We start from the raw sequence: 72,089 nt of genomic DNA on the forward strand, positions 1-72,089 counted from the left end.
CCTGGCGACCGTGTCAGCGTGCCACAGGAGTTGCTAGTTCGCGATGGGACAAGAAAATCCCTGCTGGCCAAACCCTTCCCTAACCCTGATGACTCTGGGCCAATTGTGTGCTGCCCCATTGGTCTCCCATCGCGGCCGGCTGCGACAGAGCCTGGATTTGCGACAGGTTATCTAGTGACACAGCTAGCACTGCAATGCATTGTAGACCACTGCGCCATTCGGGAGGCCCCCTCTCCTATAATTGCTATGCTGATGACACTCAACTACTTTTCTCCTTCCCTCTTCTGGCAACCAGGTGGCAGCACACATCTCTGCATGCCTGGCAGACATCTCAGATTTTGTGGTCAATTAAAACCTGGTTGCCTCTACCTGGAGGCTGAAACTTGGCCGTAAGTGGATATTCCAGCAAGACAATATCCCCAAGCACACATCGAAATCCAGAAAGAAATGATTAATTTACCACAAAATCATCTCATCTCAGTCTCCCATTGAAAACCTGTGGTTATAAATTGAAGAGGGTAGTTGAATGATATCAAGGATCTGAAAAGATTCCGTACACTCTTAGAAAAAGGGGTTCCAAAAGGGATCTTCGTCTATCCCCATAGGAGAACCATTTTTGGTTCCAGGTAGAACCCTTTAGGGTTCACCAGAGACCCCTCTGTGGAATCCAAAATAGTTCTACCTGTAACCAAAAGGGTTTTACCTGCAACCAAAAAGGGTTCTTCAAAAGGTTCTTCTATGGAGACAGCCGAAGAACCCTTTCAGATTCTAGACAGCATCTTTTTTTCTAAGACTGTATGGAGGAATGGTCTAAGATCCCTCCCAATGTGATCTCTAATCTCATAAAACATTTTAGAAAAAAGTTCAGTGCCGTTATCCTCGCAATGTATTGAAAACAGGGGCGCCAAGACCCCTTTCTTTTTTAGATAAAAATAATAATAATTGTTAAACCAATTTTTTTTCAATTTTATGAGTAAAATTATATTTTTATCATACAATATAGTTGAGTATTTGTATTATTTATTTTATACAGTCTTTTTGGCTAATGTTCATCATTGCTGACTCATTTGATTATTTTCATTATAGAATAACTGGTGCCTTTTCAGATTATATGACACAATCGTGAACAAATTCTCAGTACTTCATTTGTTGGAATCACTCGGATCAAAGACCGGATCACAAATCTGTTTTCTTTTTTTGCTAATTGTGACATACAACATCAGGGCCTGAATTGAATTAATCCAAACATGAAGCAACCTCAAAATCCAGAGGAATCATGCTCCTGTGCTTTTTGAACTGCTGTTTTAATGGCTGTTTTATTCAAATATGTTGACAATAAAGTTCAATTGGATTCATTACTGAATATGAAAGCAACGTTAGCTGTGGCTCACTTGTTGCACTCTGTTTTCTGTTCTGACTAAATGTCCATCTGGATGGGGAAGAGATAGTTAGAAAAGAGTGAGGCGGAGGTATAGCCCTTGTCACCATGGTAACAGAGGAACCTGTTCTCTTTAGCTGTTCCAAGCAGCAAGCTTCTCAAAACAAGAGAAAAGCATTAACAGGAAACCTCCACTTATGTCCTCCATTTTCACTCATGTCCTCCATTTTCACTCATGTCCTCTTTGAACATAGGATCTCTTGTTCTTCCTTCTAATGTCAATGTTTCACACTAAATATCCCATTAGTTAATGTGACAATGATTTAACACATTGTGCTTTTGAGAGAGAGCTGTGGTTTGATTAATGGAATACAGGGGAGGGGGGGGGATGTTCAGGGGGGGGAGTTTAAGGGTGGAATTCCAAAATGTGTCTTTCCAAGCAAGCTTTGAAAATCACAGATGCATAGGGTCAAATCTGGGAGTATGCGCAGGCTCCTAGCAACCACCAGTAACCATGTGCTGCCTTAGTAACCAATGTTGTCTACATTTTTGTAGAATAAGATATAAGCATTAAACCTAATTAGTACAGATACATACACGCACATGCCCAGACACACACTTATGCAAACACATGCATGCACGCATGCACACTCACAAACAAACATGCACAGCACACGCATGCACACACAAACATGACCTGCACACAGGAGCACACACACACACGCACACACACACGCACATACACACGCACACACACACGCACAAATCTTATAGAGACTAATATACAGAGTAGATCTGGCTCTGGTGATAGCATAGTAGACTGAGAGGAATTCCTGGAGCAGCTTTGGGATAGGCTACCAACAGTCCTCATCTTGAGCAACAGCTTGTGATTATGTTGTCGGTGCGTCAGTAAATTGCCTACTGACGGCTATCCCGGGCTATAATTATGCACATCAATTTGCATGTTATTTCAGATTGCACATCGTCATTGATTTAGCCGTATTTTTATCAATTCAAATAGATTTAAAGGGATAGTTCACTCAAATTACAACATGTCATTGGTTTCCTTACCCTGTAAACAGTATACACTCTTAGGTGCTATCTAGAACCTAAAACTGTTTTCCGACTGTCCCCAAAGGAGAATCCTTTGAATAACCCTTTTTGGTCCCATAGAGGGTTCTATATGGAACCTAAAAGGATTCTCCTATAGGGACAGCCTAAGAATGCTTTTGGAACCCTTTTTTTCAAGGTATGACAGAAATCCATGCTTTGGTTTTGTTTAGCTGACCACGTGTTTTTTTAATGGTAACCTTTTTAGCATTTGTGACACAAATCCAATGAATGTCAGTGATACCTATTGTATTTTAGTGCTTTATGTCCAAATCACCCTAAAGCATCTAAAAATGTATTATGTAGGCTAACTTAATTAAGTTACTATAGATGATTTGGACATGAAGTGTAAAACATTCTAATATAGGTAACTTACCTTTGACTTTCATTGGTTCGTGCCACAAATGAAAAAAAGTTAGCATTTAAAACAGTGGCCAGGTAAACAGACTGCTTACAGGGCAAGGAAAGCCAAATGTCATTTGTCATTTGGATGAACTATCCCTTTAACTTAGGAGGTAAATTAATCTTACACTCTCAACACAACTTTTCTCTTCCAACACCTTCTCCAGGGCCGATTGATTACCTTGATCACCACATTCTTTTGGAGAGATTGGAAACCCAAATTGGTCTACACGGACAAGTTCTGGCCTGGTTTGATCTTATCTGTCGGAAAGATATCAGTTTGTCGCTGTGAATGGTTTGTCCTGTGACAAATCAACTGTAGATTTCGGTGTTCCTCAAGGTTCCGTTTTGGGACCACTATTTTTTTCACTATATATTTTACCTCTTGGGGATGTTATTAGAAAACATAATGTTAACTTTCACTGCTATGCGGATGACACACAGCTGTACATTTCAATGAAACATGGTGAAGCCCCAAAATTGCCCTTGCTAGAAGCATGTGTTTCAGACATAAGGAAGTGGATGGCTGCAAACTTTCTACTTTTAAACTCGGACAAAACAGAGATGCTTGTTCTAGGTGCCAAGAAACAAAGAGATCTTCTGTTGAATCTGACAATTAATCTTAATGGTTGTACAGTTGTCTCAAATAAAACTGTGAAGGAACTCGGCGTTACTCTGGACCCTGTTCTCTCTTTTGAAGAACATATCAAGACCATTTCAAGGACAGCTTTTTTCCATCTACGTAACATTGCAAAAATCAGAAACTTTCTGTCCAAAAATGATGCAGAAAAATTAATCCATGCTTTTGCCACTTCTAGGTTAGACTACTGCAATGCTCTACTTTCCGGCTACCCGGATAAAGCACTAAATAAACTTCAGTTTGTGCTAAATACGGCTGCTAGAATCCTGACTAGAACCAAAAAATGTGATCATATTACTCCAGTGCTAGCCTCTCTACACTGGCTTCCTGTCAAAGCAAGGGCTGATTTCAAGGTTTTACTGCTAACCTACAAAGCATTACATGGGCTTGCTCCTACCTATCTCTCTGATTTGGTCCTGCCGTACATACCTACACGTACTCTACGGTCACAAGACGCAGGCCACCTAATTGTCCCTTGAATTTCTAAGCAAACAGCTGGAGGCAGGGCTTTCTCCTATAGAGCTCCATTTTTATGGAACGGCCTGCCTACCCATGTCAGAGACGCAAACTCGGTCTCAACCTTTAAGTCTTTACTGAAGACTCATCTCTTCAGTGGGTCATATGATTGAGTGTAGTCTGGCCCAGGAGTGGGAAGGTGAACGGAAATGCTCTGGAGCAACGAACCGCCCTTGCTGTCTCTGCCTGGCCGGTTTCCCTCTTTCCACTGGGATTCTCTGCCTCTAACCCTATTACAGGGGCTGAGTCACTGGCTTACTGGGGCTCTCTCATGCCGTCACCTGAGTGGGTTGATTCACTGATGTGGTCATCCTGTCTGGGTTGGCGCCCCCCCTTGGGTTGTGCCATGGCGGAGATCTTTGTGGGCTATACTCAGACTTGTCTCAGGATGGTAAGTTGGTGGTTGAAGATATCCCTCTAGTGGTGTGGGGGCTGTGCTTTGGCAAAGTGGGTGGGGTTATATCCTTCCTGTTTGGCCCTGTCCGGGGGTGTCTTCGGATGGGGCCACAGTGTCTCCTGACCCCTCCTGTCTCAGCCTCCAGTATTTATGCTGCAGTAGTTTATGTGTCGGGGGGCTAGGGTCAGTTTGTTATATCTGGAGTACTTCTCCTGTCCTATTCGGTGTCCTGTGTGAATCTAAGTGTGTGTTCTCTGATTCTCTCCTTCTCTCTTTCTTTCTCTCTCTCGGAGGACCTGAGCCCTAGGACCATGCCCCAGGACTACCTGACATGATGACTCCTTGCTGTCCCCAGTCCACCTGACCGTGCTGCTGCTCCAGTTTCAACTGTTCTGCCTTATTATTATTCGACCATGCTGGTCATTTATGAACATTTGAACATCTTGGCCATGTTCTGTTATAATCTCCACCCGGCACAGCCATAAGAGGACTGGCCACCCCACATAGCCTGGTTCCTCTCTAGGTTTCTTCCTAGGTTTTGGCCTTCCTAGGGAGTTTTTCCTAGCCACCGTGCTTCTACACCTGCATTGCTTGCTGTTTGGGGTTTTATGCTGGGTTTCTGTACAGCACTTTGAGATATCAGCTGATGTACGAAGGGCTATATAAATAAATTAGATTTGATTTGATCAACACCTTCACCATTACCCTCGCACCATAGTCTGGCAAAAGCCAGATGGGCTGGTCCATTTTTAGCACAGTGCGCTTGTCTAAATTGTTGTTAATTTTTTGTGCAAAATTGTAATTATATGGCTAATATTGGTGGCCTTGATATTAAAAAAATCGACCGGTGTGGAGTCCTCGAGGGGAAAAATGCGCCGGTGTGATAGAAAAGCCTGAGGCCGATTTCTGGTCCAAGTCCGTCCCTGGTGGTGACCGCGGTTCCAACCGCGCTGCTGCTCCTCAGTTCTTCACTGGTGCGCTTTGGACTACACACTTGACGCGCGCCTTTTCAGAAATGGATTGCCTATGTCGAGTTTGCCTTTATTGACATGTTGTGTTTGTACCAGTTAGCGACGATGTGCCGTAGCCACTGATAAACGACAGCTACTTGACAGTTCCTTTTAGGTCCCGCCGCACTATGATAGAGAAACTGTTCGCAAAATCACCAGTGTCGCAACGTGACAAGTGAAGTGCAAGCAGCAGTCAACGGAGGTCCCTCTTGGCAGGAGTCGTAGAAGGATGAAGTCGAGGAGAGACAAGCTGAAAATACCCTCCCTTACTTTGGAGTAAGTTTGCATGCTTTTATATAGTGTATAACTTATGCACATTGATCTACATGACCATTCATTCATGTTGTCGGGGAACCATGGGAAATCACTTATATTTTATTAAGGTAAGTAAATGTAGCCTAAGTGCCCCTTTGGGTATAATGTTCTATTATTCATGTATGTAAGGGCCTATTGTAGCCTATGTTTGACTATATATTATCAATTAATGTCTTAGATATTATAATAGTCTACAATCCCTATAGACTACTGTACTCTGATGCACTCAAATCATGCTTATTTTTCTGTGAGTATTTGAAGTGATAGATATGGTACACTCTTGGAATAAAAGGTGCTATCTAGAACCTTTAAAGGGTCCTTCAGCTGTCACCATAGGAGAACCCTTTGAAGAACCCTTGTTGGTTCCAGGTCGAACCGTTTTGGGTTCCAGGTAGAACCTTTCCACAGAGGGTTCTACATGAAACCCAAAATGGTTCTACCTGGATCCAAAAAGGTTTTTTATCTGGAACCAAAAATGGTTCTCCTATGCAAACAGCCGAAGAATCCTTTTTTTTCTGAGAGTTTACAGCGATTGAAGCCCTAATAGTAGCTAGTCTACCGTATGTGCTTGATAAGAAAAGAATACAGGCTACAGTGGTGTGCCAATGTATTTCTCAACTCTACCAGTTGCAACCAGTTTCTTGCACGCAGTATTTAACACGCAGTATGGAACCTACAGACACCTAGTGTGTTTCCCAATGAGACCCACTCAGCTTGTAGGCTGCAGGAGTTTTGAACACGCATTGAGTGAGTGATTATCGTGGTGTAGAACTCAGAACTTTAATTTATTTTTCTGTCTCCTTGTCTATTGAGATTTGACCAATGACTTAAGCTAGTTCTGCAAGATGAGCTACTATAGCCAGCCTACTTGGCATATTTATGTTGGTGAATTTATGGATGCTGGTATATACTGTACTTTGTTGATTGAACCAATTATCTGATCATAAACTGAATGTGAATTTGAGGGGTGCTTCTCACTTTGATGGTGGGTGGGGGGGATAGGAATTTGTCTACATTCAATCCAGAAATACATTAGACTAGATGTTTTTCAAAGTGACCTCCGCACACAGATTATTTGCCCTTTTCAGAATTATTGTCAAGATGTCACATAGCTTTGATTCAGGCCAGTGTCAAACACTTGTTTCACATATCATTCACTCCCTACACAAATGTCTGTCATTTTGGAAATATGCACCCATTTCCCAAACGCTTTACTGTGATTCTTGCCTCCTTCAAAGGATTAGCATTGCTGCAGTTCTCGTCTTTCCACCCACTCTCCATTCTGAGCCAATGTAGCCAGGGGCTGCCTGTTTGCCTGCCTGCTGCCCACTAGACGCTGATCCATAAAGCGTAGGAGCTTTTTCTCCAAAATCTGACTCTCCCATGGATCACAGGCTCGGCGTAGGGTATTGACCCCTCAGTTTTGTGGGTGTAGCACGATGAGCAACATGAGCGCACTGCAGAGACCCTTTTCTGAGCAACCACTGTGTTCACAGAACGCTTCATACAAAGTTTTTTTTTTTATCACAAAACGAAAGCAAAACATGGGAGCTGTCGGGTTTGACCCTGTGTTGCAGCAAATGCAGCTCCCCCAGTCGTCTACCACTACTGGATATAAACATAACACCTCACTCACTAATTAAGTAGGTGGAGAGCTGCAATCTAACGATTAACAATGAGGTGACGCACAATGTGGAACAATCTAATTCAGAGCGTCGTAGATGGGTTGGAGGGGTGAAAAAAAAATATTTTGAAATGATGAGGCGTGACTATGAGTGATAGGTAATTATGAGTTAGCACAGTGCAGTGTCTTCGTGCAGAGGCTTGTTTTCCAACCATCTCTTTATTACTATGACAACAGGCTCATCTCGCTGCCGCAGAAGCCGGTGCTATGTTCTGCACTGGATCTGAAGAGCCCTCTGCCGCAGCAACACTAAAACCATATCAACATTGTGCATTTGTGATAGCAAAGCACAGATCTGTACATGAAAATCAATAAAGCCAGCCTTCCAGCAGATGACTTCTGACGGCCAGCCTGCTACGGTATTATAGCTAAACTGTCATATTTTGACACGTGAGCACGATGGCAGATGTTTTGGGGTGTTTCTATAGCAAGTCTTCCTATGGAATAAGGGCTGTGACGGTCATGGAATTTCGAGGACGGTTATTGTTTATTTTTTAATGTGTATTTTTTAAATGTTCTCCTCCCGCTCCTGACTGCATGTGCTTCCATGTAAATAGATGATATGTATATGTGTGCTGCTACTGCAAGGGGGGGGGGGGGGGGTCAGCGTAGGTAGCCAAATACTTGTTTGCTAGAACACCTTGCTTGTTTCAGCAGGGAGCAAGAAAGGTTCATCCCGTTGTTAAGAGTCCATGTTGTTGCAGAAACAGACTCAAACGAGCAGATTCCCGGCCTCGCCTACTTCAGTCAGCTGTTCGTTCCACAAAACAAACAAAAACAGTTATGACCGTTTATTTTCTTTTTTTTTATGACAGTGTCCACCCATAACTGTCGGTTACACAGGTTATAAGGTAATTGTGCCAGCCCTACTATAGAATACAGAGGACGGCATGAGCTTATTGTATGTTCCAAAACACAAGAACAGAACTTCCCAGGCTCCATCACAGTGTGCTTCATTGTATATCTAAAGGACTCCTGATATCTCCAGGAGTGAGAAGTGTAATTTCTGTCTTAATCAGTTGTTATCTTTTTGCTAGCTAGGGCCATCTACTTTAAGTGCTGACTGTGCTCCCTATGTATGAACTGCTGACTGCTATCGACTTGCAGATGATTGTTGACATATCAACCAGGATTAAGGTTTATGGAAATGTGTGACTGTTGCTGTCTTCATAATCAGTGGCTCTATTGGAGGGGGAGTGGTTTCTCCTCTCCTAGACAATCACTACCTGGAGGTGAGGACGGGGCAAGGGGATACCTACCGTAGTCAGTTGCACAACAGAATGCATTCAACTGAAATGTGTCTTCCGCTAGACTATGTGCTCTTCACCTCTGCAAGGGTACCTGGAAGGATATTGACCTCATCCCGTCAGTTGAAGATGTCTGGTCATTCTTTAAAAGTAACTTCCTCACCATCTTAGACAAGCATGCTCCGTTTAAAAAATGCAGAACTAAGAACAGATATAGCCCTTGGTTTACTCCAGACCTGACTGCCCTCGACCAGCACAAAAACATCCTGTGGTGGACTGCAATAGCATCGAATAGTCCCCGCGATATGCAACTGTTCAGGGAAGTCAGGAACCAATACACGCAGTCAGTCAGGAAAGCAAAGGCCAGCTTTTTCAAACAGAAATTTGCATCCTGTAGCTCTAACTCCAAAAGTTCTGGGACACTGTAAAGTCCATGGAGAACAAGAGCACCTCCTCCCAGCTGCCCACTGCACTGAGACTAGGTAACACGGTCACTGCCGATAAATCCGTGATAATCGAAAACTTCAACAAGCATTTCTCAACGGCTGGCCATGCCTTCCTCCTGGCTACTCCAACCTCGGCCAACAGCTTCTCCCCCCCCCCCCCCACAGCTACTCGCCCACGCCTCCCCAGCTTCTCCTTTACCCAAATCCAGATAGCAGATGTTCTGAAAGAGCTGCAAAACCTGGACCCGTACAAATCAGCTGGGCGTGACAATCTGGACCCTCTATTTCTGAAACTGTCCGCCGCCATTGTCACAACCCCCTATTACCAGCCTGTTCAACCTCTCTTTCGTATCATCTGAGATCCCCAAGGATTGGAAAGCTGCCGCGGTCATCCCCCTCTTCAAAGGGGGGAGACACCCTGGACCCAAACTGTTACAGACCTATATCCATCCTGCCCTGCCTATCTAAGGTCTTCGAAAGCCAAGTCAACAAACAGATCACTGACCATCTCGAATCCCACCGTACCTTCTCTGCTGTGCAATCCGGTCACGGGTCCACCTCAGCCACGCTCAAGGTACTAAACGATATCATAACCGCCATCGATAAAAGACAGTACTGTGCAGCCGTCTTCATCGACCTGGCCAAGGCTTTCGACTCTGTCAATCACCATATTCTTATCGGCAGACTCAGTAGCCTCTGTTTTTCTATTGACTGCCTTGCCTGGTTCACCAACTACTTTTCAGACAGAGTTCAGTGTGTCAAATCGGAGGGCATGTTGTCCGGTCCTCTGACAGTCTCTATGGGAGTACCACAGGGTTCAATTAAATTATTTTCTCTGTATATATCAATGATGTTGCTCTTGTTGCGGGTGATTCCCTGATCCACCTCTACGCAGACAACACCATTCTATATACTTCTGGCCCTTCCTTGGACACTGTGCTATCTAACCTCCAAAGAAGCTTCAATGCCATACAACACTCCTTCCGTGGCCTCCAACTGCTCTTAAACGCTAGTAAAACCAAATGCATGCTTTTCAACCGTTGCTGCCTGCACCCACCCGCTCGACTAGCATCACCACCCTGGATGGTTCGACCTAGAATATGTGGACATCTATAAAGTACCTAGGTTTCTGGCTAGACTGTAAACTCTCCTTCCAGACTCATATCAAACATCTCCAATATAAAATCAAATCTAGAGTCGGCTTTCTATTTCGCAACAAAGCCTCCTTCACTCACACCGCCAAGCTTACCCTAGTAAATCTGACTATCCTACCGATCCTCGACTTTGGCGATGTCATCTACAAAATAGCTTCCAATACTCTACTCTAAACTGGATGCAGTTTATCACAGTGCCATCCGTTTGGTTACTAAATCACCTTATACCACCCACCACTGCGACCTGTATGCTCTAGTCGGCTGGCCCTCGCTACCAGTTTGCCGCCAGACCCACTGGCTCCAGGTCATCTACAAGTCTATGCTAGATAAAGCTCCGCCTTATCTCAGTTCACTGGTCGCGATGGCAACACCCACCCGTAGCATGCGCTCCAGCAGGTGTATCTCACTGATCATCCCTAAAGCCAACATCTCATTTGGCTGCCTTTCCTTCCAGTTCTCTGCTGCCTGCGACTGGAACGAATTGCAAAAATCTCTGAAGTTGGAGACTTTTATCTCCCTCACCAGCTATCTGAGCAGCTAACCGATCGCTGCAGCTGTACATAGTCCATCGGTATATAGCCCACCCAATTTACCTACCTCATCCCCATACTGTTTTTATTTATTTACTTCTCTGCTCTTTTGCACACCAGTATCTCTACCTGCACATGTTCATCTGATCATTTATCACTCCAGTGTTAATCTGCTAAATTGTAATTATTCACTCCTATGGCCCATTTATTACCTACCTCCTCATGCCTTTTGCACACAATGTATATAGATTATTTTTTTCTACTGTTATTGACTTGTTTATTGTTTATGGTTTACTCCATGTGTAACTCTGTGTTCTGTTCACACTGCTATGCTTTATCTTGGCCAGGTCGCAGTTGCAAATGAGAACTTGTTCTCAACTAGCCTACCTGGTTAAATAAAGGTGAAATAAAAAATAATAATAAAAAGGGAATTAGTGTTAGTAATTCAGTCTCCCCTGTTTTCTCAGTGGCAGCTGTCAGTGGCAAAACTAAGACCATCGACAAAACAAAGACATTCTGCTGAGTTATTCGAGGTAGGAAATAAAAGAGGAAGGTTCCACACCACTCTCTCACTTGAGTATCTTACCTAGTTATTTTCAGATGATCTCTTTTGGTTATTTTGTAGCTTTAGCAACTATGTGTGTGTTTTCATTTGGCTATTTTGTAGCTTTAGCAACTATGTGTGTGTTTTCTATACCTGTTTGCTCCTTTCCTCGTAGGCATACAGACACTCCCCACCCTTGGTTGCAACCCTTCTAATTTAGTGTAACCTGCTCACACAACCCATGTGGAATTCCTGGTCTCTTACAGCGTTTGAAACTGACAATCTGTGGTCAAGAACGTCGAGTTCGTCTCAGCCTATGCTTTAAAAAAAATAGGATACCCATTAGCCAACGCCTTGTCTTACTGGGATCCGACACATGCTGCCCTTCAGTCCTTTGACTTTTTGGCCCTGATGTAGACATGGGTCACCCCAGAGAACACTGTTACTCCCGCTGCTCTCACTTCATCTGATTACGTTTTTCTGTCATAGTCCGAGGGCATCTGGTTGTCGTGGTGGTGACACAGGGCTACTCATTTCTCCAAAGTGGACATTTTCTCTTGTCTCCCTCTCTCACCTGTCTCCTCATTTGAATTCTATGCCGTCACTGTCACTTATCCACTCAGGCTTACCATTGTTGCCATCTATTTCCCACTTGGTGCCCTTAGAGAGATCCTCAATGAGCTTGAAACCTTGATAAGCTCATTTCCTGATGATGTCTCACCCCTCTTCGTACTTGGCGACTTCAACTTCCTGATGCCTGCTTTTGATTAATTTCTTTCCAACTCTTTCTTTCCCCTCCTTGCCCCTTTTGACCTTCCGGAGTCCCCTCCCACTCACAAGGCAGGCAATATGCTTGACCTCATCTTGACCTTATCTGTTCGCCTACTAATCTCACTTTAACCGCCCTCCAGGTCTCTGATCACTACTTTGTTTCCTTTTCTGTCTCTCTCTCTTCCAACCATAGCCACTCAGCCTCTATCAAGATGATCATGAGCCATCACAATCTTCTCTCTCCCACTACTCTCTCCTCTTCTATCATATCATCTCTCCCTTCTGCTAAATCCTTCTCCCTCCTGTCTCCTGATTCTATCTCTTCGACTCTACTCTTCTCCCTTTCTGCATCCTATGATTTGTACTCTCTCCGGCTCGGCCCTCCCCTGCTGCTCCATGGCTGAGTCACTCATTGCTAGCTTACAGAACAGGGCTGCAGGCAGCTGAGCAAAAATTTAGAAAAATGAAACTTCTGGAGGACCTATCGTCCTTTCATTCCCTCATCTCTTCCTTCTCTTCCTCTATATCTGCTGCAAAAGTTACTTTATATCACTCTAAATTTCAAGCTTCTTCCTTTAACCCTAGGAAACTCTTTTCCACCTTCTCTTCCCTCCTTGGAACTGCCAATCTGCGGTCAAGCACACCGAGTTCATCTCAGCCTATGCTTTTTTATTTATTAGGCTCCCGGCGGCAGCTTGTCTCCTTAGTCCTCCACCCCTTTCCCCTCCCTCCCCCCTCTATGTGGACAACTTTGACCTTCTCCCATTCCTCACTTCCTTCATCAACTCATCCCTGATCATTGGCTGTGTCCCCTCTGACATAGAAAACTACAGACCGGTATCCATTCTTGCTTTTATTTGCAAAACACTTGAGCCTGCTGCGTCTGACTAATTCTCTCACTATCTCTCTCAGAAAGATCTTCTTGACCCTAACATGTCCCGCTTCAAGACAGGTCACTCAACCAAGACTGCTCTTCTCTGTGTCATGGAGGCTCTCTCTGCCAAAGCTGACACTCTCCTCTGTTCTCATCCTCTTAGATCTATCCACTGCATTTCTTCACAGTGAACCATCAGATCCTCCTCTCCACCCTCTCAGGGCTGGGGTCTCAGGCTTGGCACACTCTTGGATTGCATCATACCTGGCAGGCCGCTCCTACCAGGTCACATGGAGAGGATCTGTGTCTGCACCATGTACTTTCACTACTGGTGTCCCCCAGGGCTCAGTTCTAGGCCCTCTCCTCTTCTCTCTATACACCAGTCACTCGGCTCTGTCATATCCTCACATGGTCTCCTAAAAAAATGTATATATATTTTACCTTTATTTAACTAGGCAAGTCAGTTAAGAACAAATTATTTTTTCAATGCCGGCCTAGGAACAGTGGGTTAACTGCCTTGTTCAGTGGCAGAACGACAGGTTTGTACCTTGTCAGCTCAGGGATTCGATCTTGCAATCTTTTGGTTACTAGTCCAACATTCTAACCACTAGGCTACCTGCTGCCCTTCTATCATTGCTATGCAGATGACACTCAACTACTTTTCTCCTTCCCCCCTTCTGGCACCCAGGTGATGACACGCATCTCTACGTGCCTGGCAGATATCTCAGCTTGGATGTTGGCCCACCACCTCAAGCTCAACGTCTACAAGATGAAGCTGCTCTTCCTCCCGGGAAAGGCCTACCTGCTCCAAGACCTCTCCATTACGGTTGACAACTCCACAGTGTCTCCCTCCCAGAATGCAAAGAACCTAGTGTGACCCTGGACACCCTATTATTCTCTGCAAACATCAAAGCAGTGACTCGCTCCTGCGGGTTCATGCTCTACAACATCCGTAGAGTACGACCCTATCTCACACAGGAAGCTCCGTGGGTCCTAATCCAGGCAGTTGTCATCTCCTGTCTGGATTTCTGCAACTTGCTGTTGGCTGAGATCCCCTCTTGTGCCATCAAACCCCTGAAACGTATTCAGAATGCTGCAGTCTGCCTGCTGTTCAACCTTCACAAGTTTTCCCATGTTGCCCTGCTTCTCCACACACTCCATCGGCTTCCAGTCAAAGTTTTTGATTTACTACAAAATGGTACTTGCTTACGGAGCAGCAAGAGGAACTGCCCCTTCTTACCTTGAAGCTATGCCCAAACCATACACCCCAACCCAAGCACTCCGTTCTGCCACATCTGGTCTTTTGTCCAAGAACCCCCCCCCCCCCCTTACCCCCTCCTCAAGCCCAAACCTGACACCCCCCCCACCACATAAAAAAAGCTTTTGTGAACTAACACTCCCAATTTAGTAATTTCCCACTTACTGGCTCTGATTTTGCTGATAGCTACTTTATTGAGGAGAAATGTACTTACTACGACTGTGATATGTGGTTGTCCCAACTAGCTTTCTTAAGATGAATGCACTAACTGTAAGTCGCTCTGGATAAGAACGTCTGCTATATGACTAAAATGTCAAATGTAAATATAAGACTGTGTACTGGTATGTATATATCTGACACGCTATATATTTAAATTCTCAGATGGTGTCTACTTTGGGACATTAGGCTAGACCTATCAGATAACCAGTGTTATAGAGCTAGACTTGGCCAATAACCTTTTAATGGGAAACCAGGCCAAAGTAATCAATGGTCTGAAAGGTCTTTAACTTCTGCTTTGACTGAAAACAGCAAGACCATTGTGCTGTTGTTGCTGTTAGAAATACTAAGGTTCCTAAGACAAACCCACGCTTTATTCATAAGAGGAATTTGAAGTTTTAATGAGCAGGCTTTCTTTCATGATTTGTTTTATTTTGACTGGAGCAAGATTAAGCTTATTCCTGATGTGGAAACTGCCTGGAAATTCCTTCATGATGTTTTTTTCCAAATATTTTCCGAATATGCCACATTCCGCAGGTTCGGAGTTAAAGGGAGGGATATTCCATGGTTTTCTTCTGAGCTCTCTTGTATTTTTCACAAACGTAATCTAGCCTAGGCTAAAGCAAGGAAATCATGTTTTAATGCTAATTGACGTATTTTAAGGCAGTTACGAAGCAAGTGTTATTTTCTTCTCAGGAAGGCCAAGTCTGAATATTTTATGTCAGTTACCACTGATAACCTGAAGGACCCTAGAAAGTTTTGGAAGGCTATTAAATCTATGTCTGGAAACAGTAATGACTGTCAAGTGTATTGAAGGACTTTGTTGCTGCATATGACAAAACTGAAATGTTGAATTGTTTCAATGAGCACTTTGTATCATCTGGTAGGCTGTTTGATTGTGTCTTCTGTCTCTGTTCAACCCTGTGTGGATGAACCAGTGAGAGCTGGTCAAAGCTTTTTGCCATTCTCAGTGCAGGAGATACATAAAGCCCTGAAATCCTTAGATCAGAGAAAGCCTGCAGGTCCTGATCTTCTTGATCCCTGCTTTTTAAAACTGGCAGCTGATTTCATAGCTGAACCACTTACATATTTGTTCAATCTAACCCTGGATTGTAATAAAATTCCAAACATCTGGAAATCAGCATTTGTCCTACCACTTTTAAAAGGAGGAGATCCAACTATTTTAAATAATTATAGGCCAATCTCAAAGCTGTCACCCCTGATGAAAATACTTGAAACCCTTGTGAGTGAACAGCTAAAATAGTTTTTATATACTAACTCAATTTTATCAATTTTATAGACCAATCGGGCTTCAGGAAGAAGCATAGCACAATTACAGCAGCCATGAAGGTTTTAAATGATTTCACTGAAGCCCTTGACAAAAAACAGCACAACACTGACTTTTTATTGATCTCTCTAAGGCTTTTGATACAGTTGCTCATGCCATACTGAAGCAGAGATTGTCGAGTGTAGGTCTTTCAGAGCATGCAGTTGCATGGTTTGATGACTAAGCTTTCCAGAACTTCCAAACTGCTTGTTATACTGTTCAACTGTTACTGTTCAACATACCTTGTGTCAATTGAAGCTTATCCTCAATACGGATAAAATTAAACTAATGGTGTTTTCTAATACAAGAAATAGTTCTCTGAACCTTTCACCTGTCATTACTACCTGTCAGGGCAATGAGATTTAGACTGTAACCTCATATAAATATCTTGGAATTTTAATTGATGACGGCCTCTCTTTTAAATTGCATATTCAACAACTTACAAAAAAATTGAAACTGAAGTTGGGATTTTATTTTAGGAATAAGCCTGTTTTCTTTTGATGCCAAAAGGAGGCTAGTATGAGCTACATTTATGCCTTTACAAGACTATGGGGATATTTTATATATGAATGTTTCCGCTCAGTGTTTGAGATCAATTGACACCCTTTACCATGGTGTATTGAGATGTATTTTTAAACTGCTAAGCCCTGACGCACCACTGCACTTTATATACCAGGGTTGGCTGGCCTTCTCTAGTCACTCGTAGGCTCAGTCACTGGTATACCTTTATTTACAAAGCCATTTTGGGTTCACTACCATTTTATTTGGGGAATTTTTATTGTTCAGAAATGTGGTGGGTATTCTCTTCGTTCGCAGGACTTTATCCTTTATCCGGCTTTTATGTACTTTGCGCCATCAGCTTGGAACACCTTACAAAATACTTTTAAACTGGAAGAACTTGTCCCGATTGGTGTTTTTAAATCACTGATGAAGGATTTTGAGACTGATTCCCTGACCTGTCAATGTTTTTAATTTGCTATTTTATGATTTTTCTTTTATACTCTTGTGAATTCTATAGTTTTTACTAGATTACTTGTAGTTTTTCATGTTGTCCGTCTGTAATTGTGTAATGACTTGGACCTGCCTTTCTTGGCCAGGACGCTCTTTAAAAAGAGATTTCTAATCTAATCTAATCTAATCTGAAATGGCTATCCCATGACAGACTATTATCCATACAATACTATCTGAAAAAAGTATCCCAAAACACAGCTGGGAAGTAAGTTGGTGTCATTTGCAAACAGTTGCCGAGTGTCTATCACAGACCTATAATGTCAGCCAATGAAAGTGAGACCTTGGGGTGCATCTCAGCCATTACCCAGGCACTGGTAGGCAACAGCGACCGTGCTGAGTCAGCACACTGATCCATGTGACCGTGTCTTGCCTTACAGTTTGTCACCCACTTGCCAGAGCCCAACTCTACTGAGCCCATGCAGCCCATGCAGCCCCTGCAGCCCCTTACAAACCCTACATCCCTGGAGGTAAGAAAGACAGCCCACATACAGCACACAGCCACATACAGCCACACAAGGGCATCAGGCCCACTTTATAGAACGGACAGGTGGCTTGAGTACAGCTCCTGTGAGGAATTATGAAGATACCTTTAAAGCAGACTTTGCTTTTACGGACTGTATGTTTGATTTAATTTAATTTCACAGGTTTTTCATCGCAGTATCATTGCCTAATTTGTTGAACAATAAACGTTAAAACACTGAACCCTATTGTTTAGATAAAATGTTGCAACGTGCAAAATGCAGCTGCTAGAAATTGTCTTAACTATGGGAAGTCATTTAGAGGAAAGGTTGCCTGGCTTATGGTGGTTGCCTGGCAACCCCCAATGGTACACTGCAGAGGAAGGGAAAACCATATGGCAAACCGAAGCAGCATACAGAATGCTATGTAGAGCACGAGGTTATTGTAATACATATAGTGAGAAATCATCTGTATCCTGATAATTTGGCAAAACTACCAAGAATATTGTTCAGTTCTGTTCACAGAGAAACTGTAATATACCAGTCATAGTTTTTTAAATGACATTTGGTTGAACTTCATTTTAGTTTGATCAAATTATTTATTTGACCACCAAGATTTCTTTATTTTACAACACTAAAGTGTTATGCATCAATTTCTTTCTCTACACCAGTTGTTCCTAAACTTTTTATAGTCCAGAACCCCTTCAAACATTCAACCTCCAGCTGCGTACCCCCTCCAACACCAGGCTCAGTGCACTCTCAAATGTTGTTTTTTGCTATCATTGTAAGCCTGCCACACACACACTATACAATACATTTATTAAACATAATAATGAGTGTGAGTTTTTGTCACAATCCAGCTCGTGGGAAGTGACAAAGTGCTCTTATAGGACCAAGGCACAAATAATAATATGATAATAATCAATCATTTTGCTCTTTATTTAACCATCTTACATATAAAGCCTTATTCACAATTTTCGATGATCAAATAACTGACCACAGGTTAATGAGAAGGGTGTGCTTGAAAGGATGCACATAACTCTGCAATGTTGGGTTGTATTGGAGAGAGTTTCAGTCTTTTTCCACACATAGTCTGTGCCTGTATTTAGTTGTCATGCTAGTGAGGGCAGAGAATCCACTCGCACATCTGTACGTGGTTTCAGGGCAATAGTGTCTTAACAGCACGGTTTGCCAAGGCAGGATACTCTGAGCGCAGCCCAATCCAGAAATTTGGCAGTGGCTTCTGATTAAATTAAATTTTCACTGAACCAATGTTGATGAGGCTCTCTTGTTCAGATATCGGTAAGTGGACTGGATGCAGGGCATGAAAGGGATAATGAACCCAGTTGTTTGTGTCATCCATTTTGGGAAAGTACCTGCCTAAAAATCATAAAATGATGGAAAGACCTGTGTGTTGTCCTTGTTACTGCAGACAGAGAAGAGCTCCAACTTCTTAATCATAGCCTCAATTTTGTCCCGCACATTGAATATATATTTGCGGAGAGTCCCTGTAATCCTAGATTCAGATCATTCGGGCGAGAAAAAACATTACCCAGATAGGCCAGTTGTGTGAGAAACCCGTCATCATGCAAGTGGTCAGACAAGTGAAAATTAGTCTCTCAATTAAAATAAATGTGTCAATACTTTGCCGAATGATAACCAGTATGTTTTTAAAATATTACATAGTCGCTGCCCATATCATTGCATAGTGCTGAAAATACACAAGAGTTCAGGGGCCTTGCTTTACTGGAGTGTCCAAAACGTCTTTCAAGCTGTCAGGCATTCCCTTGGTAGCAAGATCCTCTCGGTGGATGCTGCAGTGTACCCAAGAGGCGTCGGGAGCATCTGATTGCACGCACGTTACCACTTCACTATGTCTCCCTGTCATGGCTTTTGCGCCATCAGTACAGATACCAACACATCTTGACCACCAAAGTCCATTTGATGTCACAAAGCTGTCCAGCACTTTAAAAATATCCTCTCCTGTTGTCCTGGTTTCCAGTGGTTTGCAGAAGAGGATGTCTTCCTTAATTGAACCCCATAAACGTAACGGACTGTCACCAGCCCGGTACCACCAGTGCCGGCACCACGCACCAGGCCTACAGTGCGCCTCGGCAGTCCAGAGCGTCCGGCGATAGTACCCAGTCCAGAGCGTCCGGCGACAGTACCCAGTCCAGAGCGTCCGGCGACAGTACCCAGTCCAGAGCGTCCGGCGACAGTACCCAGTCCAGAGCGTCCGGCGATAGTACCCCGTCCAGAGCGTCCGGCGATAGTACCCAGTCCAGAGCGTCCGGCGACAGTACCCAGTCCAGAGCGTCCGGCGACAGTACCCAGTCCAGAGCGTCCGGCGACAGTACCCAGTCCAGAGCGTCCGGCGACAGTACCCAGTCCAGAGCGTCCGGCGACAGTACCCAGTCCAGAGCGTCCGGCGACAGTACCCAGTCCAGAGCGTCCGGCGATAGTACCCAGTCCAGAGCGTCCGGCGACAGTACCCAGTCCAGAGCGTCCGGCGATAGTACCCAGTCCAGAGCGTCCGGCGACAGTACCCAGTCCAGAGCGTCCGGCGACAGTACCCAGTCCAGAGCGTCCGGCGACAGTCCACAGTCCGGAACCTCCAAGGACGGGCCACAGTCCGGAACCTCCAGAGACGGGCCACAGTCTGGAACCTCCAGCGACGGTCCCCAGTCCGGGGTCTCCAGCGACGGTCCCCAGTCCGGGGTCTCCAGCGACAGTCCCCAGTCCGGGGTCTCCAGCGACGGTCCCCAGTCCAGAACATCCGGTGATGATCCACGCAGCGAGGGTCCCCAGGCCGGAGCCTACAGCAAGGATCTGCAGTCTAGAGCCTCCGGCGATGATCCACGGGTCGGTGCTACAAGAGAGGACTCAGAGTAAAAAAGGGGGACGGCGTCCAGAACCAGAGCCGCCACCGAGGTTAGATGCCCACCCAGACCCTCCCATATAGGTTTAGGTTTGCAGCAGGGAGTCCGCACCTTTGGGGGGGGGGCTGTCACACCCTGACCTTAGTTATCTATGTTTTCTGTATTATTTTGGTTAGGTCAGGGTGTGACGAGGGTGGGTATATGTGTTTTTGTTCTGTCTAGGGTTTTTGTATGTTTATGTTTTTTCTAGTCTGGGGGTTTATATGTCTATGGTTGCCTAGATTGGTTCTTAATCAGAGGTAGCAGTTTATCGTTGTCTCTAATTGGGGCCCATATTTAGGTAGCCATATTCATTGGGTATTTTGTGGGTTATTGTCTAGGTGTAGTTGCCTGTTAGCACTCGTGTTATTAGCTTCATGTTCGTTTTGTTGTTTTGTATAGTTTGTTCAGTGTTTATTCTTCATTAAAAGAAGTATGTATTCTTATCACGTTGCGCCTTGGTCTCCTCGTTATGACACGGACATATGCCAGGAACTGTGCCAGGCCAGCCGCCTCTGTTGACTCATCCAGCTGTAATGCATAGAATTCACTGGCTTGCATGAGAAGCAGTAATTGGTTCAAAACGTCTCCTGCTATGTCACTGATGTGTCGTGAAACAGTGTTGTTTGATGAAGGCATTATCTGTACAGTTTTTTAGCCTTTCCCCCCAGCATTGTCTCAGTCATGTGGTCAATGAAGCTGACAGTTGAGGACTTCTGTTTCTCAAACTAGACACACTAATGTACTTGTCCTCTTGCTCAGTTGTGCACCGGGGCCTCCCACTCCTTTCTATTCTGGTTAGGGCCAGTTTGCACTGTTCTGTGAAGGGAGTAGTACACCACGTTGTAAGAGATCTTCAGTTTCTTGGCAATTTCTCGTTCAAAAGTGTATATACAGTTGAAGTTGGAAGTTTACATACACTTAGTTTGGAGTCATTAAAACTAGTTTTTCAACCACTCCACACATTTCTTGTTAACAAACTAATAGTTTTGTCAAGTCGTTTAGGACATCTTCTTTGTGCATGACAAGTAATTTTTCCAACAATTGTTTACAGATTATTTCACTTATAACACACTGTATCACAATTCCAGTGGGTCAGAAGTTTACATACACTAAGATGACTGTGCATTTAAACAGATTGGAAGATTCCAGAAATTGATGTCATGGTTTTAGAAGCTTCTGATAGGCTAATTGACATGATTTGAGTCAATTGGAGGTGTACCTGTGGATGTATTTCAAGGCCTACCTTCAAACTCGGTGCCTCTTTGATTGACATCATGGGAAAATCAAAAGAAATCAGCCAAGACCTCAGAAAATAAATTGATACATTAAAATAAATTACATTTCCAAAAGGCTGAAGGTACCACGTTTATCTGTACAAACAATAGTAGGCAAGTATAAACACCATGGGACCATGCAGTCGACATACCGCTCAGGATATGATATGTCTCCAAGAGATGAAAGTACTTTTGTGCGAAAAGTCCCACATTTGTATCACAAATCATTTTTAGAGAACATCATGATGAAAGTGAACATTCTAGACCCTTTTAGGCCCTTTTTAGACCGAAACATGCCTCCAGAATCCTTTTTTCACTATAGGCCAATATATAGTTCATATATATTTGCATTATGACCTATGGAATGGTTGAAGTAAAATTACAGCAACACTCCGTATTATTCAGTGCCCCATGAAATTACATCATATACTGTATATACTGAACAGAAAAATAAACGCAACATGCAACAATTTCAAAGATTTTACTGAGTTACAGTTCATTTAAGGAAATCAGTCAATTGAAATACATTCAGTAGGCCCTAATCTATGGATTTCACATGACTGGGAATACAGATATGCATCTGTTGGGGTGTGGATCAGAAAAACTGTCCGTATCTGGTGTGACCATCAGTTGCCTCATGCTGTGCGACACATCTCCTTCGCATGGAGTTGATCAGGCTGTTGATTGTGGCCTGTGGAATGTTGTCCCACTCCTCTTTAATGGCTGTGCAAAGTTGCTGAATATTGGCGGAAACTGGAACACTGTAATAGACGTCGATCCAGAGCATCCCAAACCTGCCCAATGGGTGACAAGTCTGGTGGGTATGCAGGCCATGGACAAATTGGGACATTTTCAGCTTCCAGGAATTATGTACAGATCCTTGCGACATGGGCTGTGCATTATCATGCTGAAATGAGATGATGACAGCGGATGAATGGTACGACAATGGGCCTCAGGAACTCGTCACGGTATCACTGAGCATTCAAATTGCCATCTGTAAAATGCAATTGTGTTCCTTGTCCGCAGCTTATGCCTGCCCATATCATAACCACCCCGCCACCATGGGGCACTGTTCACAACGTTGACATCCACAAACCGCTCTGCCAAATGACATCATACACGAGGTCAGCGCTTATGAAGCCATTTGGACGTACTGCCAAATTCTCTAAACTGACGTTGGAGGCGGATTATGGTAGAGAAATTAACATTTCATTATCTGGCAACAGCTCTGGTGGACATTCCTGCAGTCAGTTTGCCAATCGCACACTCCCTCAAAACTTGAGACATCTGTGGCATTGTGCTGTGCGACAAAACTGCACATTATAGAGTGGCCTTTTATCGTCCCCAGCACAAGGTGTACCTGTGTAATGTCCATGCTGTTTGATCAGCTTCTTCATATGCCACACCTTTCAGGCGGATGGGTTATCTTGGAAAATGTTTATATTTTTGTTCAATGTAGATTCTACAGACCCTGCTCCCAACCCCACTTTTACATAGGCACCCCCAAAAAATTGCGCTAAGCCCAATGTTGTCAACAATCTAGTCTGAGCATTGTATTTTTCAATGGTGGTCTCAAGTTTTACATATTTAAAACATTTACCATAAATTCCTTCTTGCATTTGCTTATAAGCACAATAAAAATTGACATTAATAAAAATGTAATATCTTTTGAAAGAGGTGTTGCAATGAAAGAGACCTTGCAATGTTTTGAAATGCCGACTTTTACTTTAAAGGATCCCTTTATTAACGCAGGGAAGTGACGTCATCGTGTGTGCTGAACAGAATACCAGTGAAAAGTCTACTGTGTCTATGGTAGTAGGCTATATCAGTCAGCGATGGAGTTTTGGCAGCAGAGAGAGTAGCCCATGTCCACCGGGAACACTTTCCAGGCAGAAGATGTAGTAGGCCTAGGTGCTTGGATATGAGGCAAAATAAAGCGAAGGTGGCGCTGAAAGCTGGTTGAATGATAGCCAAGCTGACTAGCTAGTCCAGGGAACACAACATACTGCCACGGCGATGGAGGGTCTACCCGTGGTTTTGTGGGTTCCATCCTTGGGTCCTGTATCTACCATCTAGGAGATTCAATAATTATTTATTTTGGATCGGAATGTGTGTTCTTTTTCGTTGTAAACAACATCCACCATGTCGGATCCAAGTTACTGGACCGCAGTGCCAACCCACAACAAGTCTCATTTTGTATCAGGATCAATGCTAAAACGATCAAAAAGGTAGGTAGGAAAGGTTCTGGTTTATGTAGTTATGTAACAAAGCTTAACGGCAGACAATTATGGTCCTTTTAATGTGTTGCGTATTATTTTTTAAAGGATATTTTCTTGTGTTGGCCTTTGCTGATGTTCTCAGACAAGTCTCTGAAATAACCCGTCTATGGTCCAGATGGCCATCCAGATGGACACATGCTTGACCTCAACTTGCATTGTGTCCATTTCACATATTCAGAAACAATGTAACTAGATAAAAACATTACTTTGTAAGTGATAACATAGCCGATGTTGACGCTCATTCATTGGCTCCCATTTGGTTTCGATATTGGTGCCACGCGCGGTCTTATCCCCATTGTTTTAGTTTCAGAGCGTTCAGCTAAACGTGATCAGTGCTTAGAAAATGTGCTGATTGTGAATATGTATCGTTGGCTACAATATAGTTATGTAAAGGCAAAACAAATAGGCTTACAGGTTATTCGTGTTTAAGTCTGTAATACTGTTATAACAAAAAGGGAACAAAATAGTTATGTATTCAATAATTAATGACCTAAGTACAGTCCTTGTTAGATCCAAAACAATGACACTATGCAGAATAAATATTCCTGGTCCACGTATAATTTTTGGTTGCTCACTGCTGTGCAAAAACATCCTAGTTCTGGATGACCTATGGGAGTCACGTAAACTAATTTGATGGGTGCTTATATTTGATATTTGTCCTATTTCATACATGTGATGCTCATCTGTCCTTTATTGACCCTTATTGTGGCCATTCTGGTCAAATCGATGAGATGATTTACTGGACCCCTCCTCAGTCTTTATAATAAACTGTCTGACTCTCTGTCTGTGAGTATGCCTCCTGTTGATGTACATAGGCCTATGCTCAAAGTGGTAGATTTTTAGTGGAAGTTTTGTTATACAAGTGTCTCACTCTCATATTTTGTTGCTTCACAGTTATTAACAATAGCCGTTTGCAATTGTGTTGATTTTGGTTATATTTAAGTTTTGAAAGAAAGTTTTGCCGTTTAGAAGTTAGTTTCCTGCAATTATATGCATTATGTCATAGATAATGCTGTTGTTTTTGGAAATTTCAATTCTGACGGTCTAGCTTTTAGTTCTCAAAGATGGTAAAATAATATGTGTCCATTATCTTTTCTACATACCTTTTATATGTTGTTTTAGTTGTTTAAGTTTAGACAACGTTTGTTTATTACACTGTTTGGACTTAGGCAACCCCAAAAAACGCTTAGGTGGCCCGCCCAAGGATTTCATTGGCAGAAAAATCCCTGCATTGCTTGCTAGTCATAGCCAATTACTCACATTGAAAGCAATGCATCTTTGCCCCTTCCAGAATAGAAACAAGCCTGTTTTTGATGATCTTCCCCCCCCTCCCCCTGGCTTAGACTGGTGTATTTGCTGTGCTTAAAGACATTTTCATGACATCACTTGAACTATTCCTATTGCTATTTGAAGGCGGAACTAATTCATGTTTTGAAGCACTGCCAGATGGATGACTGAAGTGTTTTGTAGCTGGTGACTGACATCTCTGTTCCTGTTTATGTTCCACAGTTGCCGGAGCAGCAACAGGAAGAGTCTTGGCCTGGGGACTCCTTCGCCCACTCTGTCACGCCCTCTCTCCCCACTCTCCGTCCACACCGGTAAGAACCATCACAGGAACAGTTGTTTGTCTCCAATGTATGTGTAGCCTGTTTATGTAGCCTGTTTATGTAGCCTATAGTACACTACGTAGACTTATTCCTACCCGTTGACACGTTTGAATGTTTTCGAGTAGGCTGTCCTACTACAACATAGCAAGTGCAAGTATCAATATTTTGGATTTCTCTCGCTATCATCGGGACCTCAAAGCATTTTCAGATATATGCTGTGCTGATTGTAGAAAATAAAGGAGGAGACACATCTTAATGGTCAGAAAATACAACAATGGGCTCTTCAGTAAAGGGTGGGTTTTTGTGTTTCCCTTTAGCATTTGAATCAATGGGAGTATATACAGTGCCTTCAGAAAGTATTCACACCCCTTGACTTTTTCCACATTTTGTTGTGGTACAGCCTGAATTTAAAATGGATTAGATTGAGATTTTGTGTCACTGGCCTACACGCAATGCCCTATAATGGCAAAGTGGAATTATGTTTTCAGACATTGACAAATGACAAAAAAATCTAAAGCTGAAATGTTGAGTGAATAAGTATTGTATTGAAGTCAATAAGTACCGAACCCCTTCGTTATGGCAGGCCTAAATTAAGTTCAGGAGTAAAACTCTTCTTAACACTTCACATAATAAGCTGCATGGACTCACTCTGTGTGCAGTAATAGTGTTTAACATGATTTTCTGTACCCCACATACAATAATCTGTAAGGTCCTTAAGTCACGCAGTGAATTTCAAACACAGATTCAACCACAATGACCAGGTTTTCCAATTCCTATTGGGGAAAAAAGCAGACATTGAATATCCCTATGGACATGGTGAAGTTATTAATTACACTGTTGATGGTGTATCAGTACACCCAGTTACTGCAAAGATACAGGCGCCCTGCCTAACTCAGTTGCCGGAGGGTAAGGAAACCGCTGAGTGATTTCACCATGAAGCCAATGGTTACTTTAAAACAGTTGTTTTAAACAGGCTGTGTCAGGAGAAAACTGAGGATGGATCAACAACATTGTATTTACTGCACAATACTAACCTAAACGACAGAGTGAAAATAAGGAAGCCTGTACAGAATAAAAAATATTCGTATTTGCAATAAGTCACTAAAGTAAAACTGAAAAAAATGTGTCAAAGAAATTAACTTTGAGTCCTGAATACAAAGCGTTATGTTTGGGGCAAATCCAACCCATCACTGAGTTAATATTACTACTCATATTATTTTCAAGCATGGGGTGGCTGCATCATGTTATGTGTATGCTTGTCATCGGCAAGGACTAGGGAGATTTTTAGGATAAAAAGAAACGGAATAGAGCTAAGCACTGGAAAAATCCTAGAGGAAAAACTGGTTTAGTCTGCTTTCCAACAGAAACTGGGAGACAAATTCACCTTTCAGCAGGACAATAACCTAAAACACAAGGGCAAATATACACTGGAGTTGCTTACTAATATGCCATTGAATGTTCCTGAGTGGCCTAGTTACAGTTTTGACTTAAATCGGCTTGAAAATCTATGGAGAGACTTGAAAATGCCTGTCTAGCAATGGTCAACAACCAGAACTTGAAGAATTTGAAAAATAATAATGTGCAAATATTGTACTATCCAGGTGTGGTCTTGGAGACTTACCCAGGAAGACTCACAGCTGTAATCACTGCCAAAGGTTACTGTAACATGTATTGACTCAGGGGTGTGAATATTTATGTAAATGAGAGATTTCTGTATTTCATTTCTAAGAACATGTTTTCACTTTGTCATTATTATGGGGTATTGTGTGTACTGTGGATGGGTGAGAGAAAATATATGTAATAACTTTTGAATTCAGGCTGTAACACAACAAAATGTGGAATAAGTCAAGGGGTATGAGTAATTTCTGAAGGCACTGTATCACTGCTGGTTGTGAAGCAGGTGCACCCTATGAATAGAGTTCTGCACGAGGGCCCTACATGCCAGAGATGTGCAGACATTCTCTTTCAAGTCCTATCATGTCGAGACTTATCTGATTAGGGGGCACAATTTAAGCATTCATTATGTTTACAGTTGAATTAATTGGTAGCAAAATGCTCCCATGTTAATGAACACTTGTGTCTCGAGTACACAAAGGTCCAGGCACTGTCAAAGACAAACAAAATGATACTTTACAACGGCGCATAGCCTCCTCTCCATTAATGCCCTTTGATGCTAACTGCTGCTATGTTTGGCACCATAAACCAGACCTATTTGAGATATTATTCAGTCTAGCTACTTACAGTACCTGAGACTTGCCTCCATACAGTTTGCTTCGACCTTATTCACAATATGAATAGGGTTTCAATCGCTATAATTACCTATTCTTATTTATCCGAGCTTAATTCATTGTAATGATGATAATCATCCCTTGTTTCTTTTCAGCTGCAAGCAGTCCCATAGACAGCCCCCGAAATGTGTCCACCAGTGCCTCCCTCAACTTCCCATTTGCTCGCAGGTATGTGGTAGGGTTGAATGGCGGAAACCCTGTTACCGACATTTTACCGGGATTTACCGCCCATAATCAATCCCTTTTCCTGGAATAAATAACTGTGAGACACCAGTAAATTATAATACATTATTTATATGACTAGCATGGCGTGAAATTGAACTGTTAAGTTATATGCTTCTCTGGTAAAGATTATACTTTTTTTCATTGCAGCTGCAGTGTTTTAAAACCACCTATCAGTAGTGTACCTTTGGTTCCTAGGGTGTTTCGGCCTTTCACACTATACACCCTCCCCAAAGGCGGCCAGCGACAGGGTGATCAATCCTACGCTTGCGTCCCATTCCCAATTAGTCATCGGAGTTGCCTTGTTGTTGATAGCCAACATCCCAGATTCTAGATTGAAATCAATCAATCAAATGTATTTATGAAGCCCTTTTTACATCCTCTGATGTCACAAAGTGCTATACAGATGTCCAGCCTAAAACCCCAAACAGTAAGCAATGCAGATGTAGAAGCACAGTGGCTAGAAAGGCAGGAACCTAGGAAGAAAGGCAGGAACCTAGGAAGAAGCCTTAGAGAGGAACCAGACTGAGGGGTGGCCAGTCCTCTTCTGGCTGTGCCATGTGGAGATTATAACAGTAATTGGCCAAGATGTTCAAACATTCATAGATGACCAGCAGGGTAAAATAATAATAATCACAGTGGTTGTAGAGGGTGCAACAGGTCAGCACCTCAGGAGTAAATGTCAGTTGGCTTTTCATAGCCGATCATTCAGAGGTTGAAACAGCAGGTGCGGTAGAGAGAGAGAGTCGAAAACAGCAGGTCCGGGACAAGGTAGCACATCCGGTGAAGAAAGAGAGAGAGAGAGAATTAGAGGGAGCATACTTAAATTCACACAGGACACCAGATAAAACAGGATAAATACTCCGGATATAACAGACCGACCCAAGCCCCCCCACACATAGACTATTGCAGTAGAAATACTGGAGACTGAGACAGGAGGGGTCGGGAGACACTGTGACCCTGTCCGACGATAACCCCGGACAGGGCCAACCAGGCAGGATATAAACCCACCCACTTTGCCAAAGCACAGCCCCCACAACACTAGAGGGATATCTTCAACCACCAACTTACTACCCTGAGAGAAGGCCAAGTATAGCCCACGAAGATCTCCCCCACAGTACAAATCCGAGTGGGGCGCCAAACCAGACAGGAAGATCACATCAGTGACTCAACCCACTAAGGTGACGCACCCCTCCTAAGGACAGCATGCACCAGTAAGCCAGTGACTCAGCCCCATAATAGGGTTAGAGGCAGAGAACCTCAGTGCAGAGAGGGGAATCGGCCAGGCGGAGACAGCAAGGGCGGTTCGTCGCTCCAGTGCCTTTCCGTTGACATTCACACTCCTGGGCCAGGCTACACTCAATCATAGGACCTATTGAAGAGATGAGTCTTCAATAAAGACTTAAAGGTTGAGACCAAGTTTGCATCTCTCACATGGATAGGCAGACTGTTCCATAAAAATGGAGCTCCATAGGAGAAAGCCCTTGCCTCCAGCTGTTTGCTTCAAAATTCTACGGACAATAAGGAGGCCTGCGTCTTGTGACCCTAGCGTAGGTGTGTACGGCAAGACCAAATCGGAAAGATAGGTAGGAGCAAGCCCATGTAATGCTTTGTAGGTTAGCAGTAGAACCTTGAAATCAGCCCCAGCCTTATCAGGAAGCCAGTGTAGCACTGGATTAATATGATCAAATTCTTTGGTTATAGTCAAGATTCTAGCAGCCGTGTTTAGCACTGACTGAAGTTTATTTTGTGCTTTATCCGGGTAGCCGGAAAGTAGAGAATTGCAGTCTAATCTAGAAGTGACAAAAGCATGGATATATTTTCCTACCTATCTCTCTGATTTGGTCCTGCCGTACATACCTACACCTACTCTACGGTCACAAGACGCAGGCCTCCTAATTGTCCCTAGAATTTCTAAGCAAACAGCTGGAGGCAGGGCTTTCTCCTATAGAGCTCCATTTTTATGGAATGGTCTGCCTACCCATGTGAGAGACGCAAACTCGGACGTCATTGAAAATAAGAATTTGTTCTTAACTGACTTGCCTAGTTTAATAAAGGTAAAATAAAAATAAATAAATAGTGGAGATCACATCCTTCCTGCTAGGTTAGCCTTTTCCTCACTCAGATGAGTGTGTGTGTGTGTGTGTGTGTGAGAAAAGATATTTCAATATAAAGTCGTTTTTTTTGTATTTATAAAATATGTTTATTTGTTATGTTTATTTGAGCGGTGACAATGTACATCAAAAACTTTAGTCTCAGTATACGTGAGAAGATGTGTTGCAGTCCCTGAGCAGGTGAACATAAAAACAAGAGAACTTCATATACGAACAGATACCCGCAAACATCAGACATTTTTTTAAACATTCAGACATGTTTCCACACAGAAATCAAGACATTGCAGAAACCAATAATGGGATGTGGTTTTATACTAAATCAGTCTTATTCCAATGTTTTCTCTTTAAGAAGATGTACCCAATGTTGGAAGACTGTCGACAGCTGTTGCCATCAGGAAGCTGTTTTCGGGCTGGAAAAGTCAGAACGTTCAACTAGGAGTTGCTGAATCCTTTAAGCTGGAACAATTTGTTTTTAGTCGGCTTTCATTTTGATCCTCTTTAAAACCACATTTGGCCAGCAGTGTGTTTGCAGTTACTCAACATCCCTTTATTCACAACCCTGGCTTCGATTCCTGATGGCAACTCATTATTGGTTATGCAACATGTAGAGAAATGTGCATAACCAATTTTTCTTAAACCCAGATTTGATAGGAACATATATGGTTTTACACAATGTCTCTGGAAATTTGATATGGGCTGAAAAGGAACTGCACTGAAATGATAAGACCCTTTATAATTTCAGCCCCCTGATCATTTCCTTTTCCCGTATCCCTGGTTTTTAGAAAGAGCAAATAAGTGCTACAGCATTTTTTTTTTTGCTCTTTGAATTCATGTTGAACCTGTTCTCCCCATGCTAGACAAATGAAGGCTGACACATTAGCCAATTGTGTCCGACTTCATTCGTCAAATGAAATGTCACAGGTCAGTTGGCTCACTATCGCAGTCATGTTCAATCTAAGCATGAGACTGTGGAAAGATGCAAACTTAACCTGTAACAGTTTCACATGTTCCCCCGTAATCTCTCTCTTGCTTCTCCGGCTGTCGTGACCTCAGCCACATGGCTCGTGCTGACAGGTAGGTCTCTCTCTTATCCTATTGTCTTTCATGCATTTCTCCTTGCACGCCTCTATATTTGGTTACCACTTCTTCTGAAAAGATCACATCCCCTTGTCCTTCATCAGCCCAGATACAGTCAGGCCCGTAATTATTTACACCCTTGATAAAGAACAGCAAAAAATACCTTGTGTAAAATAGGTCATATAAACACTGAGCTATATTGCAGCTGTTATTATGTTGCAGCTATATTGAGCTATTAAGGTCAATGGTGCCGTTCACTGGCCAGAGTACCAGTGAAAGCTAAATAGCCATAACATCAGAGATAAAATACATTGCCACTTGGATTGGAACCGGTGCTATGGTCATATGATATGAAAATAGAGCTCTTTGGTCACACACACCAGTGGTGGGTTTGGCGTTAGAAAATCAGAACCATATGCAGGAAATGTTTTTTTTTGTTTAAATCTATTTTAGATGACTTTGATAATGCTGTCAGATTTCACATCCTACGTCACACAGGCGGAAGAGATAGGCTCATGAGTCCATGGGAACCAGGGCTACCGCTCAATGCAAGCCATTTCGATATATACGGTGTCCACAGATCAATTTGTAAGTTAAAATGTCTGTTGGAACCAGTACCAGAACCAGACAGGTCCTCGATTACAGGGGACTTTAGAAACGGCACCATGAACTTTACCAAGTACCAGGACATTTTAGACAAAAACCTGGTTGCCTCTGCCAGGAGGGTGACAGTTGGCAGCTAGTGGCTCTTCCAGCAAGACAATAACCCCAAGTACAAAGAAATGGTTAATTGACCACAAAGTCAACATTTTGCAATGGCCATCTCAGTCTCCGGAGTTGAGCCCCATTGAAAACCTGTGGTTTGAATTAGAGAGCAGTATATAAGAACAGACGAAGGATATCAAGGATCTGGAAAGATTCTGTATGGAGGAATGGTCTAAGACCCCTCCCAACGTGTTCTCAAAACTCACAACACATTTTAGAAGAAGGCTCAGTGTTGTTATCCTCGTAAAGGGAGGGTGCTGGAGTATTGAAAACATGGGCGCCAATAATTTTGACCCCTATCTTCTTTAGATTGTTTAACAAGTAATCTATTCCTCTGAGCAATTGTATTAGTATCGAATAATATAATTTCTCACATTTTTTGAGCATACAGTATAGCTCAGTATTTGTATTATTTATTTGATACGGTCTTGGTTGCTCATCTTTATCAGGGGTGCCATTAATTATGGACCTGACTGTACATTGCAAGTGCATAGTAATTACACATGACACAATCCCCGAATGCGTATTACATCACGAAGAACAGAGTAATAGCAAGACACAAGGCTTTCAGTGTAGTGCGGGGAAAGACGTAACGCGTTATAAGGCAGTTGATATGACATGCGAAAATGTACACGGTAACATAACCATGTCTGTCTGTTTTTCTCCAGAGCGGAAGGCAGACGATGGTCTTTGGCGTCCCTCCCCTCCTCCGGCTACGGAACCAACCCCCCCAGTTCCACGGTCTCTGTAAGTCTCTCGCCCTCACCCAGCTCCCGCAGGGTCCATATGAAACTGCAGTATCACAACACCATATAAACCATTCAACAAGATCTGAATAGGATAAGAAATGTGTCTGTGGCTGAAAGAGACAACACTGTGACCATGTGATCAAACGGGACAAATCCTATCTTGAATCATCATGTGTCTGAATGAGTCATTTATGTTTGGCTCCTAGCCTGCGGTGGATAATGTCTAGTGATAATGGGCCCACAGTATATTAATGTATTCGAGTGTGACGTGATGAGCTAATGTTCTGTATTTGTGCTTGTAATAGGACTTGATGCTTCGAAGAGCATTATCAATGCTCCTGTGCCGAAAGGGTGCACACTTAAATGCCCTCATATCTTTTGCTTACCCTGCGGATATTGTTCATGGTTAAGCATGAACAGAATTAACAGAATAAGATGTGAACATCAAATATTCTATATGAGAGAATACAACTGTGGGGGCTTTATAGCGGCTGGGGAGAGTTTAGCCCTCTGCTCCCCATACGCCCCAACAAATCTAATGCAAACTCTCATGCTCACAAATCCACCATTATCTACGTTTCTGACAGACAGAGGAACTTGGTACCTTTTCACTCTATATGTGCTGCGTGAGACAGTAGGACAGGGTTCACAAACTGGCAGCCTAATGCGTGTGATTTTTAATTTTTTAAAAATACGACTGTAAAATAACCAGCAAATCAGCTCCAAGTGATTTACATTTTGGAAATTTGTTCCAAATTATTCCCACGCATAATTGAGAGATATATCGTATACAAATGTCAGCAAGGTTTAAAATGATTGTTTTAGCTAGGTATTATGTACAGTGCATTCGGAAAGTGTTCCCAACCCCTTCCCTTTTTCCACAATTTGTTACGTTACAGCCTTATTCTAAAATAGATTAAAAAATAAATATACATCCTCATCAATCTTCACACAATACCCTATAATGACAAAGCAAAAACAGGTTTTTATTAAGAATGAAAAACAGAAATACCTTTATTTGCGTATGTATTCAGATCCTTTGCTATGGGTCTGAATACATCCTGTTTCTATTGAACATCCTTGAGATGTTTCTTCAACTTGATTGGAGTCCACCTGTGGTAAATTCAGTTGATAGGACATGATTTGGAAAGGCACACACCTGTCTATGTAAGGTCCCACAGTTGACATTGCATGTCGGAGCAAAAACCAAGCCATGAGGTCAAAGGAATTGTCCATAGAGCTCAGAGAAAGGATTGTGTTGATGCACAGATCTGGGGAAGGGTACCAAAGAATCTCTGCAGCATTGATGGGCCGCAAGAACACAGTGGCCTCCATCATTCTTAAATGGAAGAAACTGAACAATCGGGGGAGAAGGGCCTTGGTCAGGGAGATGACCAAGAACACAATGCTCACTCTGACAGAGCTCCAGAGTTCCTCTGTGGAGATGGGAGGACCTTCCAGAAGGACAACCATCTCTGCGTCACTCCACCAGACAGGCCTTTATGGTAGAGCGGCCAGACAGAAGCCACTCCTCAGTAAAAGGCATGAAGGCCTGCTTGGAGTTTGTCAAACGGCACTTAAAGGACTCTCAGACCATGAGAAACAAGATTCTCTGCTCTGATGAAACCAAGATTGAACTCTTTGGCCTGAATGCCAAGTGTCATGTTTGGAGGAAACCTGGCACCATTCCTACGGCGAAGCATGGTGGTGGCAGCATCATGTTGTGGGGATGTTTTTCACTAGCAGGGGCTGGGAGACTAGTCAGGATCGAGGGAAAGATGAATGGAACAAAGTGGAAAGAGATTATTGATGAAAACCTGCTCCAGAGCGCTCAGGACCTCGAACATCTCTGGAGAGACCTGAAAATAGCTGTGCAGCGACGTTCCCCATCCAACCTGACAGAGCTTGAGAGGATCTGCTGAGAATAATGGGAGAAACTCCCCAAATACAGGTGTGCTAAGCTTGTAATGTCATAACCAAGAAGACTCGAGGCTGTAATCGCTGCCAAAGGTGCTTCAACACAGTACTGAGTAAAGGGTCTGAATATTTATGTAAATGTATTATTTACGCTTTTTTATTTTTTATACATTTGCAAAAATGTCTAAAAACCTGTTTTTGCTTTGCCATTATGGGGTATTGTGTGTACATTGATGAGGAAAAAAACATTTTAATCCATTTTAGAATCATGTTGTAACGTAACAAAAAGTGGGGAAAAGTCAAGGGGTCTGAATACTTTCCGAATGCACTGTATGTTTGGACTTCTTGTGGTCAATTAGCAGTCTTCAGATTATTTGTAATTATGTTCTGGCCCCCTGACCATCCGCTCAAGAAGAAAATAGTCCTAAGGCTGAATTAGGTTGAAAAAAATTATAATTCAAGGTCTCCATTCTGAAGGAGAAGGGTGGTGTAAAAATTAGATGAGGGTCTAAGATGAGAACAGGCCATGTGTTCCTCCATTTGTGAGTAGTGTTATAAGGCAAAGGTCGGCATATGCGGCAAGGTCAGACTGAGACAATAGGCCTTTCAGTGATCCTCAGTGACCTCTTTATGAGCAGGCAGAAAAGGGGCATCACAGATGCAGCAGGCCAAGTCACCATGATCTACTGCTATTCAGGACCCATGGGGAAAAACATCTGACAGATTGCCAGGAGCTGCCATAGTGTGCCTTTCATCTCATAAAAATAATCAGGAAAATAATGTACTAAGCCTCAAAAGCCACATGAAATAACCATTCTCTTGTCCTAATTATGATACCGATCCTCCATCCTTCAGGAAAAAGTGTTGGCGTTTGAATGTTAAAAGTACTAATTTTCCTCCAGTCCTCCTCCTCTTCCCAGGAGCGCCTGCACCAGCTCCCCTACCAGCCCACTCAAGACGAGCTCCACTTCCTGTTCAAGCACTTCCGCAGCTCAGAGAGCGTAACAGACGAGGATGTGCGACCCTCGCCTTTCATGCGCCCTCGCTCCCGCAGCCTCAGGTAGCCGTCCGTTAATCCTCGCCTTAACTGTAATGTGCCATATCATCAAAATGAGATTTAATGCATCATCACCCTTACGTACATTTTTGTGGATTATTTTTTCTCCAATCAGACCTAGGTATTTATTACATGCTAATTGGAACATCTTCAAATACAACGTATTAAGTCAAATCCAGATTTGACTCTACCGTACCAGGATCTCATTGTTTTGCCTGGTTCTTAATGAACTCACCTCCCTTTGTATTGCGATAGAGAACTTTGGTGTGGACGAGAGCATGAGTCAGTGAAGTATTTTGAACTGACGAATGGAGTCAATGTATTCGTCTACATCCCCTTACCTGGGGGGCTGTGTCACAAAGCACAATCAATGCGTTAGCTAGTTATTGATCCTGCTTTGTACAATCCAACCCTGCTGCTAGTTCTGACAGTGTGGTCAGTCAAAATGTATTCAGTCCTGTAACAAAGCAAAGCTAAAGTATTTTGCGGTTGCTAATGTTCAGTACGCCTCAATTTGACCTCTAGCTAAAATCACTACACAGTGGGATTGCAGTTCCCACCTTCACTGTTCTCGTGTGGTATAATATTGTAGAAAATGAGCCTGTTTTGTAATAAGTAACATACTGCACCAATTTGTGGGACTCTCGCAGGGTCCAATTTAAGCATAGATTAGGACGCAGAGCGTGGTGTTGCTACGTGGCCTAAGGCGAGCAGCGTTGTGTACCATGCTCTGCCCGAGCTCCCTGTGTTGTCGTGGCATGGCGTGCAATGCGTAGGTGGGTGGGTGGGTGCAGAGCACTGCGGGGACCAGCTAGATTGGAGGTTCTCGGGGGGTGGGTTATGGGGAGGGGGTGGGTTATGGGGAGGGGGTGGGTTATGGGGAGGGGGCGGGTTAGGGGGAGGGGGCGGGCTGCAGTGTGTGGTGGTCAGGCTGCCATCTGCTGCAACATAAGCCTCTTTCATTGCAAAAAAAAGAGCTGAATGCGTCTGTGGCTGGGGTGCATTTCTGCACCGTACCCCTAACTCTTGGACAATGAGATTAGGCGGGACAACGTGAGAGGGAAGGACCTGTTGGTCTGTTACATGGGCCAGACAGACAGTGTAGATGTGGTCATGTCTTACACCAGCTGTTCTTTTACCTAATACTGAAGAGTAAAAAAAAAAAATCTAAAGTAGCAAAGTAAAACAGGAAATGAGCTTGGAAGCAATGTTGCACGTTCACTGTTCCACAATGAATCTTCACTTGGGATGATCATTTTAGCCACTATTCAAAATATTGCAACCACCCAATAAGAACTGTCAATGCCGACTGCTTCACAGATTTTTGCGAGCTCTTGTCAGTCCATTTGGTTGGATTGGAATAATAAACATTGACAAGATCTGTGTCCTTTTCTGTTCTAGCCCCGGAAGAACAATGGGTTCATTCGATAATGAGGTCGTCATGATGAACCATGTTTACAAAGAACGGTTCCCTAAGGTATGTCATGTTGTCTCCTCCCCCTTTGTTGTACAGGAAGCAATGTCGGTTTGTATTTGCCATAATCCGAAAGCTAATTTCCCCTCTGCTCCTGGGGAATGTGATTACTCTGACTTATCTGACTTTCTGAACGTTGCACTTGGACTAACCATGGTCGCCATAACATGTCTGAAGGTAGTTAGCAGTAGTGGGTGCTCCAGAAGGACCACTTAACCAGTAGCACCCTGTTTTGGATGCTACTGAGGATTACACTTGGTTACAGGCTGTGATTGAATGCATTTTCTCTATTTCTATTTCTGAACTAATGCTTAATTGTGTTTTTTTTTGGTGTAATGTTGTGTGTGTTTGCTGTCCTTTTAGGCCACAGCACAGATGGAAGAGCGCTTGCTGGATATCATCACCGCCTGCTCCCCAGACAGCACCCTCCCACTGTCCGATGGCGTGCTGGGCTTCATCCAGCACCAGCTGGTGGAGCTGGTCCGAGACTGCCTGGACAAGTCCCACACGGGCCTGGTCACTTCACGCTACTTTGTGGAGCTGCAGGAGAAACTGGAGAAGCTGCTCCACGAGGTGGGATATCCACAAAAATCTTTGCGTCTAGGTTTATCAGTGTGATCGGACGATAACTGCCGGCACTTGAGTCTAAAATGTGTTTCCTCACCACTTCCCTTGGGCATCCAGTTGTTTTATGATTTGCATATGATATGTCAACCCCCTGAGGAATGAATAAGTTGTTTTGGAATGGCATGTTATTTGTATGGTTTAGGTAGCGCAGCCAATGATGAGGACTCACCGTTTGAATCAGGAGGCCCTCAGAATACAGCCAAGGAGTATTCTCCTTTGTTGATGTAACGTCCTGTCTGATGCATTTTCTTGGGGATACGTGTGTGTGTATAATATTTCTGGCCACATTTAACCCATCTGTTAAGGACACATCGCTTTTCTCCTCCTTTTTCAGACGTTCGTCCTCATTGCCTTGGCTTGTTTTGTTATTGATGGATCAAATTTGCCCTCACGGAGGCCACAGCATGACTGAGGCTGTCTCATGTGGTTCCGAGGGGTGGTTTCCAGCTAGTCGTTTTTCTGTGATGCGCAACACATTTCAGGTTTTGCATTTTTAATTCAGAGTTCTCACTGCACACTATTGTTCTGTGTTTAGCTCCTCTATCCAGAGCTCCTCTATCCAGAGCTCCTCTATCCAGAGCTTCTCTATCCAGAGCAGCGTGCATTCTCTTCCCCTGAGTTCCGCTTATACCGAAACTCAGTCTTGCTCTCACCACTCCAAGCAGACAGTTTTCCTTAAAGGCAAACTCACTTTACCACTTTTGTGTGGTAAATGTACTGAACAAAAATATAAACGCAACATGGAACAATTTCAAATATCTTACTGAGTTACAGTTCATATGAGGAAATCCAGTCAATTGAAATGAATGTATTTGGCCCTAATCTATGGATTTCACATGACTGGGAATACAGATATGCATCTGTTGGGGTGTGGATCAGAAAAACTGTCCGTATCCGGTGTGACCATCAGTTGCCTCATGCTGTGCGACAAATCTCCTTCGCATGGAGTTGATCAGGTTGTTGATTGTGGCCTGAGGAATGTTGTCCCACTCCTCTTTAATGGCTGTGCAAAGTTGCTGAATATTGGCGGAAACTGGAACACTGTCATAGACGTCGATCCAGAGCATCCCAAACCTGCTCAATGGGTGACAAGTCTGGTGGGTATGCAGGCCATGGACAAATTGGGACATTTTCAGCTTCCAGGAATTATGTACAGATCCTTGCGACATGGGCTGTGCATTATCATGCTGAAATGAGATGATGACAGCGGATGAATGGTACGACAATGGGCCTCAGGAACTCGTCACGGTATCACTGAGCATTCAAATTGCCATCGGTAAAATGCAATTGTGTTCCTTGTCCGCAGCTTATGCCTGCCCATACCATAACCACACCGCCACCATGGGGCACTGTTCACAACGTTGACATCCGCAAACCGCTCTGCCAAATGACATCATACACGAGGTCAGCGCTTATGAAGCCATTTGGACGTACTGCCAAATTCTCTAAAATGACGTTGGAGGCGGATTATGGTAGAGAAATGAACATTTAATTATCTGGCAACAGCTCTGTTGACCATCAGTTGCCTCCTACAGTGTGACAGATCTCCTTCACATAGAGTTGATCAGGCTGTTGGTCACAGATACCTTTTTAAAAAAAAGGTAGTGGCGTGGATCAGAAAACCAGCCAGTAGCTGGTGTGACCAACATTTGCCTCATGCAGTGCGACACATCTCCTTCGCATAGAGTTGATCAGGCTGTTGATTGTGGCCTGTGGAATGTTGTCCCACTCTTCAATAGCTGTGTGAAGTTGCTGTATATCAAATCAAATCCAATTTTATTTGTCACATACACATGGTTAGCAGATGTTAATGCGAGTGTAGCAAAATGCTTGTGCTTCTAGTTTCGACAATGCAGTAATAACCAACGAGTAATCTAACCTAACAATTCACAACAACTACCTTATACACACAAGCGTAAAGGGATGAAGAATATGTACATAAAGATATATGAATGAGTGATGGTACAGAATGGCATAGGCAAGATGCAGTAGATGGTATTGAGTAGAGTATATACATATGAGAAGAGTAATATAGGGTATGTAAACATTATATTAAGTGGCATTGTTTAAAGTGGCTAGTGATACATTTTTTACATCAGTTTGTCCAATAGTAAAGTGGCTGGAGTTGAGTCTGTACGTTGGCAGCAGCCACTCAATGTTAGTGGTGGCTGTTTAACAGTCTGATGGCCTTGAGATAGAAGCTGTTTTTCAGTCTCTTGGTCCCTGCTTTGATGCACCTGTACTGACCTCGCCTTCTGCATGATAGCCCTGCCTATCTAAGGTCTTCGAAAGCCAAGTCAACAAACAGGTCACTGACCATCTCGAATCCTACCGTACCTTCTCCGCTATGCAATCTGGTTTCGGAGCCGGTCACGGTTGCACCTCAGCCACACTCAAGGTACTAAACGATATCATAACCGCCATCGATAAAAGACAGTACTGTGCAGCCGTCTTCATCGACCTTGCCAAGGCTTTCGACTCTGTCAATCACCATATTCATATCGGCAGACTCAGTAGCCTCGGTTTTTCGGATGACTGCCTTGCCTGGTTCACCAATTACTTTGCAGACAGAGTTCAGTGTGTCAAATCGGAGGGCATGCTGTCCGGTCCTCTGGCAGTCTCTATGGGGGTGCCACAGGGTTCAATTCTCGGGCCGACTCTTTTCTCTGTATATATCAATGATGTTGCTCTTGCTGCGGGCGATTCCCTGATCCACCTCTACGCAGACGACACCATTCTATATACTTTCGGCCCGTCATTGGACACAGTGCTATCTAACCTCCAAACGAGCTTCAATGCCATACACCACTCCTTCCGTGGCCTCCAACTGCTCTTAAACGCTAGTAAAACCAAATGCATGCTTTTCAACCGATCTCTGCCTGCACCCGCATGCCCGACTAGCATCACCACACTGGATGGTTCCGACCTTGAATATGTGGACACCTATAAGTACCTAGGTGTCTGGCTAGACTGCAAACTCTCCTTCCAGACTCATATCAAACATCTCCAATCGAAAATCAAATCTAGAGTCGGCTTTCTATTCCGCAACAAAGCCTCCTTCACTCACGCTGCCAAGCTTACCCTAGTAAAACTGACTATCCTACCGATCCTCGACTTCGGCGATGTCATCTACAAAATTGCTTCCAACACTCTACTCAGCAAACCGGATGCAGTTTATCACAGTGACATCCGTTTTGTCACTAAAGCACCTTATAATAGCCACCACTGCGACTTGTATGCTCTAGTCGGCTAACCCTCGCTACATATTCGTCGCCAGACCCACTGGCTCCAGGTCATCTACAAGGCCATGCTAGGTAAAGCTCTGCCTTATCTCAGTTCACTGGTCATGATGGCAACACCCATCCGTAGCACGCGCTACAGCAGGTGTATCTCACTGATCATCCCTAAAGCCAACACCTCATTCGGCCGCCTTTCGTTCCAGTACTCTGCTGCCTGTGACTGGAATGAATTGCAAAAATCGCTGAAGTTGGAGACTTTTATCTCCCTCACCAACTTCAAACATCAGCTATCTGAGCAGCTAACCGATCGCTGCAGCTGTACATAATCTATTGGTAAATAGCCCACCCATTTTCACCTACCTCATCCCCACAGTTTTTATTTATTTACTTTTCTGCTCTTTTGCACAACAATATCTCTACCTGTACATGATCATCTGATCATTTATCACTCCAGTGTTAATCTGCAATATTGTAATTATTCGCCTACCTCCTCATGCTTTTTGCACACATTGTATATAGACTCCCCTTTTTTTCTACTGTGTTATTGACTTGTTTATTGTTTACTCCATGTGTAACTATGTGTTGTCTGTTCACACTGCTATGCTTTATCTTGGCCAGGTCGCAGTTGCAAATGAGAACTTGTTCTCAACTAGCCTACCTGGTTAAATAAAGGTGAAATATAAATAAATAAAAAATAGCGGGTTGAACAGGCAGTGGCTCGGATGGTTGTTGTCCTTGATTATCTGTATCGCCTTCCTGTGACATCGGGTGGTGTAGGTGTCCTGGAGGGCAGGTAGTTTGCCCTCGGTGATGCGTTGTGCAGACCTCACTACCCTCTGGAGAGCCTTACGGTTGTGGGCGGAGCAGTTGCTGGGAACTTGAACACGCTGCCTTACTAGTCGATCCAGAGCTTCCCAAGCTTGCTCAATGGGTGACATGTCTAGTGAGTATGCAGGCCATGGAAGAACTGGGACATTTTCAGCTTCCAGGAATTGTGTACAGATCCTTGCGACATGGGGCCATGCATTATCATGCTGAAACACATCTGGCGGCAGATGAATGGCACGACAATGGGCCTCAGGATCTCGTCACAGTATCTCTGTGCATTCATGGGGCACCCTGTTCATAACGTTGACATCAGCAAACCACTCGCCCACACGACGTCATGCACGTGGTCTGTGGTTGTGAGGACAGTTGGGCATACTGAAATATTCTCTAAAATGGCGTTGGAGGTGGCTTATTGTAGAGAAATTAACATTCAATTATCTGGCAACAGCTCTGGTTGACATTCCTGCAGTCAGCATACCAATTGCAAGCTCCCTCTACTTGTGACATCTGTAGCATTGTGTTGTGTGACAAAACTGCACATTTTAGTGACCTTCTATTGTCCTCAGCTCAAGGTGCACCTGTGTAATGATCATGCAGTTTAATCAGCTTCTGGATATGCCACACCTGTCAAGTAGATGGATTATCTTGGTACAGGACAAATGCTCACAATTTGTGCCCAACATGTTTGAAAAATAATATTTTTGTGCATATTGAACATATCTGGGATCTTTTATTTCAGCTCATAAAAAATGGGACCAACACTTTACATTTTGCATTTATATTTTTGTTCAGTGTAGTTAGTCATCCTCTTTGTGTGTGTGTATCAGACCTGAGTTCAAATACTATTTCAATTATTTTGATTACTTTCACATACATTTAATAATTTCTTTGGAAAATAATAGTAGTTGAATATTGGAACATATTTGGAAATACACTAGGAAAGTCTTGGCATGTATTTGAAAATACTCAAATACACAGTGTCTTTTCAAATACAAATAAATACTCCAATGCACTTTAACCTAATAGTTATTAGGCTAAATAGGAAATTATTTGAAAATACTTTCAAATACTTCAAATAGCAGTAGTAGATTTTGTCCACACTATTTGAAAATACTCAAATACACATGTATTTGAACTCAGGTCTGGTGTCTGTACATTGTGACCCAGCTGTCCAGTCACTTGCAAATGGCCTCAGAAGGACAGCGAATCAAAAGCCAATGCTATTCTCCCTATTGGTCCTGGTATACAAACTAAAACATACCGGTAATAATAATTTGGTAGGTGCTTATACTTGTCTTATTTCAAATGTGTTGTCATGGAAATTCTACACAAGGACACTCGAAGTCAATCTTAAATGAATCATTGTTTATTGACAGCAAGCTGGAGAGGTCACAGTCAAACTTAGATGTTTGAAGTGAGCTCCCCTGGGGCAGTCCTGTTAGATCTCTTATATACTGCTTACATAGGTATAGTTCATTGGGTTGGTTCTGGGCATTATTTATGACACTAAGACAAGATGAACATTTTCAAGGCTGTCTCTTCACATCAAATTTTCAGTCAGTGTTTTTTGCATACTCCAACTACCCCCGAGACAACCTCAGAGGGTGAGGTCATGGCCATGGTCAGCCATTATCAACGGCATCCCTGGAGCAATAAGGGTTAAGTGCCTTGCTCAAGGGCACATTAACAGAATTTTCAACTAGTCGGCTCTGTGATTCGAACTAGTGCTCTTTTGGTTACTGGGCCAACACTAACCGCTAGGCTACCTGCCGCCCAGGTACTTGATTGTGATGCTTGGGGTAGCCAATAATGATGCATAGTGCGAGGGCTTAAGATCCATTGGCTTCCTGATTTGTGTTCTGTAGAACAATTTATTCTCTGGAATTGATTAACCACTGAAGAACAAAGAACAACCCATTGTACCTTCCCCCTAAGCACTTGGGTGGAATTATCGCTATATAATTTATTCAGTCCTCTCAGATCTACAGAAGTGCCTAGGGGGCAGGGTTTCTTTCTAGACAGGGCCTATGTCTGCAAGTACTGCATTCTGTGGTCATGCTGCAGGTAGCTAGGTTGGCTTTAATGCTATGTGGTTGCGCTCTTGCTATGGTGAAAGAGAGATAAAGGCTCCTCTGTTTTTGAGCTCTCTGCGTCATCAACAAAGTTTATCATCTCCATGTTGTGCTCTGTTCAGAAGCTGATAACATTTTGACTTTGCATTTCAGGCGTACGATCGCTCGGAGAGCGAGGAGGTATCTGTCATCACCCAGCTGGTGAAGAAGATTCTCATCATCATATCCCGACCGGCGAGGCTGCTTGAGTGCCTGGTGAGACGGAGAGAAAATCTCATTCCGATTGAACATGCGATTTGATTCTGTTGAGAGCGTTGGAAAGCTGTCTCTCTTAATCTGTTTTGTCTCTGGTTTTTAAGCCACTGTATCGCCAATAAGCTCTTTCATGACTAAGTGATTTTATTCACTTTAATCCAATCTAATCCAATGGCCCTTGGATGTCATTGGCAGGAATTTGACCCGGAAGAGTTCTATCATCTGCTGGAGGCAGCCGAGGGTCATGCCAAAGAGGGCCAGGGCATCAAGACGGATATTCCACGTTACATCATCAACCAACTGGGCTTGACTCGCGACCCCCTCGAAGGTATTGGTATATCCTTTGCCATAACATTGACCTGAATTTCCCGCACTTGAGACAGACATCCAGTACCAATCAACATCATTGCATTGCTGTTAAATCATATCTTTCTACCCTGCTATTTTAGATATGGTACAGCTTGAGCAGTATGAGTCCGCTCCATCGATGACATTGGAGTCTGATGAGTCTGTGGAGGTAAGGAGTTATGCCTCATTCACATTCCGCCTGAACTTTCCTTAACGGAGTGGTATCGCAGCACCCCCCCCCCCTTGCGGTTGAAGGCTCCATTGCGAAACGGATGACACACTTTTTCAAACTATGCAACGTCTTCAGTGCAACACGAGTCTGTCAATAGAATAGGAAGTTACCAAACCACAGAACAAGATGAAAATATGTGGTTTTCGGCAATGGCTTTAACTAGCAACTTCTAAACAATTACCCATTCCTATAATTGAGTACTATTTTAATAGAAATGTTGGCAGTTAAGCCAATTATATTATATGTCTGTTTTAGTTTATTGTGATGATAATGACTTTTGTTTTTGATAATAATTTTTAGGTGGAGATCACTAGCTACAGTATTTTCAACCTAGTCTTGCTTTTAGTTAGCTAGCTAGTTGCTCTGTAAGCTAGCTTGACTTGATAGAAAGTTTGAGAAAGAAGTTGAGGAAAAAGTAACTCAACGAAACATGTTTTATTATCACCTGAAACAATATGTTTCTCCTGTCTTGAATGAAAAGGGCCTATTTTGCAATCTCCCAAAATAAATGCGTTCTCGGACGAGAAACTAGGCTCTCCTCCATTTTGTCTTGCATTGTGAAACCCTATGCGCTCCATCCAGTAGCAGAGCGAGATTGCGTTAAGATGACTTACTGCAAATTGGGCATTAGCTTGCCTGTGATGTACTAGGTTTTTAGTGTGAGATTGCCAACAGAATCACATAAACTGGACTTTCACTTAACAACATAGGCAGCTTTATTTACATGACGTTATTTGGTAGACTGGCTATGTAATCATACTGGCACCAGTGGGTTAATGGGTCCCCCGGCACCTTTTGAATAATGGCTGCCTCTTAATTCTCTAATTGTTTGCACTGTTTGCAGCAGAACAAGTGTCCCCAGGCACTCACCCCGACGCGAAGGAAACCACTGGAGAGTGACTTTGAAACCATCAAGCTCATCAGTAATGGAGCCTATGGGTAAGCGCTAAACAGGCAAGTGGTTAACCACGCTGATCACTGAAAACATGGACTCCCAATTAGCTATTATCATGTTGATCTGAAATCAATGCACTCTGTCACCTCAGATATAGTCAGTTACAGGTTTAACAGTAAAATGCAAAATGTAGACTTCTGTGATGGTTAGTAAACATTTAGAAAACTATTGAATATTAACTACAATTCCACCTTTTATGGATTGAACTGTCCCTGTAGTCATGGATTATCAATGTGGAGGTCTTGTATGACACGGCTCCTGTACTGTGGTGGTTGGCAGGGCTGTATACCTGGTCCGACACAGAGACACTCGGCAGCGTTTCGCCATGAAGAAGATCAACAGGCAAAACCTGGTCCTGAGGAACCAGATCCAGCAGGTGTTTGTGGAGCGGGACATCCTGACCTTCGCCGAGAACCCATTTGTGGTCTCCATGTTCTGCTCCTTTGAGACACGACGCCACCTGTGCATGGTGATGGAGTATGTGGAAGGTAATGTCATGATATTCTAACCCAAAAGCGATATGTTTATCATGACTCTGTTCGTCATGTTGGAATGGAAATATACTGAACAAAAATATAAACGCAACAATGAACGATTTTACTGAGTTACAGTGCATATAAGGAAATCCGTCAATTAGGCTCTAATCTATGGATTTTACATGACTGGGTAGGGACACAGCCCTTTTGTGTGGAAAAACTAATTCTGATTGTTTGGTCCTGGCTCCAAAGTGGATGGGCCTATGCCCTCCCAGGCCCAACCAATCATAATCAGTTTTTCCACACAAAAGGGTTTTATTACAGACAGAAATACTCCTCAGTTTCATCAGCTGTCAGGGAGGCTGGTCTCAGACGATCCTGCAGGTGAAGAAGCTGGATGTAGAGCTCCTGGGCTGGCGTGGTTACACGTGGTCTGCGGTTGTGAGGCTGGTTGGACGTACTTCCAAATTCTCTAAAACGACGTTGGAGGCGGCTTATGTTGAGAAATTAACATTTAATTCTCTGGCAACAGCTCTGGTGGACATTCCTGCAGTCAGAATGCCAATTGCATGCTCCCTCAAAACTTGAGACATCTGTGTGACAAAACGGCACATTATAGAGTGACCATTTATTGTCCCCAGCACAAGGTACACCTATGTAACGATCATGCTGTTTAATCAGATTCTTGATATGCCACACCTGTCAGGTGGATGGATTATCTTGGCAAAGGAGAAATGCTCACTAACAGGGAAGCAAACACATTTGTGCACCAAATTTGAGAGAAATAAGCTTTTCTGTGGGTATGAAACATTTCTGGGATCTTTTATTTCAGCTCATGAAACATGGGACCAACACTTTACATGTTGTGTTTATATATATTATATTTTTGTTCAGTATAGTTGGAAAGGCGAATTTGATCCACCCGTGATTTCTCCTAGCTTTAGCATAACTGTTGATTATCTCTTGCAGGTGGGGACTGTGCTAACCTGCTGAAGAACATGGGCCCCCTTCCCGTGGACATGACCCGGATGTACTTTGCTGAGACTGTGTTGGCCTTGGAATACCTTCACAACTACGGCATTGTTCATAGAGACCTCAAACCTGACAAGTGAGTCCAGAACAAACTTTAAACATCTTTTACAAGCAGTGCCTTCAGAAAGTATTCATACCCCTTGACTTATTCCACATTTTGTTGTGTTACAGCCTGAATTCAAAATGGATTAAATCGTTTTTTCCCCCCTCACCCATAATACACCATAATGACAAAGTGAAGAAAAGAAAAGAAATCTACATTTTTGCAAATTTGTCACACCCCTGAGTCGATACATGTTAGAATCACCTTTGGCAACGATTACAGCTGTCTTTCTGGGCATGTCTCTTAAGAGGTTTGCACAGCAGGATTGTACAATATCTGCACATTAGTAGCTCAGTTGGTAGAGCATGGCGCTTGTAACGCCAGGGTAGTGGGTTCGATCCCCGGGACCACCCATACATAGAATGTATGCACACATGACTGTGAGATGACAAGTGCCTGGATTAGGACCTGCGCCGCTTCCTGTGTGAGGCAGGGTCGTACTCTGCGGATGTTGTAGAGCATGAACCTACAGGAACGGGCCACCGCCTTGATGTTGGTTGAGAACGACAGGGTGTTGTCCAGGATCACGCCAAGGTTCTTAGCGCTCTGGGAGGAGGACACAATGGAGTTGTCAACCGTGATGGCGAGATCATGGAACGGGCAGTCCTTCCCCGGGAGGAGGAGCAGCTCCGTCTTGCCGAGGTTCAGCTTGAGGTGGTGATCCGTCATCCACACTGATATGTCTGCCAGACATGCAGAGATGCGATTCGCCACCTGGTCATCAGAAGGGGGAAAGGAGAAGATTAATTGTGTGTCGTCTGCATAGCAATGATAGGAGAGACCATGTGAGGTTATGACAGAGCCAAGTGACTTGGTGTATAGCGAGAATAGGAGAGGGCCTAGAACGGAGCCCTGGGGGACACCAGTGGTGAGAGCGCGTGGTGAGGAGATAGATTCTCGCCACGCCACCTGGTAGGAGCGACCTGTCAGGTAGGACGCAATCCAAGCGTGGGCCGCGCCGGAGATGCCCAACTCGGAGAGGGTGGAGAGGAGGATCTGATGGTTCACAGTATCGAAGGCAGCCGATAGATCTAGAAGGATGAGAGCAGAGGAGAGAGAGTTAGCTTTAGCAGTGCGGAGCGCCTCCGTGATACAGAGGAGAGCAGTCTCAGTTGAATGACTAGTCTTGAAACCTGACTGATTTGGATCAAGAAGGTCATTCAGAGAGAGATAGCAGGAGAGCTGGCCAAGGACGGCACGTTCAAGAGTTTTGGAGAGAAAAGAAAGAAGGGATACTGTTCTGTAATTGTTAACATCGGAGGGATCGAGTGTAGGTTTTTTTTAAAGTCACCATTGGCCTCATGGTGAAATCCCTGGGCGGTTTCCTTCCTCTCTGGCAACTTAGGCGTTAGGAAGGACGCCTGTATCTTTGTAGTGACTGGGTGTGTTGATACACCATCCAAAGAGTGATGAATAACTTCATCCTGCTCAAAGGGGTATTCAATGTCTTTTTTCTGCCAATAGGTGCCCTTTGCAAGGCATTGGAAAACCTCCCTGGTCTTTGTGATTGAATCTGTGTTTGAAATTCACTGTTCAACTCAGGGACCTTACAGGTCATTTTATGTGTGGGGTACAGAGATGAGGTAGTCATTAAAAAATCATGTTAACCACTATTATTGCACACAGAGTGAATCCATGTAACTTATGTGACTGGTTAAGCAAATATTTACTCCTGAACTTATTTAGGCCTGCTATAACGAAGGGGTTGAATACTTATTTACTTAAAGACATTACAGCTTTTAATTTTTAGGAAATGTGTAGCTATTTCTAAAAATGTAATTCCACTTTGACATTATGGGTTATTGTGTGTAGGCCAGTGACACAAAATCTAAATGTCATCCATTTTAAAATCAGGCTGTAACACATCCAAATGTGGAAAAATGAGTGTGAATATTTTCTGAAGGTACCGTACCTCAAGTCAAAGAAAATATATCTTTAACATTTCTCTCTATGCCACCTGCAGCTTGTTGATCACTTCTATGGGCCACATCAAATTGACCGACTTTGGCCTGTCCAGAATTGGCCTGATGAACATGACCACCAACCTTTACGAGGGTCACATGGAGAAAGACACCAGGGAGTTCATCGACAAACAGGTGAGAGTCTTGTCAACCGCTTAACCCTTTATTTGTCCTTTCACTATAAATACATTCAGGAAAACAATATAACCAAATGCCAGACAAGTTTTTTGAACACATCCTCACACCAGGGTCAAATGCATAGGTCAAATACGTTCAAATACTCAACCCAGGATAGGTGTACCATCTCATAACTACTGTTGTAACTCAACTCCATTGTGTTACAGAAATCTGAATGCAAATGTTACAGTATAACTGAATATTATTGGTGTGGTTCTCTAGGTGTGTGGCACCCCAGAGTACATAGCCCCAGAGGTGATACTGAGACAGGGCTATGGGAAGCCAGTAGACTGGTGGGCCATGGGAGTCATCCTGTACGAGTTCCTGGTTGGATGTGTGCCCTTCTTTGGGGACACGCCCGAGGAACTCTTTGGGCAGGTTGTCAGTGGTAAGTATTCCGTTGCTGGAATATGTACAGTATGTAGGCTTTCTTTAATTGTGTACAATGTGGAGATCCTCTCATTAACGTTTGCTTGCTCGATGTACAGATGACATCATCTGGCCCGATGGGGATGATGCTTTACCTGCAGACGCCCAGGACATGATCACACGGCTGCTGAGGCAGAGCCCTCTGGAGCGCCTGGGGACAGGTTCGTAGACCACAACATTACGTTCCAATGTCTATACTAGCATCCCACTTAGAATGCATGTCCTATTGCTTCATTCTAAGTGGTGCGCTAGTCTAGATATTGGAACCCGGGGCCTCGTTTTTCCTGGTCTGACGTTTTGCTGTTGGCTATTTTTCCTGAGATTTGCGCACGACTGTAATCGGAACAATAAATGTTGTTCTAGGAGGAGCATCTGAGGTAAAACAACACCCCTTTTTCTTACGTCTGGACTGGAACGGGCTACTGCGACTGAAAGCCGAATTCATCCCTCAACTGGAAGCGGAGGACGACACCAGTTACTTTGACAGTACGGGCAGTCCTTCATAAGTGCTTTTATTAAAGACAAAGATTCATTCTTTCTATTGCCAGTATATCTCCACAGATGTAGTGATATTTGCTCTTCATGCCTGTCTAATGCTTATTGATATTCTCATTAGTCAATTGTGTTTAATGAAAACTATATGTTTTCCTGAAATACACTAAATGTCCTGGTTCGGATTTTATGGTACAGTCCCTGTTCCTGAGTTCCACTCATTTTGTGTTGTCATGTTTTCAGCTCGCTTAGAGCGTTACCACCATTTGGCCTCAGATGAGGATGACGAAACCAACGATGAAGAATCTTCCCTGGAAATCCGTCAGTTTTCCTCCTGGTCAAACCGCTTCAGCAAGGTTCGGAACGTACCTTTTCAAATATTAGAAATGTCAATAATATCAGTCATTTGCTGAGCAGTTCTTTGTAAATATCAATATAATGGAAAACTCCTTAAATCTGTGAAAGAGAAAAAAAAAAGGTTTTGTTGGTGCCAAGTTCACCAAACGTGACCACTCTAGCTAACGTGGCTACTCCATGCTTTCAGGTGTACAGCAGCACAGAACATCTGGCCACACCGTCCAACCTGAGCTTCTCATCGGACCGCAGCCACAGTGAGGACAAGGAGGGCTGGGATGGGCGTTTCACACCCTCCCCGGGAGGAGACATTCAGAGACAGGAACGCCAGCACCAAGATCGCAGGGGCAGGTGAGCAGAGCCAGAATGAGTTTGTAGCGCTCTGTTTCTGTTAGGATTCCCTGTGTAAGAGTTAAAACACGTATTTATTGGAGGCACTCCAAAACAGTGGGCGAAAAGTGCATAAAATGATGATTAGTTCTGAAAAGTCAAGAAATGTTTGCTGAATAGGATGGGCATAACCAATGGCTGCACCCATCATGAATTACTATTTTAGCTGTAGATAGGATGTCACCATTTCCCCTTCTACTCCTAACGGACACTGCCGTTGATGTGTTGCAGCCTGCGCCCTCGGGCCTCGTCCAATTCCTTCCATTCTGAGAGGGGCACCAGCCCCCTGGTGATGAGCAGCACCCACAGTCTGGAGACCATGCCCCGCTTCGCCTTCTCCACAGACGACGAAGGTGAGCTCAGTCCCAAGCCCCTCCACTCTTCTTCAAGTCTCCACAGCTTCATGGAAACCAACAAAAATTGAAATATTACATAAGATATTTAATTTCTCATGAAACATTCTTCATAAAAACAAACAGATTTGTGTCTGTGCAGACTGATCAAAGGGCAAACTGTCCAAACAAAAAGCAGTCTAGTCACAAACACAAGAGTTCAAGTGTATGGACTTTCTCTTTAGTGTGAGCTTCCATCCAGACCAAATTATTTGCAAAGATACTTCAGACATTGCCTTTTTTGGTCAAACACATTTGATTTGAACCCTTATTCCTGTGTATTACAGCTGAGGTGGTAGTGTCAAACCTGCATCGGATCAGGATTCGTAGCAACAGCACCGGGGCCAAACACTCTTCCCCCAGGAACCACAGAGCCCCCCAACGCTTTGGAAACCAGCTGGAGACACCAGATAGACAGACACCAGACAGACCGAGGCTTGGGGGCAAAGTCCCCAAGTCTGCCTCCATCTCCGCCCTGTCTCTCATCATCACTGCAGGTCTGTGTTGGGGGTAATGCATTACAATAGTAAATCATTATGTAAATCAGATTACTTTTATGAGTAACTGAGGAAAGTAATGGGTTACTTTGTCAAACGGGGTAATATTATAAAAGTTTCTTTGTCAAACAACACTTGCGTTACTTTCACAATCATATCTCTAACGGGCACGTTTCCATGATATGATCTCGACTTGTTTCCTCATTTATTTCTCGAGCGATTACAGAAAGGCAACAAGCTCTCACAGTCTCACTGCTGAATTAGACATTTATCCACGTTGCTCCAAATTTCAGTGTTTTTGACACCCTGGGTTGACTCCTGCTGCTCTATGTGGGCCCATTTCTCCAAACATCAAATTTCGAAGTTAAGGTAAGGTTTGAAATAGGGTTAAAAGAAATCATGTAAAACCTGTGTCCACGACTGGAATCAAACACACAACCTTCTGATCCAGAGTCATGGGATAACACTTATTACATTTACATCCACCACCTCTCCACAGCACCCTAGCAAAACACAAGCCTACTTGATGGTAATAGTGCTCACTGTTGCCCCTAATGGACAGTTTTGAAGGCATTTCCCAACGGCCTTGGGACATGGATAGATGTTCAATTTCGACGTCAATCTTGAACGCGCTCTCTGGTTTGGAGAAATGTCATGAGAGTTGCTGTCCATAGAAATATATAGAGGGCGCACCTCTGATCTTTGCCATTGATCACTTCTGTGAAAACAAAGCCCATGGAGGGCTTTCCCATGTAGTGGCAAGTGTGCCCTCTATACATTTCTATGTGTCTGTGTACGTGTGGTCTACAACTAGAACTGGCAGCTCGAGAGAAAGATTTTGAATGAAAAGATAGGAAATCTGTACAGATGTTTGGCTTACAGTGCATATGGCTTGTAAACTAGCACAGGAAAGCAGTGCCACAGATGCCAGGAGAAACTAGTGATCAAACCTGAGTTCATAAATAGCCCATCGCTGTCAGAGTGCACACGGCCCTGTTCGCTCCTACAGAATTGGTGATTTTTTTGGCCTCACTTTGAGCATGGGGGATTGTCATGCTGAAACAGGACAGGGCCTTTCCCAAACTGTTGCCACAAAGCTGGAAGCACAGAATCATCTAGAATGTCATTGTATGCTGTTGCGTTATGATTTCCCTTCACTGGAACTAAGGGGCCTAGCTCGAACCATGAAAAACATCCCCACACTATTATTCCTCCTCCACCAAACTTTACAGTTGGCATTATGAATTGTGACAGGTAGCGTTCTCCTGGCATCCGCCTAACCCAGATTAGTCCTCCGAATTGCCCGATGGTGAAGCGTGATTCGGCACTCCAGAGAACGCATTTCTATTGCTCCAGAGTCCAATGGTGGCGAGTTTTACACCATTCCAGGCGACCCTTGGCATTGAGCATTGTGATATTAGGCTTGTGTGCGGCTGCTCGGCCATGGAAACCCATTTCATGAAGCTCAGTAGTGAGTGTTGCAACCGAGGACAGGCTATTTTTATGCGTGAAGCGGTTCAGCACTCTGTGGTCCCGTTTTGAAAGCTTGTGTGGCCTACCACTTCGCGGCTGAGCCGTTGTTGCTCCTAGAGGTTTCCACTTCAAAATAACAGCACTTACAGTTGACCAGGGCAGCTCTAGCAGGGAAGAACATTGACGAACTGACTTGTTGGAAAGGTGGCATCCTTTGACGGTGCCACGTTGAAAGTCACTGAGCTCTTCAGTAAGGCCATTCTACTGCTAATGTTTGTCTATGGAGATTGCATGGCTGTGTGTTCGATTTTATGCAGCTGTCAGCAACGGGCCAAATCCACTAATTTGAAGGGGTGTCCACATGCTTTTGTATATATAGTGTAAGTTAGTCATACAGGGTACTAGTGCCCAGCGAGCAGATATCGCTGTATAGGGTATGGTATGGCAGGTGTGTTTGTACAGAGCTAATGGCTGTTAAGTTGATTGTAAATGCTAAACAAGAGCAGGCTCTTGTTCTAAATACAACCATTACCCAGTGCCTTTTCTCATTTCTTGAACTTGAACTCATCCTTTGTGTACCATTCCAGATGATATGCCCAGCGGCCTCCAGCCCAGCCCCATCTCTTCGCGCTCGCTCTCCTCCAATCATTCGTCCCGCGATTCGTCCCCCAGCCGTGACCTGTCGCTTAGCCTCAGAAGCCTGCGGCCACCCATCGTCATCCACAGCTCAGGGAAGAAATACGGCTTCACCATGCAGGCCATCCGCGTCTACATGGGCGACAGCGACGTTTACACGGTGCACCACATGGTCTCGGTGAGTGCCGCTTTTCTACCCTGCTCCGGAATTAGCCAATAGTTACACAATAAAAGGCGGCATCACCCCACAAAGACTGAGGAATTGTGATAATAAAACAAAAAACTTGTTTTTACAGAGTGTTGAAGATGGCAGCCCAGCCCACGAGGCAGGACTGAGGGCTGGTGACCTCATCACTCACGTGAACGGAGAGTCCGTGCAGGGTCTGGTCCACACAGAGATGATGGAGCTGCTTCTGAAGGTATAGAAAACAATACACACCCTAGAGCCTATACCCATTGTCAACCTATAACAACACTGTTGGAGATAGTAGAAGATCCAATCCTTCATAGTTTTTTTTTTGTGAAACACCAACAGAGTGGCGGCAAGGTGGCCCTTCAGACTACGGCATTGGAGAACACGTCTATCAAGGTTGGGCCGGCTCGAAAGACCAGCCACAAGGGAAAGATGGCAAGACGCAGCAAGAAGAGCAAAAGAAGGGACAATCAGGACAGGTGAGGGAAAATATTTAGATATGTTTTTGTGCTCATTTAATTTGATGGAATATTGCTGCCGTATTGCCATTGTTATAAGTACATCCGGCAAGAGTCGTACTGCAAAAGTCACTATTCCAAATCGAGTCAAATTGTATTTGTTACATGCTTCGTAAGCAACAGGTGTAGACTAACAGAAAAATGTTTACCCACCGGCCCTTCCCAACAATGCAGAGAGAAATAAAATCGAGAAATAATAGAAAAGTATTTGCGTAATAATAAATACACAATGGTTAACGATAACTTGGCTATATACACACAAGGTGCCAGTACCGAGTCAATGTGCAAGGGTACAAAGTAATTGATCTATATATGTACATTTAACTAGGAATAAAGTGACAGTAGCAGCAGTGTATGTGATGAGTCCAAAGGGTTCATGCAAAAAGGGTCAATGCAGATAATCCGAGTAGCAATTTGTTAAACTTTTTAACAAACTATTTAGCAGTCTTATGGCTTGGGGGTAGAAGCTGTTCAGGGTCCTGTTGGTTCCAGACTTGAATTGATTGGCTGGAGTCTTTAGGGCCTTCCTCTGACATTGCCGAGTATAGTGGTCCTGGATGGCAGGAAGCTCGGCCTCAGTGATGTACTGGTCCATACGCACAAGCCTCTGTATCGCCCTGCGGTCGGATGCCAAGCAGTTGCCATACCAAGCGGTGACGCAGCCTGTCAAGATGCTCTCAATGGTGCAGCTGTATAACATTTTTGAGGATCTTAGCCAAATCTTTTCAGTCTCCTGAGGGGGAAGAGGCATGTGTTGGTGTGTGGACCATGATAGATCCTTAGTGATGTGGACACAGAGGAACTTGACGCCCGTCGACATGAATCTCCCCCCAGTGTTCAATCGAGATCACTACACACAACACACTACCGCATGGATGACGACAAACTGCATACCTCACCAGTGTCGCCTTTTTTCAAAATGGAGTAAGAAATCTAAGCCTTGACTTTAGGTTAAGAAACCTCCTTTAAGGTTAAGACCTCCTTAATGCACAGAGTATTCCCTCTCATTTCTATAACTCTACTGTCATCATCGTGAAACAAGTTGACCTAACCCCGATCAATTAGAAAACCAAATTATCCTTGATGAGAAATTTGTTTTACAGTATACATTTTCAGAAAAAAAAGACTCCCGGGCTGTGAATCACGTACTATAATAATAATGTTTAGGGCTCTATTTACCCTTCGAAACCCTTCGCAACCCCTTCATAACTCTTTGTAACCACTGACTGAGCTAGGCGGAGGAGCATCCTGAAGAAGCTGTCCAAGCAGAGCACGGTGATTCACAGCAGCCGCAGCTTCAACTCTGGACTACAGCACCACTCTGTGTCGTCCAGCGAGAGCCTGCCAGGCTCCCCCACACACAGCCTATCACCTGGCCCCTCCACCCCCTGCCGCAGTCCTGCCCCCGACCACCAGGCTGCAGGTAAGACAAGGCCCACGCTCCTGCAGCAATGTTGCTACTGACACTGTAACTATGACTACTAATACTACTGTCACTATTACTACTACTGTGGCTACAGTCACTACTGTATTACTAGGCTACTACTAAAATGACTACTGTTACCACTAACTTGAGCTTTTATCTCCCCATTTTGCTTGCAATATCTCATAGTTCATGACAATGCAATAGCCCCTTTGAGGTGGACTGTAAACTTACTCTGTATTTACCTCTCCCTCAGACACAAACTCTCCACAGAGCACTTCTCCCTGTTCCAGCTCTCCCAGCTCCCCGGCTGCACACATCCGGCCCAGCTCCCTGCACGGCCTGGGCTCCAAGCTGAGTATCCAGCGTTACACCAAGGTGGGTCGCCGCAAGTCCACCAGCAGCATCCCCCCGTCCCCCTTGGCCTGCAACTCCTCTCCCCAGCCTCTGTCGCCCCAGCGCTCCCCTTCTCCCCTCCCTGGCATCACCAAGACCTTCCACACAGTCCGTGGCAAGACTCTGTCCCCCCCAACCATTGTTCGCCATTGTGTGCGCCCCCGCAGCGCAGAGCCGCCCCGTTCTCCCCTCCTAAAGAGGGTGCAGTCGGCTGAGAGGCTCTCCAGTGCCTACCACGTTGACAAGAAGTCGTACCCCCCACCGGAGGCACACGTTGGAGGTGCCTTTCCAGGGCGAGGGAGAGGACGTGGAGGTGGAGGGGGTCTGCGGCGGGGGGGTCTCCTACCTCGGGGATCACGGGAGGCTGCTGGGGGGGTTACGGGGGCTGCCAGAGGTTGAGGGACTGGGCGGCGGAGCGTTCAGAGCAATTGGTGGTGATGAGGAAGCTCAACCTTTCGGAACGCCGTGACTCCTTCAAGAAGCAGGAGGCGGTGCAGGAGGTGAGCTTTGACGAGTCTGACGACCAGAAGACAAGTCCCACGTTCACCGTGATGCTCACTGCCCCTGGAGCCAACAGGCTCCAGCAGAGGGCAGCCTCCTGGACGCCCATGTCCCAACCCAGCGAGGAGGTGACTGAGGTGAAACGCTTCACCCTGGTGCCTCAGATTGCTGTGCAGGGCTCGACGGAGAGTGAAGAGCAGGATGACTGGGAGCCGTGCTCAGACGGAGAGGAGGAGGAGGACGGCAAGAGACAGGAGCCCGAATCTACCGATAACAACGTTGGCACACAGCAGCTTGTTAAGGATGTCTCTCTCACGGTGAACGTCTCTAGTAAGGCACCAGAAGCGACAGCTGCTTTACACAAAGACTGCCTCTGATAAGGTTGGGGATACCGCAGTAGACTCTAGCCCCCAGAAAGGGAAGCTAAGAAAGTGACATTTCCTTGAATCATTTCATGCAGCACATATCTTCCAAGGATGCACCTTGACACTCACTGTTGAAGGAAGGAAATGTTTGGGCAAAAAGAGTGTTTCTCCTCGGAAGGAACTCAAACAAATCACGACTTTGATTTTATTTTGTAGATTTCACTTGATCCAGGATATTGTTTTATAAATATGTAACACTAGGAAATAGATTGCACTTTATTTCCTGGGCTTATTTATTACTTTTATAAGCTAAGTGGATTTTTGGGGCCAAAAAAGGAAAATGTTAAATTGATAGTGGCTAGCCAAGGTTAAATCATGTTTTGTGTCCATATATTTTGTTGTTATGTCTATTTTAAAACATTCTACAGAGTAGTTGCTAATAGTAGTTCAAAGAAGTGAGTAGTTTGAGAGGAATTCATTTTTTACACATTCATTTTTTGATTTAGGCTCGTTTACTGAGACTGAGTGATGCTTTTGTATAATCTCAGACAGCAGTTTTGAAAGTGGTGCTAACAAGCCAAAACGGGTCCCAAAACGGGTACTACATCATCCAATTGTGTACAAAGCCATCCATTACGTTTTTTCTTTCTTTTTTCAATTCGTATGATTTGTTGCAAATCCAATTCAAACAATATATTAAGAATTTGTTGTGCTTAAGATCCCGGACTGCGTCTTGAACAGTTTGAAGTATATTTTGAATCATATAAAACTGCAGGGCAATTGTTATTTGAACTAATTACAGTGCATTCATAAAGTATTCAGACACCTTTTTCCACAGTTTGTTACTTTACACACTTATTAAAAAATGTATTTAATAGTTTTTTCCCTCTCAATCTACACACAGTACCCCATAATGACAAAGCAAAAACTGTTTTTTGATTTTTTTTTGTTGCAAATGTATTAAAAATAAAAAACGGATACCTTATTTACATAAGTATTAAAACCCTTTGCTATGAGACTCGAAATTGAGCTCAGGTGCATCCTGTTTCCATTGATCATCCTTGATGTTTCTACAATTTGATTGGATTCTACCTGTGGTAAATTCAATTGATTGGACATGATCTGGAAAGGCACACACCTGTCTATATAAGGTCTCACAGTTGACAGCGCAAGTCAGAGCAAAAGCCGAGCCATGAGGTCGAAGGAATTGTCCTAAGAGCTCCGACAGAGAATTGTGTCGAGGCACAGATCTGGGGAAAGCTACCAAAAAAGGTCTGCAGCATTGAAGTTCATTCTTAAATGGAAGAAGTTTGGAACCACCAAGACTCTTCCTGAGCAATCGGGGGAGAAGGGCCTTGGTCAGGGAGGTGACCAAGAACCCGATGGTCACTCTGACAGAGCTCCAGAGTTCCTCTGTTGAGATGGGAGAACCTTCCAGAAGGACAGCCATCTCTGTAGCACTCCACCAAATCAGGCCTTTATGGTAGAGCGGCCAGACAGAAGCCACTCCTCAGTAAAAGGCACATGACAGCCCGCTTGGTGTTTGCCAAAAAGTACCCAAAGGACTCAGACCATGAGAAACAAGATTCTCTGGTCTGATGAAACCAAGATTGAACTCTTTGGCCTGAATTCCAAGCGTCACGTCTGGAGGAAACCTGGCACCATCTCTACAGTGAAGCATGGTGGTGGCAGCATCATGCTGTGGGGATGTTTTTCAGCGGCAGGGAGTGCGAGAATAGTCAGGATCGAGGGAAAGATGAATGGAGCAAAGTACAGAGAAATCCTTCATGATAACCTGCTCCAATGACCCTAAGCACACAGCCAAGACAACACAGGAGTGGCTTCAGGACAAGTTTCAATGTCCTCGAGTGGCCCAGCCAGATCCCAGACTTGGACCCGATCGAACATCTCTCATAGCTGTGCAGCGACGCCCCCCCCCCCCCCCCCCCCATCCAACTTCACAGAGCTCGAGAGGATCTGCAGAGGAGAATGGGGGAAAACTCCCAAAATACAGGTGTGCCAAGCTTGTAGGGTCATACCCAAGAAGAACCGAGACTGTAATCACCAAAGATGTTTCAACAAAGTACTGAGTAAAGGGTCTGCATATTTATATAAAATATGATATCAGTTTTGTTATTTTTGAGATATTTGCAACAAAAAATCTAAGAACCTGTTTTTACATTGTCATTATGGGGTTTTGTGTGTAGATTGAACTATTTAATTCATTTTAGAATAAGGCTGTAACGTAACAAAATGCGGAAAAGGTCAAGAGGTCTGAATACTTTCCGAATGCACTGTGGCTAGTTCAGGTTTTAGTTGATGTGAAGACATTGTATTACTAACAAATGGTATTAGCTGCCATGAAACAGATTTGTTTTGTTTTTGTTCTCTTAACCCATAATTTATGGAATGAGGGACTTTCTTCTTTGACAAATAGCTCTTATTCCCTTGTTTGCAGGCTTGATAGTAGCAGGAAAATGCAGTCACCTTTACGAATGCTTCAATTATTTTGCAAGTTTATATTTCTAAGCATTTTTACCCAAATCACAAAGAGGGTATTTCTTCCGATCTTATTGGTTTAGTTCGTTTTGAAACCTACTGATTATATTGCACAATATTATGCCATAACCTCATCCTTATGTTCGTTCATCCCGACCTCATCCACTTCTGGGTTTCCTGGTTTCTCTGTACTGATTCTGATGGACAACAGGGTTTATACCACATGATTTCGCTGAAATCATGGTAGCATGGCAATTTGAGCTTGCTGCCAATGCTTGTACTTCTAAAGCATAACTTTAATCCTATCAAATGCTGTCACCTAATCTCTGTCACAGAGGCAATTGTTGACAGGATATTGTTTTGATAAGCCACAGATAGTTTTGCTCTCAAACCTGTTTTTAGGCTACATCCTAGAATTCAGCTGTCCAGATGACACCACCAAGCTAAAGATAAACCGTTTAAGCTTTCCACAAGATCCGCTGGCATATTTTCAAATTATCCTCAATGCAGCCTTTGACCTTTTATCTTCATATTAGACTCTTTTTCAGCACAGTGACTAGTGTGCGTGTGAAAATGTCCATGCGTAAGAAACCCATTCCTCTTTCATCTCCTTCTTCTGTGTGTTGATGTTTACACTGGGGTAAAGTGCACTAAGGAAAATATATATTTTGACATGAATTTTGTAAACGACATAAGGAAGAGGCAACGATGGAGGAGTGTCACGTACCTTCAGTCAGAACCCAGGGCTTAGATATTAGGAACAGATGATAGTTTTATGTCTTTGTACTGTACATGTATTTATGTACAGTGAGGAGAAAAAAAGTATTTGATCCCCTGTTGATTTTGTATGTTTGCCAGCTGACAAAGAAATTATCAGTCTATAATTTTAATGTGAGGTTTATTTGAACCTACCATTAAAATGATTTGAACAACAAAAAAATCCAGACAAATGCATGTCAAAAATGTTATAAATTGATTTGCATTTTAATGAGAGGGAAATAAATATTTGACCCCCTCTCAATCAGAAAGATTTCTGGCTCCCAGGTGTCTTTTATACAGGTAACGAGCTGAGAATAGGAGCACACTCTTAAAGGGAGTGTTCCTAATCTCAGCTTGTTACCTGTATAAAAGACACCTGTCCATAGAAGCAATCAATCAATCAGATTCCAAACTCTCCACCATGGCCAAGACCAAAGAGCTCTCCAAGGATGTCAGGGACAAGATTGTAGACCTACACAAGGCTGGAGTGGGCTACAAGCCCATCGCCAAGCAGCTTGGTGAGAAGGTGACAACAGTTGGTGCGCAAATGGAAGAAACACAAAAGAACTGTCAATCTCCCTCGGCCTGGGGCTCCATGCAAGATCTCACCTCGTGGAGTTAAATGATCATGAGAATGGTGAGGAATCAGCCCAGAACTACACGGGAGGATCTTGTCAATGATCTCAAGGCAGCTGGGACCATAGTCACCAAGAAAACAATTGGTAACACACTACGCCGTGAATGCTGAAATCCTGCAGCGCCCGCAAGGTTCCCCTGCTCCCCTGCTCAAGCACATATACATGCCCGTCTGAAGTTTGCCAATGAACATCTGAATGATTCAGAGGACAACTGATTGAAAGTGTTGTGGTCAGATGAGACCAAAATGGAGCTTTTTGGCATCAACTCAATTCACCGTGTTTGGAGGAGGAGGAATGCTGCTTATGACCCCAAGAACACCATCCCCACTGTCAAACATGGAGGTGTCAAACATGGAGGTGGAAACATTATGCTTTGGGGGTATTTTTCTGCTAAGTGCACAGGACAACTTCCCCGCATCAAAGGGACGATGTACCGTCAAATCTTGGGTGAGAACCTCCTTCCCTCAGCCAGGGCATTGAAAATGGGTCGTGGATAGGTATTCCAGCATGACAATGACCCAAAACACACGGCCAAGGCAACAAAGGAGTGACTCAAGAAGAAGCATATTAAGGTCCTGAAGTGGCCTGGCCAGTCTCCAGACCTTAATCCCATAGAAAATCTGTGGAGGGACCTGAAGGTTCGAGTTGCCAAACATCATCCTCGAAACCTTAATGACTTGGAGAACTAAGTCATGTTTTCAGAGGGGTCAAATACTTATTTCCCTCATTAAAATGCAAATCAATTTATAACATTTTTGACATGCGTTTTTCTGGATTTTATTTTGTTATTCTGTCTCTCACTGTTCAAATAAACCTACCATTAAAATTATAGACGGATAATTTCTTTGTCAGTGGGCAAATGTACAAAATCAGCAGGGGATCAAATACTTTTTTCCCTCACTATGTATTTTTATATCGGAGTCTGTTAATGCCATATGCATTATTATTATACTTAATATTATTATATTTTGGAGTATACCAACATACCAGTTGCACAAGCGATGTGAACAACAATGGCTGTAAAAATGTGCCTCAAGGATGAAGCTGGTTGGAGAATCACATCAGTATTGCAATGCATATTGTACAATTAGTGATGTTGTGTTGAACACCATCATTTTGGGCCTTTTATACACTACAGTAGTTCTGAAGGTTGATATTGTGTACATTTTTACTTGCTGTTATGTAACGGTCTGTATATATCAAATGTTGGCAGAGGGGGGTTCTTTCGAAGTCTCAACAGATCCTCAAAAGAGGTCTATATTTTCAGATTTGATGAACTACTCAGAAGTCAGTGGTGGTGAAATGGAATTATACCCAGGACATGCTATCTCGCAAAGCCGGTCAGAATTGTTTACAACGAACATGCTATGTACAATTTGAACAAATGCTATTTTGTAATCCTGTGTTTCTATGTACTGTGTAGGTATTGTATTGCAGTCTGTGCATTTCAACACTACACCGTTTTAAAGGCTTTACTCAAGTACCTTTTTGGAACTGTAAAACTTCCCGAACTGTTCTATAAGAATACAGTATGATGCATATTCTCTTGTTTACGCCTTTGTTAGCTGCATGCTGCATGAGACAAGGACACATCATACTTGATTGCATGGTACTCTGGGTTTATATAGCCCGTGCTGGGGTTTCTACAGTGTGTCTAATAGAGCATTTGTGTGCAGTCAACTTTTTCACTTTCCTCTTGACTCCTACTCATCATACCCTGAACCACAAATAGACAACTGGTCTGTTTTCCTAATAGTTGTAGGTCTTTTTCTGTGTGTACTGGGATGAAATCTTCCACTCTCGGGATGTGTATGTCTAATGTTTTTCACTTTCTCAACACTGGGCGGTAAAATAATCTCTTTCGTCATCTACGTCATAAAGGGGGATGCTGACGGAACGCCTCTATGCTGACTTCGTTGTAGACAAGGGTACCTGTACACATTGTCACACACTTACAGGGTCAAATGGACACATATGCAAAAACATGATGTCCACATTCATTCTTTCCCTTTTGTTTAATTCTGTGATTGGGTTAGAAATACTGGCGGTACAGTGCTTAATGTCCATGTTATGTGAATATGGAGAGTATGGTGGTGTTCATATTTGTTTCATTTGAAGCCAGTTTTGTCTGACTAGTTTTTCTTTTTGTGGTTCTAACTGTATGGCCTAGCGCCCTATTCAAACAAAAGCAAATGTTGAGTAAATAGATGGCTAGGATGTGAACATGCCTATGGTTGGGTTGGACTATTGAATGTGTTTGCCGAGAAGTGCTTGTGTACCTGAGAATCCGAACAATTTTGCAGGCTCACATCATTTTGCCTCGTTTGAACATCTGTCTGCTTTTGTTTGAGTAGGGATCCCGGCCATCCTTGGTACAAGTGTCAAGATTGATCTATTTTGTGTTTTTACTTGATGTTTCCAAACGGTTTTATAATAAATTGTTTCCGTATGACATTTGATATTGAAGGCACACATTGTCCTATCTTTTGTTTAAGAAGTTATTTTGAACTGGTGCGTGTTCAGCAAGCTTCACACAACACAAGTTTAGCTGGTATGACCAATAGTATGGAGCTGCAGCCCTGCGACGAAACTAGCCAGTCACTAAAAGCAATACTATCGCCATCTACTGGCCGTGGTTAATCCCTACCACATGTATGAACTCCTTTTTGTTCCTAGATTCCTTTCCCTTTCCTTCCCTCATGTCCTAGCTTCCTTTCCTCCTTTTGATGACTTCCTTTCTTTCCATACCTCCATTTCCTATCTCCGTTTCCTTAATTCCTTTCCTCTTAATTGCCTCCTTTCCTTCATTAATAGTCTTTCCTAGTTTCCTTTTCTCCTTTCATCGTTTCCTTTTCCTCCTTTCCATTTCCTAGCTTCCTTCCCTATTTCATGTCCTTATTTCCTTTCCTAGCTCCCTTTCCTTTCCTCTCTACTGGCCATGGTTACATTTCACATTTAGGGAAGCTAAGAATTTATCCTACCATTTCTACCGATCTGCGTGCCAGTTGTCTCAGTTGTCTCGTCACAGTTTAATTTCAATAAAAACGTTTTAGTTTCTCAAAAACATTGTCACAAGGTTACAGAAATGACTGAGAAGCTCAGCTTAGTAGTAGTGGTGATCAGAAATCAGACATCCCCAAATGGGCGCTTTCCGACCTCACTACTTCAACATTAACAGGACAGAGAAACGAACCAGACACATGCTCATTGCTCACATGAGGTGTGATTCCAGACAGAGTTAAGCATGTGTGTAAATGGAACGTAATTCCCTTTGTATGCTGTTTTCTCTCAGTGCTTATTGTGAGCTTGAATTTAAGCATGAGAATAGCATGCTGTTCACCTGCTATTCGTTTTGAGTGGAGATCGAATACATTAAGGTGTGGCTGAAGTGTCTACATATACTGTACGCCGTTTTCTAACCTTGATTTAATTCCCTAATAATTCCACCTCCTTTACGCGCAAGGAAGTCATGAATAAGGTATTGCGAACCAAATGGAAAAAAACATCTATATTATTTTTTACGATAACAGCTATGTAAACTAGTAATCCTTTTGGATAAGGTAATTGTAAATATAAACGACACTTGTTTTAGATAAATTTGACCTTTATAATCGCTGGAGACACATGTGAAACCAGTCATATGGCAGCAAAGGCAAGCATATAAACGTATCAACTTTCCAATAGTAAAGTTGATGAAATACTGTGCCATTATGCAGCATTTAAATTGTACAGCCTTTTAGCTTGCAGGGATGGACACTCGAAACGTTTTAATTATCGGCTACCACGACTTTCCCTGTTTCCTATTTCTATCAAGGTAGATATTCAGTATTGACTGTCAGTAGGCCTAATAACCACACATATCCAACTGCCAATTTACTTTTAGCCCGCTTCAGTTGGTTTAGCCTAGATTGTTATTTCATTTAATGACATTGTTTTCTTTACTTTCATGTGCTTCCTCTGTAAACTTCGTAACGGCCATGAGATTGTTGCCGATGATCATTAGTATCATATTTTAAAAAAGACTTGTAGGCTAATTTAAATCACTTCGGTGCCGATCGCAGACCAAGCCGAGTTTGAACCCAACGCGTGCCGCAATACTTCGCAGTCATTACACAGTTCCAGGGTTTGTACAGGCAATAGAGCATGGTATAGAGCGGCAGGTTTGTCATATGCGGAAGATGTCATGTCTGAGATTTAACACTATTGCCAACACTATTGTCCCTATTATAATTAGATTTACGCTAATCTTCCAACATTAAGACCATTATTTGTGTGTTTTAGCATTCCTATTGAGACCAAGGACTCTTGCAACTCACAATTACACCAAAATCCCAATCACGGCATTATAGTTGCGCAGCGGTCTAAGGCGTCACAACAGAACCTGTTTCGATCCTGGGCGCACCTTTGGCCCAGCGTCGTCCGGGTTAAGGGAGGGTTTGGCCAGGGTAGGCCGTCATTGTTAATAAGAATTTGTTAAGTGTTTTTTTATACTGTTAAGTACATTTAAAAAATTTAAAAAATACCCCAAGGGGAAAAAACTATCACAAAGAACAACCATATTCCTCAGTAAAGAGGTCCTCAAACAACACGTCGCCATAGTCTAGGACTGGAAGACACGGAGGAGAGGAGGTGAGTAGAGGAAACATGGAAACAAATGCGGCTGAAATGAGACATCCCTTCTCCACTAGCGAGTCATCAGGCAAATTACATTTCCCTGGATTGGTTCAGAAGGTAAGGGGCCAACGTCAAGAGACCAGGTTGCTCCCAAAGGAGGTGGTGGTGGCCTTCTCCCTCTCCTGTAGGAGAGGAAGAGGCAGGGGTGGTGTATGATTTCAGAAAGCATTAGCAGTCGTCATCTGAGCCCTCGACCTCTTGTTAATAGGACTGCTATCTTCATTTGAGTTCTCATCTACAGAAACATCAAAAATATCCACTTCTCCCAGAGTGAGCTTGTGGTAGGTATTCCTGGTGTTGACTTTGTCTTGTGTCAGGTCACTCAATCTTCTCTTCAGGTGGCAGAAGGCCATTCCTCCCTCCCTCTGACAACTCCACTGCATTGCCTAAAAGTCACATTTAAAGCACTAAATTATTTACAATTCCATTACACAAAATAAAATTGTGGAAGGTATTTGTATAGCAAGACAAAAAGTTCAGTCCAAAAATATTATAAACTTCAATTTACTCAGACCTTGCAGCTGTAGGGACAGTGCCGCCAGAGTTCTAACTGCTCTTTGTAGGCTTCCCCAGTGCCTCTTCATCTCCTGCACCAGGATCCTCTCTTCCTCTTGCAGTCTGTTCACCAACATCAGTCTGTAAAAGATTGCATTTTTGATGGCAAGATGGCTGTTGCCTGTGAGATGTAAGCTCACAGAGGTATATAACAGAACAGCGATGATTGCAGCCTACGGTGAAGGTAAACATTCAATCACAATAGAAACCTTCTGCAATCATACTCTTACTGTTGCCAAGTCTCTCCCATGACCACACAAAGTTGTCAGTATTGAGCAGCTCATCCACTGTGGGGAGCCTAAACTTTGCCTGCTTCTCGTGAAGTTGAACAATGGCAGTTGTCAAGGCCTTGTCCTCAACTATTTTTATCCGAATCTGATGCCTCCTCTTGTTGCCGTCTGAATAAAATGGGGTGATTAGACGGACTGGGGGCTCACGAGCGGCGTAGCGGTCTAAGGAACTGCATCTCAGTGCTTGAGGTGTCACTACAGACCCTGGTTAGATTCCAGGCTGTATCACAACCGGCAGTGATTGAGAATCCCATAGGGCGGCACACAATTGGCCCAGCATCGTCCTGGTTTGGGTTTGGGCGGGGTAGGCTGTCATTGTAAATAAGAATTTGTTCTTAACTGACTTGCCTAGTTAAATAAAGGTTAATTAAATACATAATAAATCAGATATATTACATTACTAAAAGTTATAGAGCTACTGTAGAGGCACAAAGAAAGAAAGTACAAATCAATTAACTCAGTTCGAAAGCATTTGTCATGCAGTTATAACATTACACGAGGCATGCACAGTTGTGGCTCACAAGTTGATCTGTTGTTTATGATCTGTTGTTTATTTACATTTACATTTAAGTCATTTAGCAGACGCTCTTATCCAGAGCGACTTACAAATTGGTGCATTCACCTTATGACATCCAGTGGAACAGCCACTTTACAATAGTGCATCTAAATATTTTAAGGGGGAGGGGGTGAGAAGGATTACTTTATCCTATCCTAGGTATTCCTTAAAGAGGTGGGGTTTCAGGTGTCTCCGGAAGGTGGTGATTGACTCCGCTGTCCTGGCGTCGTGAGGGAGTTTGTTCCACCATTGGGGAGCCAGAGCAGCGAACAGTTTTGACTGGGCTGAGCGGGAACTGTACTTCCTCAGTGGTAGGGAGGCGAGCAGGCCAGAGGTGGATGAACGCAGTGCCCTTATTTGGGTGTAGGGCCTGATCAGAGCCTGGAGGTACTTAGGTGCCGTTCCCCTCACAGCTCCGTAGGCAAGCACCATGGTCTTGTAGCGGATGCGAGCTTCAACTGGAAGCCAGTGGAGAGAGCGGAGGAGCGGGGTGACGTGAGAGAACTTGGGAAGGTTGAACACTAGACGGGCTGCGGCATTCTGGATGAGTTGTAGGGGTTTAATGGCACAGGCAGGGAGCCCAGCCAACAGTGAGTTGCAGTAATCCAGACGGGAGATGACAAGTGCCTGGATTAGGACCTGCGCCGCTTCCTGTGTGAGGCAGGGTCGTACTCTGCGGATGTTGTAGAGCATGAACCTACAGGAACGGGCCACCGCCTTGATGTTAGTTGAGAACGACAGGGTGTTGTCCAGGATCACGCCAAGGTTCTTAGCGCTCTGGGAGGAGGAAACAATGGAGTTGTCAACCGTGATGGCGAGATCATGGAACGGGCAGTCCTTCCCCGGGAGGAAGAGCAGCTCCGTCTTGCCGAAGTTCAGCTTGAGGTGGTGATCCGTCATCCACACTGATATGTCTGCCAGACATGCAGAGATGCGATTCGCCACCTGGTCATCAGAAGGGGGAAAGGAGAAGATTAATAATAATAATATATGCCATTTAGCAGACGCTTTTATCCAAAGCGACTTACAGTCATGTGTGCATACATTCTACGTATGGGTGGTCCCGGGAATCGAACCCACTACCCTGGCGTTACAAGCGCCATGCTCTACCAACTGAGCTACAGAAGGACTAATTGTGTGTCGTCTGCATAGCAATGATAGGAGAGACCATGTGAGGTTATGACAGAGCCAAGTGACTTGGTGTATAGCGAGAATAGGAGAGGGCCTAGAACAGAGCCCTGGGGGACACCAGTGGTGAGAGCGCGTGGTGAGGAGACAGATTCTCGCCACGCCACCTGGTAGGAGCGACCTGTCAGGTAGGACGCAATCCAAGCGTGGGCCGCGCCGGAGATGCCCAACTCGGAGAGGGTGGAGAGGAGGATCTGATGGTTCACAGTATCGAAGGCAGCCGATAGGTCTAGAAGGATGAGAGCAGAGGAGAGAGAGTTAGCTTTAGCGGTGCGGAGCGCCTCCGTGATACAGAGAAGAGCAGTCTCAGTTGAATGACTAGTCTTGAAACCTGACTGATTTGGATCAAGAAGGTCATTCTGAGAGAGATAGCGGGAGAGCTGACCAAGGACGGCACGTTCAAGAGTTTTGGAGAGAAAAGAAAGAAGGGATACTGGTCTGTAGTTGTTGACATCGGAGGGATCGAGTGTAGGTTTTTTCAGAAGGGGTGCAACTCTCGCTCTCTTGAAGACGGAAGGGACGTAGCCAGCGGTCAGGGATGAGTTGATGAGTGAGGTGAGGTGTTATGCAGGTGAATGAGGACCCAAAAGCGACTTGGCGAAAACAGAGTCTTTAATCCAGTAAAGGAAATATGCAATACTCCTAGACAAATCGGAGCGGTAAATAAAGCATAAAAAACAATTCCACTCGTAATGACGAGAACAGACTGGAGACTCGATCATAAACTGTAGGTTGCCTCGGGAAGGCACTTGACCGTAGCAGACTCAGACACCTGCTCACCACGCAGCATCTGAGGGAAACACGACACGACAGGGCGATACAAAGACACAGCACGGTGAACAATATACAAGGATCCGACAGGACAGAAACGGAAAACAAGGGGAGAAATAGGGACTCTAATCAGGGGAAAAGATAGGGAACAGGTGTGGAAGACTAAATGATTGATTAGGGGAATAGGAACAGCTGGGAGCAGGAACGGAACGATAGAGAGAAGAGAGAGAGGAAGGGAGAGAGAAAAAAGGGAACGAACCTAAAAAGACCAGCAGGGGGAAAACGAACAGAAGGAAAAGCAAAATGACAAGACAATATAAGACAAAACATGACATGAGGTAAGGGAGAAGGTCTCCGGAAATGGTCTGGAGAAGAGAGGAGGGGATAGGGTCGAGCGGGCAGGTTGTTGGGCGGCCGGCCGTCACAAGACGCGAGGTTTCATCTGGAGAGAGAGGGGAGAAAGAGGTCAGAGCACAGGGTAGGGCAGTGTGAGCAGAACCAGCGGTGTCGTTTGACTTAGCAAACGAGGATCGGATGTCGTCGACCTTCTTTTCAAAATGGTTGACGAAGTCATCTGCAGAGAGGGAGGGGGGATTCAGGAGGGAGGAGAAGGTGGCAAAGAGCTTCCTAGGGTTAGAGGCAGATGCTTGGAATTTAGAGTGGTAGAAAGTGGCTTTAGCAGCAGAGACAGAGGAGGAAAATGTAGAGAGGAGGGAGTGAAAGGATGCCAGGTCCGCAGGGAGGCGAGTTTTCCTCCATTTCCGCTCGGCTGCCCGGAGCCCTGTTCTGTGAGCTCGCAATGAGTCGTCAAGCCACGGAGCGGGAGGGGAGGACCGAGCCGGCCTGGAAGATAGGGGACATAGAGAGTCAAAGGATGCAGAAAGGGAGGAGAGGAGGGTTGAGGAGGCAGAATCAGGAGATAGGTTGGAGAAGGTTTGAGCAGAGGGAAGAGATGATAGGATGGAAGAGGAGAGAGTAGCGGGGGAGAGAGAGCGAAGGTTGGGACGGCGCGATACCATCCGAGTAGGGGCAGTGTGGGAAGTGTTGGATGAGAGCGAGAGGGAAAAGGATACAAGGTAGTGGTCGGAGACTTGGAGGGGAGTTGCAATGAGGTTAGTGGAAGAACAGCATCTAGTAAAGATGAGGTCGAGCGTATTGCCTGCCTTGTGAGTAGGGGGGGAAGGTGAGAGGGTGAGGTCAAAAGAGAAGAGGAGTGGAAAGAAGGAGGCAGAGAGGAATGAGTCAAAGGTAGACGTGGGGAGGTTAAAGTCGCCCAGAACTGTGAGAGGTGAGCCGTCCTCAGGAAAGGAGCTTATCAAGGCATCAAGCTCATTGATGAACTCTCCGAGGGGACCTGGAGGGCGATAAATGATAAGGATGTTAAGCTTGAAAGGGCTGGTAACTGTGACAGCATGAAATTCAAAGGAGGCGATAGACAGATGGGTAAGGGGAGAAAGAGAGAATGACCACTTGGGAGAGATGAGGATCCCGATGCCACCACCCCACTGACCAGAAGCTCTCGGGGTGTGCGAGAACACGTGGGCGGACGAAGAGAGAGCAGTAGGAGTAGCAGTGTTATCTGTGGTGATCCATGTTTCTGTCAGTGCCAAGAAGTCGAGGGACTGGAGGGAGGCATAGGCTGAGATGAACTCTGCCTTGTTGGCTGCAGATCGGCAGTTCCAGAGGCTACCGGAGACCTGGAACTCCACGTGGGTCGTGCGCGCTGGGACCACCAGATTAGGGTGGCAGCGGCCACGCGGTGTGGAGCGTTTGTATGGTCTGTGCAGAGAGGAGAGAACAGGGATAGACAGACACATAGTTGACAGGCTACAGAAGAGGCTACGCTAATGCAAGGAGATTGGAATGACAAGTGGACTACACGTCTCGAATGTTCAGAAAGTTAAGCTTACGTAGCAAGAATCTTATTGACTAAAATGATTAAAATGATACAGTACTGCTGAAGTAGGCTAGCTGGCAGTGGCTGCGTTGTTGACTTTGTAGGCTAGCTGGCAGTGGCTGCTTGTTGACACTACACTAATCAAGTCGTTCCGTTGAGTGTAATAGTTTCTACAGTGCTGCTATTCGGTTTATTTCTCAGTTGAATGAAATGTTTAGCATTAGATCAATTGATAACATAGGTCATGCCTACATTTGATCATCAACATGGTCTGATGTGCATGACTAATGCATTTTCTTTCACAAATCAGTTTTACTGCTTGATAAATAATGTGTTTGAGGTCATATTGTTGTTGGGGCTTACCTGTCCAACGGTAGAGGTAGTGTTTCCTCTGTTTCACACTGTCAAGCCCTTCAGTCTTCTTCTGGAGATGCCGTGTCTGCCCTGTCTGACTATCCTAAAGTGTGGCTGTCAAACATAGAACAAGTTACAAACATGACTCCACTGACATCAACGCAATTCTGAGGTTGAGAGACAGAAACATTCACTTTTCTTTCCTGCCTATTGGATTCTGGCTTGAAATATACTTATTCCTGTCATCATATTAGAACGTATTGATTACTTTACATGTATACGAAATGTACAGTTGAAGTTGGAAGTTTACATACACCTTAGCCAAATACACCTAAACTTTTTTTCACAATTCCTGACATTTAATCCTAGTAACAATTCCCTGTCTTATGTCAGTTAGGAGCACCACTTTATTTTAAGAATGTGAAAGGTCAGAATAATAGCAGAGATAATTATTTCAGCTTTTATTTTATTTTTTCATCACATTCCCAGTGGGTCAGAAGTTCACATACACT

General features: G+C 43.9%; 1 protein-coding gene across 6 annotated transcripts; it reads left to right on the plus strand.

Annotated features, from left to right (window-relative positions):
• The first annotated feature begins 5,403 nt into the window (after positions 1–5,403).
• On the plus strand, positions 5,404–58,310 carry mast3b (microtubule associated serine/threonine kinase 3b). Of its 6 annotated transcripts, none has more exons than XM_046301799.1 (28): positions 5,404–5,729; positions 17,208–17,297; positions 25,272–25,360; positions 27,753–27,825; positions 31,047–31,067; positions 32,504–32,582; positions 35,404–35,561; positions 36,960–37,035; positions 37,396–37,605; positions 43,952–44,053; positions 44,249–44,381; positions 44,503–44,570; positions 45,478–45,572; positions 45,868–46,076; positions 47,034–47,172; positions 49,163–49,295; positions 49,560–49,725; positions 49,826–49,927; positions 50,130–50,252; positions 50,502–50,614; positions 50,803–50,963; positions 51,234–51,355; positions 51,682–51,891; positions 53,952–54,178; positions 54,297–54,419; positions 54,536–54,672; positions 55,947–56,134; positions 56,391–58,310. In XM_046301799.1, exons 1-28 carry the CDS (start codon positions 5,683–5,685, stop codon positions 56,927–56,929), a joined length of 3,933 nt encoding a protein of 1,310 aa, XP_046157755.1. In that variant the 5' UTR covers positions 5,404–5,682; the 3' UTR covers positions 56,930–58,310. The 6 variants fall into 6 exon arrangements, with proteins under 6 accessions (XP_046157755.1, XP_046157757.1, XP_046157753.1 ...); XM_046301802.1 differs by lacking the exons at positions 5,404–5,729; positions 17,208–17,297 and adding an exon at positions 23,283–23,711 and having other exon boundaries at positions 56,391–56,781; positions 56,925–58,310; XM_046301801.1 differs by lacking the exon at positions 17,208–17,297.
• The last annotated feature ends 13,779 nt before the right edge of the window (positions 58,311–72,089 follow it).

This window comes from Oncorhynchus gorbuscha, linkage group LG15 (genome assembly GCF_021184085.1).
Source record: "Oncorhynchus gorbuscha isolate QuinsamMale2020 ecotype Even-year linkage group LG15, OgorEven_v1.0, whole genome shotgun sequence".
NCBI classification, from domain to species: domain Eukaryota; kingdom Metazoa; phylum Chordata; class Actinopteri; order Salmoniformes; family Salmonidae; genus Oncorhynchus; species Oncorhynchus gorbuscha.

Excerpts from the sequence above, each read along its gene's own strand:
- mast3b (XM_046301802.1), top strand. The coding sequence starts at position 23,626 with ATGTCGGATCCAAGTTACTGGACCGCAGTGCCAACCCACAACAAGTCT. Across the intron at positions 25,361-27,752 it reads CCCACTCTCCGTCCACACCG|CTGCAAGCAGTCCCATAGAC; the intron begins GTAAGAACCATC and ends GTTTCTTTTCAG. Across the intron at positions 37,606-43,951 it reads TGGAGAAGCTGCTCCACGAG|GCGTACGATCGCTCGGAGAG; the intron begins GTGGGATATCCA and ends TTTGCATTTCAG.